Source organism: Narcine bancroftii, chromosome 2, assembly GCF_036971445.1.
Source record: "Narcine bancroftii isolate sNarBan1 chromosome 2, sNarBan1.hap1, whole genome shotgun sequence".
NCBI lineage: Eukaryota > Metazoa > Chordata > Chondrichthyes > Torpediniformes > Narcinidae > Narcine > Narcine bancroftii.
In genome coordinates this window covers 191,974,826-192,046,914 of record NC_091470.1, presented here as the reverse complement: position 1 = coordinate 192,046,914, position 72,089 = coordinate 191,974,826, and the positions used below count along the sequence as shown (strand labels likewise).

At 47.4% G+C, this 72,089-nt stretch overlaps 2 protein-coding genes across 12 annotated transcripts; one reads left to right on the top strand and one right to left on the bottom strand.

Moving 5' to 3' along the window:
- The first annotated feature begins 19,149 nt into the window (after positions 1-19,149).
- Positions 19,150-45,406, top strand: LOC138754857 (protein phosphatase inhibitor 2-like). Of its 11 annotated transcripts, none has more exons than XM_069919761.1 (9): positions 19,150-19,422; positions 21,779-21,880; positions 23,202-23,273; positions 24,065-24,162; positions 25,674-25,790; positions 27,250-27,306; positions 31,701-31,771; positions 41,748-41,818; positions 44,630-44,817. In XM_069919761.1, the coding sequence occupies exons 1-9, from the start codon at positions 19,340-19,342 to the stop codon at positions 44,742-44,744; spliced, it is 786 nt and encodes a 261-aa protein (XP_069775862.1). In that variant the 5' UTR covers positions 19,150-19,339; the 3' UTR covers positions 44,745-44,817. The 11 variants fall into 11 exon arrangements, 7 of the variants coding, with proteins under 7 accessions (XP_069775862.1, XP_069775863.1, XP_069775865.1 ...); XM_069919764.1 differs by lacking the exon at positions 44,630-44,817 and adding an exon at positions 45,262-45,406 and having other exon boundaries at positions 19,151-19,422; XM_069919763.1 differs by lacking the exon at positions 44,630-44,817 and adding an exon at positions 45,262-45,406 and having other exon boundaries at positions 19,151-19,422; positions 41,748-41,865.
- Positions 45,407-53,404: 7,998 nt separating this feature from the next.
- On the bottom strand, positions 53,405-65,369 carry cldn15a (claudin 15a). The gene is made up of 5 exons (XM_069919759.1): positions 64,561-65,369; positions 59,686-59,850; positions 57,784-57,865; positions 56,775-56,882; positions 53,405-54,567 (listed from the first exon to the last, which is right to left on the bottom strand). Exons 1-5 carry the CDS (start codon positions 64,772-64,774, stop codon positions 54,456-54,458), a joined length of 681 nt encoding a protein of 226 aa, XP_069775860.1. The 5' UTR covers positions 64,775-65,369; the 3' UTR covers positions 53,405-54,455.
- Between the last annotated feature and the right edge of the window lie 6,720 nt (positions 65,370-72,089).

The following is a 72,089-nucleotide window of genomic DNA, read 5'->3' as shown; positions in this document are numbered from 1 at the left end:
TCTAAATAGTGTTGGTTGGTGCATGTACGGTTCTAAATAGTGTCAACTTGTGCATGTAGATTCTAAATAGTGTGAGTGGTGCATGCACGATTTTAAATTGTGTCTACTGATGCATGTATGATTCTAAATCGCATTGGCTAATGCATGTATGTTTCTGAAAATTGTTGGCTGGTGCTTGTACGATTCTATATAGTGTCAGCTAATGCATGTACGATTCTTAAAATTGACAGCTGATGCATTTACAATTCTAAATAATGTTGCCTGATGCATATAAGATTCTAAATAATGTCGGCTGTTACATGTACAATTCTAAATAATGTTGGCTGTTGCCTATATGGTTCTAAATAGTCGGTTGGTGCATGCACAGTTCTAAATCATATTGGCTAGTAAATGTACGGTTCTTGTCGCCTGATGCATGTAGATTCTACATGTTGCCAGCTGGTGCATGTATGGTTCTAAAGTGTGTCGGCTCTTGCATATACGATTCTAAATAGTGCCGGCTGTTGCATGTACCATTCTAAATAATGTTGGCTGATGCATGTACAATTCTAAATAATGTTGGCTGATGCATGTACGATTCTAAATAGTGCCGGCTGTTGCATGTACGGTTCCAAATAGTTTCGGCCGATGCATGTACGATTCTAAATAGTGCCAGCTGGTACATGTACCGTTCTAAATAATGTCAGCCGTTGCATGTCCGGTTCTAAATAATGTTGGCTGATGCATTAATGATTCCAAATAGTATCGGCTGGTGCATATACGATTTTAAATAGTGCCGGCTGTTGCATGTTCAGTTCTAAATAGTGTCGGCTGGTTCATGAACAATTCTAAATAGTGCTGGCTCATGCATGTATGGTTCTAAATAGTGCTGGCTGGTGCATGTAAGGTTCTAAATATTGCTGGATGTTGCACGTACAATTCTAAATAGTGTCGGCTGAAGCATTAATGATTCCAAATAGTATCGGCTGGTGCATATACGATTCAAAATAGTGCCGGCTGTTGCATGTACAGTCCTAAATAGTGCCGGCTGGTGCATGTACAGTTCTAAAAAGTGTTGGTTGGTGCATGTACGGTTCTAAATAGTGTCAGCTTGTGCATGTAGATTCTAAATAGTGTGAGTGGTGCATGCACGATTTTAAATTGTGTCTACTGATGCATGTATGATTCTAAATCGCATTGGCTAATGCATGTATGTTTCTGAAAATTGTTGGCTGGTGCTTGTACGATTCTATATAGTGTCAGCTAATGCATGTACGATTCTTAAAATTGACAGCTGATGCATTTACAATTCTAAATAATGTCGCCTGATGCATATAAGATTCTAAATAATGTCGGCTGTTACATGTACAATTCTAAATAATGTTGGCTGTTGCCTATATGGTTCTAAATAGTTGGTTGGTGCATGCACAGTTCTAAATCATATTGGCTAGTAAATGTATGGTTCTTGTAGCCTGATGCATGTAGATTCTACATGATGCCAGCTGGTGCATGTATGGTTCTAAAGTGTGTCGGCTCTTGCATATACGATTCTAAATAGTGCCGGCTGTTGCACGTACCATTCTAAATAATGTTGGCTGATGCATGTACATTTCTAAATAGTGCCGGGTGTTGCATGTACGATTCTAAATAATGTTGGCTGATGCATGTACGATTTTAAATAGTGCCGGCTGTTGCATGTATAGTTCTAAATAGTTTCGGCAGATGCATGTACGATTCTAAGTAGCATCGGCTGTTGCATGTACGCTTCTAAATAGTGCCGACTGTTGCATGTACGGTTCTAAATAATGTTTGCTGATGCATGTACGATTCTAAATAGTGCCGGCTGTTGCATGTACGGTTCTAAATAGTTTCGGCTGATGCATGTACGGTTCTAAATAGTGTCGGATGATGCATGTACGGTTCTAAATACTGCCGTCTGTTGCATGTACGGTTCTAAATAGTGTCGGCTGGTGCATGTAGTTTCTAAATACAGTCCGTGGTGCATGCATGATTTTAAATATTGTTGGCTGATGCATGTACTGTTCTAAATGGTGTTGGCTAATGCATGTACGATTCTTAAAATTGTCGGTTGATGCATGTATGATTCTAAATCGTGTCACCTGATGCATCTTGTATTCTAAATAATGTCGGCTGGTAGATGTATGAATCTAAATTATGTCGGCTGGTGCCTATATGGTTCTAAATAGTCGGTTGTTGCATGCACGGTTCTAAATAGTACCAGCTGGGCCATGTACGGTTGTAAATCATGCCGGCTGTTGCATGTACAGTTCTAAATAGTGCTGGCTGTTGCATGTGTGGTTCTAAATGCTGCCTGCGGTTGCATGTACGGTTCTAAATAGTGTCGGCTCGTGCATGTAGATTCTAAATACAGTCGGTGGTGCATGCATTATTTTAAATAGTGTTGGCTGATGCATGTACATTTCTAAATAGTGTCGGATGATGCATGTACGGTTCTAAATAATGTCGGCTGGTACATGTATGAATCTAAATTATGTTGGCTGGTGCCTATATGGTTCTAAATAGTCGGTTGTTGCATGCACGGTTCTAAAGTGTATTGGCTAATACATGTACGGTTCTTCATAGTGTCCCTTGATGCATGTACGATCCTAAACAGTACCAGCTGGTCCATGTACGGTTCTAAATCATGCCGGCTGTTCAATGTACGGTTCTAAATAGTGTCAGGTGTTGCATGTACTGTTCTAAGTAGTGTCAGATGGTGCATACACAATTCTAAATAATGCCGGCTGTTGCATGTATGGTTCTAAATCGTGCCGGCTGTTGCATTTACGGTTCTAAATAATGTCAGGTGGTGCATGTATGATTCTAAATATTGCTGGATGTTGCATTTACAATTCTAAATAGTGTCGGCTGATGCATTAATGATTCCAAATAGTATCGGCTGGTGCATATACGATTCAAAATAGTGCCGGCTGTTCCATATTCAGTTCTAAATAGTGTCGGCTGGTGCATGAACAATTCTAAATAGTGCTGGCTGTTGCATGTATGGTTCTAAATAGTGCCAGCTGCTGCATGTACGGTTCTAAATAATGTCAGATGGTGCATGTATGATTCTAAATATTGCTGGATGTTGCATTTACAATTCTAAATAGTGTCGGCTGATGCATTAACGGTTCTAAATAATGTCAGATGGTGCATGTATGGTTCAAAATAGTGCCGGATGTTGCATTTACAGTTCTAAATAGTGCCGGTTGGTGCATGTACGGTTCTGAATAGTGTCAGCTTGTGCATGTAGATTCTAAATAGAGTGAGTGGTGTATGCACGATTTTAAATTGTGTCTACTAATGCATGTATGATTCTAAATCACATTGGCTAATGCATGTAAGTTTCTGAAAATTGTTGGCTGTTGCTTGTACGATTCTATATAGTGTCAGCTAATGCCTGTACGATTCTTAAAATTGACAGATGATGCATTTACAATTCTAAATAATGTTGCCTGATGCATATAAGATTCTAAATAATGTCGGCTGTTACATGTACAATTCTAAATAATGTCGGCTGTTGCCTATATGGTTCTTAATAGTTGGTTGGTGCATGCACAGTTCTAAATCATATTGGCTAGTAAATGTACGGTTCTTGTCGCCTGATGCATGTAGATTCTACATGATGCCAGCTGGTGCATGTATGGTTCTAAAGTGTGTCGGCTCTTGCATATACGATTCTAAATAGTGCCGGCTGTTGCATGTACCATTCTAAATAATGTTGGCTGATGCATGTACAATTCTAAATAATGTTGGCTGATGCATGTACGATTCTAAATAGTGCCGGCTGTTGCATGTACGGTTCAAAATAGTTTCGGCCGATGCATGTACGATTCTAAATAGTGCCAGCTGGTACATGTACCGTTCTAAATAATGTCAGCCGTTGCATGTCCGGTTCTAAATAATGTTGGCTGATGCATGTACACTTCTAAATAGTGCCTGCTGGTACATGTATGGTTTTAAATAGTGCCGGCTGTTGCATGTTCAGTTCTAAATAGTGTCGGCTGGTGCATGAACAATTCTAAATAGTGCTGGCTCATGCATGTATGGTTCTAAATAGTGCTGGCTGGTGCATGTAAGGTTCTAAATAGTGTTGGGTGGTGCATGTACAGTTCTAAATAGTGACAGCTTGTGCATGTAGATTCTAAATAGAGTGAGTGGTGCATGCACGATTTTAAATTGTGTCTACTGATGCATGTATGATTCTAAATCGCTTTGGCTAATGCATGTACGTTTCTGAAAATTGTTGGCTGGTGCTTCTACAATTCTATATAGTGTCAGCTAATGCATGTGTGATTCTTAACATTGTCAGCTGATGCATGAACAATTCTAAATAGTGTCGCCTGATGCATATAAGATTCTAAATAATGTCGGCTGTTACATGTACAATTCTAAATAATGTCGGCTGTTGCCTATATGGTTCTAAATAGTCGGTTGGTGCATGCGCGGTTCTAAATCATATTAGCTAGTAAATGTATGGTTCTTGTAGCCTGATGCATGTACGATTCTACATATTGCCAGCTGGTGCATGTACGGTTCTAAGGAGTGTCGGCTGTTGCATATACGATTCTAAATACTGCCGGCTGTTGCATGTACCATTCTAAATAATGTTGGCTGATGCATGTACCGTTCTAAATAGTGTTGGATGATGCATGTACATTTCTAAATAGTGCCGGGTGTTGCATGTACGATTCTAAATAATGTTGGCTGATGCATGTATGATTTTAAATAGTGCCGGCTGTTGCATGTATAGTTCTAAATAGTTTCGGCAGATGCATGTACGATTCTAAGTAGCATCGGCTGTTGCATGTACGGTTCTAAATAATGTTTGCTGATGCATGTACGATTCTAAATAGTGCCGGCTGTTGCATGTACGGTTCTAAATAGTTTCGGCTGATGCATGTACGGTTCTAAATAGTGTCGGATGATGCATGTACGGTTCTAAATACTGCCGTCTGTTGCATGTACGGTTCTAAATAGTGTTGGCTGGTGCATGTAGTTTCTAAATACAGTCCGTGGTGCATGCATGATTTTAAATATTGTTGGCTGATGCATGTACGGTTCTAAATGGTGTTGGCTAATGCATGTACGATTCTTAAAATTGTCGGTTGATGCATGTATGATTCTAAATCGTGTCACCTGATGCATCTTGTATTCTAAATAATGTCGGCTGGTAGATGTATGAATCTAAATTATGTCGGCTGGTGCCTATATGGTTCTAAATAGTCGGTTGTTGCATGCACGGTTCTAAATAGTACCAGCTGGGCCATGTACGGTTGTAAATCATGCCGGCTGTTGCATGTACAGTTCTAAATAGTGCTGGCTGTTGCATGTGTGGTTCTAAATGCTGCCTGCGGTTGCATGTACGGTTCTAAATAGTGTCGGCTCGTGCATGTAGATTCTAAATACAGTCGGTGGTGCATGCATTATTTTAAATAGTGTTGGCTGATGCATGTACATTTCTAAATAGTGTCGGATGATGCATGTACGGTTCTAAATAATGTCGGCTGGTACATGTATGAATCTAAATTATGTTGGCTGGTGCCTATATGGTTCTAAATAGTCGGTTGTTGCATGCACGGTTCTAAAGTGTATTGGCTAATACATGTACGGTTCTTCATAGTGTCCCTTGATGCATGTACGATTCTAAACAGTACCAGCTGGTCCATGTACGGTTCTAAATCATGCCGGCTGTTCAATGTACGGTTCTAAATAGTGTCAGGTGTTGCATGTACTGTTCTAAGTAGTGTCAGATGGTGCATACACAATTCTAAATAATGCCGGCTGTTGCATGTATGGTTCTAAATCGTGCCGGCTGTTGCATTTACGGTTCTAAATAATGTCAGGTGGTGCATGTATGATTCTAAATATTGCTGGATGTTGCATTTACAATTCTAAATAGTGTCGGCTGATGCATTAATGATTCCAAATAGTATCGGCTGGTGCATATACGATTCAAAATAGTGCCGGCTGTTCAATATTCAGTTCTAAATAGTGTCGGCTGGTGCATGAACAATTCTAAATAGTGCTGGCTGTTGCATGTATGGTTCTAAATAGTGCCGGCTGCTGCATGTACGGTTCTAAATAATGTCAGATGGTGCATGTATGATTCTAAATATTGCTGGATGTTGCATTTACAATTCTAAATAGTGTCGGCTGATGCATTAACGGTTCTAAATAATGTCAGATGGTGCATGTATGGTTCAAAATAGTGCCGGATGTTGCATTTACAGTTCTAAATAGTGCCGGTTGGTGCATGTACGGTTCTGAATAGTGTCAGCTTGTGCATGTAGATTCTAAATAGAGTGAGTGGTGTATGCACGATTTTAAATTGTGTCTACTAATGCATGTATGATTCTAAATCACATTGGCTAATGCATGTAAGTTTCTGAAAATTGTTGGCTGTTGCTTGTACGATTCTATATAGTGTCAGCTAATGCCTGTACGATTCTTAAAATTGACAGATGATGCATTTACAATTCTAAATAATGTTGCCAGATGCATATAAGATTCTAAATAATGTCGGCTGTTACATGTACAATTCTAAATAATGTCGGCTGTTGCCTATATGGTTCTTAATAGTCGGTTGGTGCATGCACTGTTCTAAATCATATTGGCTAGTAAATGTACGGTTCTTGTCGCCTGATTCATGTACGATTCTACATATTGCCAGCTGGTGCATGTACGGTTCTAAAGAGTGTCGGCTCTTGCATGTACGATTCTAAATACTGCCGGCTGTTGCACATACTGTTCTAAATAGTGTTGGCTGATGCATGTACAGTTCTAAATAGTGCCGGCTGTTGCATGTACGGTTCTAAATAGTTTCGTCCGATGCATGTACGATTCTAAATAGTGTCGGTTGATGCATGTACGGTTCTAAATAGTGTCGGCTGGTGCATGTAGATTTTAAATACTGTCAGTGGTGCATGCATGATTTTAAATAGTGTTGGCTAATGCATGTACGATTCTTAAAATTGTCGGCTGATGCATGTATGATTCTATATCGTGTCACCTGCTGCATCTACTATTCTAAATAATGTCGGCTGGTACATGTACAAATCTAAATTATGTCGGCTGGTGCCTATATGGTTCTAAATAGTTGGTTGTTGCATGCACGGTTCTAAAGTGTATTGGCTAATACATGTACGGTTCTTCATAGTGTCACTTGATGCATGTATGATTCTAAATAGTACCAGCTGGGCCATGTACAGTTCTAAATATTGTTGGCTGATGCATGTTCGGTTCTAAATAGTGTCGGCTGGTGCATGAACGATTCTAAATTGTGCTGGCTGTTGCATGTATGGTTCTTAATACTGCCGGCTGGTGCCTGTACAATTCTAAATAGTGTCAGATGGTGCATGCACGATTCTAAATCGTTCCGGCTGTTGCATGTACGGTTCTAAATAATGTTAGTCAGTGCATGTATGATTCTAAATATTGCTGGATGTTGCACGTACAATTCTAAATAGTGTCGGCTGAAGCATTAATGATTCCAAATAGTATCGGCTGGTGCATATACGATTCAAAATAGTGCCGGCTGTTGCATGTACAGTCCTAAATAGTGCCGGCTGGTGCATGTACAGTTCTAAATAGTGTTGGGTGGTGCATGTACGGTTCTAAATAGTGTCAGCTTGTGCATGTAGATTCTAAATAGAGTGAGTGGTGCATGCACGATTTTAAATTGTGTCTACTGATGCATGTATGATTCTAAATCGCATTGGCTAATGCATGTACCTTTCTGAAAATTGTTGGCTGGTGCTTGTATGATTCTATATAGTGTCAGCTAATGCATGTACGATTCTTAAAATTGACAGCTGATGCATTTACAATTCTAAATAATGTCGCCTGATGCATATAAGATTCTAAATAATGTCGGCTGTTACATGTACAATTCTAAATAATGTTGGCTCTTGCCTATATGGTTCTAAATAGTTGGTTGGTGCATGCACGATTCTAAATCATATTGGCTAGTAAATGTACGGTTCTTGTCGCCTGATGCATGTAGATTCTACATGTTGCCAGCTGGTGCATGTATGGTTCTAAAGTGTGTCGGCTCTTGCATATACGATTCTAAATAGTGCCGGCTGTTGCATGTACCATTCTAAATAATGTTGGCTGATGCATGTACAATTCTAAATAATGTTGGCTGATGCATGTACGATTCTAAATAGTGCCGGCTGTTGCATGTACGGTTCCAAATAGTTTCGGCCGATGCATGTACGATTCTAAATAGTGCCAGCTGGTACATGTACCGTTCTAAATAATGTCAACCGTTGCATGTCCGGTTCTAAATAATGTTGGCTGATGCATGTACACTTCTAAATAGTGCCAGCTGGTACATGTATAGTTTTAAATAGTGCCGGCTGTTGCTTGTTCAGTTCTAAATAGTGTCGGCTGGTGCATGAACAATTCTAAATAGTGCTGGCTGATGCATGTACGGTTCTCAATAGTGTCGGATGATGCATGTACGGTTCTAAATAGTGTCGGCTGGTGCATGTACAGTTCTAAATAGTGTCAGCTTGTGCATGTAGATTCTAAATAGAGTGAGTGGTGCATGCACGATTTTAAATTGTGTCTACTGATGCATGTATGATTCTAAATCGCTTTGGCTAATGCATGTACGTTTCTGAAAATTGTTGGCTGGTGCATGAACAATTCTAAATAGTGCTGGCTGATGCATGTATGGTTCTAAATACTGCTGGCTGGTGCATGTAAGGTTCAAAATAGTGTTGGGTGGTGCATGTACAGTTCTAAATAGTGTCAGCTTGTGCATGTAGATTCTAAATAGAGTGAGTGGTGCATTCACGATTTTAAATTGTGTCTACTGATGCATGTATGATTCTAAATCGCTTTGGCTAATGCATGTACGTTTCTGAAAATTGTTGGCTGGTGCTTCTACAATTCTATATAGTGTCAGCTAATGCATGTGTGATTCTTAAAATTGTCAGCTGATGCATGAACAATTCTAAATAGTGTCGCCTGATGCATATAAGATTCTAAATAATGTCGGCTGTTACATGTACAATTCTAAATAATGTCGGCTGTTGCCGAAATGGTTCTAAATAGTCGGTTGGTGCATGTGCGGTTCTAAATCATATTAGCTAGTAAATGTACGGTTCTTGTAGCCTGATGCATGTACGATTCTACATATTGCCAGCTGGTGCATGTACGGTTCTAAGGAGTGTCGGCTGTTGCATATACGATTCTAAATGCTGCCGGCTGTTGCATGTACCATTCTAAATAATGTTGGCTGATGCATGTACCGTTCTAAATAGTGTTGGATGATGCATGTACATTTCTAAATAGTGCCGGGTGTTGCATGTACGATTCTAAATAATGTTGGCTGATGCATGTATGATTTTAAATAGTGCCGGCTGTTGCATGTATAGTTCTAAATAGTTTCGGCAGATGCATGTACGATTCTAAGTAGCATCGGCTGTTGCATGTACGGTTCTAAATAATGTTTGCTGATGCATGTATGATTCTAAATAGTGCCGGCTGTTGCATGTACGGTTCTAAATAGTTTCGGCTGATGCATGTACGGTTCTAAATAGTGTCGGATGATGCATGTACGGTTCTAAATACTGCCGTCTGTTGCATGTACGGTTCTAAATAGTGTTGGCTGGTGCATGTAGTTTCTAAATACAGTCCGTGGTGCATGCATGATTTTAAATATTGTTGGCTGATGCATGTACGGTTCTAAATGGTGTTGGCTAATGCATGTACGATTCTTAAAATTGTCAGCTGATGCATGTATGATTCTATATCGTGTCACCTGCTGCATCTACTATTCTAAATAATGTCGGCTGGTACATGTACAAATCTAAATTATGTCGGCTGGTGCCTATATGGTTCTAAATAGTCGGTTGTTGCATGCACGGTTCTAAAGTGTATTGCCTAATACATGTACGGTTCTTCATAGTGTCACTTGATGCATGTATGATTCTAAATAGTACCAGCTGGGCCATGTACAGTTCTAAATATTTTTGGCTGATGCATGTTCTGTTCTAAATAGTGTCGGCTGGTGCAAGAACGATTCTAAATTGTGCTGGCTGTTGCATGTATGGTTCTTAATACTGCCGGCTGGTGCCTGTACAATTCTAAATAGTGTCAGATGGTGCATGCATGATTCTAAATCGTTCCGGCTGTTGCATATACGGTTCTAAATAATGTTACTCAGTGCATGTATTATTCTAAATATTGCTGGATGTTGCACGTACAATTCTAAATAGTGTCGGCTGAAGCATTAATGATTCCAAATAGTATCGGCTGGTGTATATACGATTCAAAATAGTGCCGGCTGTTGCATGTACAGTCCTAAATAGTGCCGGCTGGTGCATGTACAGTTCTAAATAGTGTTGGGTGGTGCATGTACGGTTCTAAATAGTGTCAGCTTGTGCATGTAGATTCTAAATAGAGTGAGTGGTGCATGCACGATTTTAAATTGTGTCTACTGATGCATGTATGATTCTAAATCGCATTGGCTAATGCATGTACGTTTGTGAAAATTGTTGGCTGGTGCTTGTACGATTCTATATAGTGTCAGCTAATGCATGTACGATTCTTAAAATTGACAGCTGATGCATTTACAATTCTAAATAATGTCGCCTGATGCATATAAGATTCTAAATAATGTCGGCTGTTACATGTACAATTCTAAATAATGTTGGCTGTTTCCTATATGGTTCTAAATAGTTGGTTGGTGCATGCACGGTTCTAAATCATATTGGCTAGTAAATGTACGGTTCTTGTCGCCTGATGCATGTAGATTCTACATGTTGCCAGCTGGTGCATGTATGGTTCTAAAGTGTGTCTTCTCTTGCATATACGATTCTAAATAGTGCCGGCTGTTGCATGTACCATTCTAAATAATGTTGGCTGATGCATGTACAATTCTAAATAGTGCCGGCTGTTGCATGTACGGTTCCAAATAGTTTCGGCCGATGCATGTACGATTCTAAATAGTGCCAGCTGGTACATGTACCGTTCTAAATAATGTCAGCCGTTGCATGTCCGGTTCTAAATAATGTTGGCTGATGCATGTACACTTCTAAATAGTGCCGGCTGTTGCATGTTCAGTTCTAAATAGTGCCGGCTGTTGCATGTTCAGTTCTAAATAGTGCCGGCTGTTGCATGTTCAGTTCTAAATAGTGCCGGCTGTTGCATGTTCAGTTCTAAATAGTGCCGGCTGTTGCATGTTCAGTTCTAAATAGTGCTGGCTGGTGCACTAATGCTGAAATTACACTTATTCTGAAATGACACTTACACTGAAATTATACGTGCACTGAAAATGGACCCCTTTCCCTCCCCTCCAATTCCCTGTTTAATCGTACTTAAATATTTTGATAAAACACATCTTATTTACAGTGGCGTCCGCTGTCTCAATGCGAGATCATGGCCATCTTTGTTGCCCATATCCTCCTATCTGCTATTGTTCGGTGCTTCCCTGGTGCTGGTAGAGCAGAGTGAAGGGCCAAATGAGGTGAGGATAAGAGATTGGAACCTTCCCACTATGAAGTGAGCGAGTTTAGCCAATGATCACCTTAAATTGGGGTTATTCACACAATCTGTTAGTGTGCGGTCTCATAGCCCATGGAAAAAGACGAAATAGAAAATGTTTCTCATAATTTATCTTACATAAATGAGAGGGGCTTGAAAAACCAGTGCCTGTACCAAATGCTTATTATGCTACCATGTTAATCTGGCCTTGAACACCTATCACATCATACCTCCATTCACACCCTCTGCATCCACATCCCTTCTGTCTCCATACCCAGACTCTACCCACACCCTCTATCCTAACCACACCCTCTGTCCTACCCACACCCTCTGCCCTACCCACACCCTCTCCCCTACCCACAACCTCTGTCCTACCTACACCCTCTCCCCTACCCACACCTTCTACCCTACCCACACCCTCTGTCCTACCTACACTCTCTCCCCTACCCACACCCTCTCCCCTACCCACACCCTCTCCCCTACCCACACCCTCCCCTACCCACAACCTCTGTCCTACCTACACCCTCTTCTCTACCCACAACCTCTCCCCTACCCACACCCTCTCCCCTACCCACACCCACCCCTATCCACACCCTCTGTCCTACCCACACACTCCCCCTACACACACCCTCTCCCTTACCCACACCGTCTGTCCTACCCTCACACTCTGCCCTACCCACACCCTCCCCTACCCACAACCTCTGTCCTACCTACACCCTCTTCTCTACCCACAACCTCTCCCCTACCCACACCCTCTCCCCTACCCACACCCACCCCTATCCACACCCTCTGTCCTACCCACACACTCCCCCTACACACACCCTCTCCCTTACCCACACCGTCTGTCCTACCCTCACACTCTGCCCTACCCACACCCTCTCCCCTACCCACATTCGAAGGGGGTGTGGCTGCAGGTAAGGTCACGTGCTTCACTCCACTCCACTGCAGCCACTTTTCATGACAGCTGCCCCCCACCCGTCGCCAGTGATGGCTCAGAGAGACCTAGACCAGGAAGCAGTGGCGGCCTGCTCCCCGGCCCTCACTGTGCCGAAGGTCCGTGGGGCATGTTCAGAGCTGGGTGCAGTGATTCACGGCAGTGGGAGCACCTCAAAGAGTCCAGGGTGCTTCCAATTCCTTAACCTCCTCCTCCCCTAAAACAGGTAATTTTAATTTAGATAAATAAGATTCAATAAAACCAATGTTCTTTCAGAAGTATATAATATTTGATAAAATGAATAAAACTGAGCATTAATTTCCTGAGGTTTATAGGTAACTATTGAATTCATTTTAACAGCATTAATAATTAGCGATGTCTGTTCCGTTTCTAATTGCCATGCTAATGCCTTATGAGCTCTCTCACCCAGTTCATAATAACGTTGCTTAGATCAATGAATTAAATGTTCATATTAGTAAGTTTGTAATGTATTGTAAGGTAATTTCAACTTTGTTAAAGCAGCTTTTTTAAATCTTCTGTAACATCTTTCTGAAATTCCTTTTCCAACTCAGTAATTTGTTTCTCCAATGCTAAACTTTCCGCCATGTATTGTTTTTTTTTTAAACTTTCGTAGTGTAACTAATAACTTGCCCTCACAAATATGCTTTCAAAGCATCCCACAATACAAAATTACTACTTACTGAATTAATATTCTCCACCAAAAATAAAACAATCTGCTCCTTAACAAAAGTAATAAACTCTGGGTTCCTCAGTAACATTGTATTAAACCTCCATCTATAAGACAATTGCACCACTTATGGACTTACACAGGAGAAAAACAACATAGAGTGATCTGATATAACCCGACTTTTATATTCAGCCTGTAGTCCTCTACCTTGCAAATGTGCCGATACCAAAAAGAATCTATTCTAGAAAATGAATCATGTCTAGATGAATGAAAAGAAAAATCTTCGTCTTCAGGATTTACTCTCCTCCAAATATCAACTAGATTCAAATCTTTCATCAGTGCTCCTATTTGTGTTGCCATCTTTGATTTTCTTATACTTTTCGGAAATCTATCCAATAAAGGATCTAAAACACAATTAAAATCTACCCCAACCAGAATATTATTTTTGGCCTGATTTAACAATAAAAAAAGACACCGACATGAACCGTTCATCATCTACATTAGGTGCGTAAATATTTAACAAAGTCCATCGTTCAGCAAAAATTTTACAATTCACCCTCAAAACCCTCCCTACATTACCTTCAAAGGATTCCAATTCAAATGGTAATTTCTTATGAATTAAAATCGCTGTACCCCTTGCCTTAGAATTAAAAGAAGAGAACACATGACCAACCCATTCCCTCTTCAATTTCAAATACTCTTTTTCGGTCAAGTGTGTTCCTTGCAAAAAAGCAATATCAACTTTCATTCTTTTTATATAAGCTAAAACTCATTTGCGCTTAATTGGATTATTCAAACCCTGGACATTAAAAGTTGCAAAGTTCAAACTAGACATTTCATTAATAATGAACTATAAAATATTGCTCCCCTTTCTAATTCCCTTAATATTCTAAACCCTCCCCCCCCCATATAAAAGTTCCACAAAATCAAAAAAGTTGAAAAAAAATATAATACCAGCAAACAAACTACTAAAAAGTAGTAACTCCCTAAAAATCTGGACGTGGTAAAACCCACTAGTGGCAGATGACTATAAGGTCTCAGTGTCATCCACCCCCCACCCCCCCAACCCTAGTCAGACTTTCACAAAGTACTTAATCAAATATATTCAACCCAATGATTCCAGTCCCAATGATTGTTCCAGGTCCTCAATATCAAGAAGACTTCAAGAGGAAGTTAAGGAATTGGAAGCTCCATTTACAGATTTTGAGATTAAAGAAGTGATACAGGAGATGCTGAATGGAAAGTTGCCAGGGGATGACAGATTTTCAGCTGAATTTTATAAAGTATTTTATGAAAATTTATCCTCTGTATTTGGAGATGTATTGCAGCAAATAACTGAGGATCAGTTGTTACTGGAATCTTGTTCGAGTGCTAAAATTACTGTGATTCCAAAGAAAGATAGGGATCCACTGCAAATATCTTTGTATAGGCCTATTTCTTTATTGAATGTAAATTATAAAATTATAGTGAAAGTGTTAGCGAATAGACTTGTTAAATATTTACCTCAGTTGATACATATAGATCAAACAGGTTTTATTAAGAATAGATAATATCCTTAGATTGATAACATTAGTCAATGCATCTAGACAACAACCCAAGCACTGGATACGGAAAAAGCTTTTGATAGGGTTGAATGGTATTTTTTATTTAAGGTGTTAGAGAAGTTTAATTTTGGCCCTTATTTTATTGGTTGGGTTAAGGCTTTTTATAAAAAATCCAATTGCTAGGGTGGTGACAAATGGTCAAACTTCTTTACCGTTTAAATTAACGCGATTGACCCGGCAAGGTTGTCCATTATCACCAGCCTTATTTGCATTGGCTATCGAACCATTAACTCAGACAATATGACAGAATGATAAGATTAAAGGGATGAGAATTGCGGATGATGAATATAAGATTAGTTTATTTGTGGATGATGTGTTGGTGTATTTGACAGAACAGGAGCAGCCTTTGAAATATTTGGAAGAGTGTTGAAATTTGGAGTGTTATCTGGATATAAGGTAAACTGGGATAAGAGTGAAATATTGCCAGTTGGGGAAGCGTTAATTGGTTGAGTAAATTGTATCAAAATGAATGAGGTACGTTGCCTCAAATCCAATATCTATTTCAGCCGATACCATGTTTACTTTCAAAGGGTTTTTTTTCAGGATTTGAATAGAGCGGTGTGGGAATTTTTATGGAAGGGAAAATTAGCATGAGTAGCTTTGCACAAACTTACATGGAAATATGCATTAGGTGGACTTCACTTACCTAATTTTCAAATTTATTATGAAGCAGCTCAGTTGAGATTTGTTAGTAGATTGATAGATATGGACCCAACCCCAAGTTGGGTGAAGGTGGAACTGGCCTGTATTACTGAAGTTGAGGTACATCAGTTTATATTTAAGTGGAATGTGGACTATTACAGGAATGTAATATGCCGGTATTAAAACATTTTGTTTTAAAACAAAAGATATGGGTTAAAAGAAATATGGTTTTAGGATCAAAGGGTAAATTATCAATTCAAACCCTGTTATATCATAATCAGCTTATTTCTTTTTCAATGTTTAATAATCATTTAAGGAGATGGAATTCTAAGGATATAAAGGACTGTTTTGAATAAAGTCAGTTTCTTTCTTTTAATAATTTGAGGGATAAATTTGATATATCTGTAAATTCTTTATTTGTGTATTATCAACTCAGAGCTTTGATAAAAGATAATTATGGTAAAGAGATGAATTTACCTATGTTGACAAAATTTGAACCTTTGATTTCCTCTGTACCAAAGAAAAGTTATATTTCAGATATGTATCAATTGTTACAAGAAAGTATGGATAAACCAGAATGGGAGAAATCTAGGACTAAATGGGAAAGTGATTTAACTCATATTATCCCTCATGATAATTGGGAAGGTATGTATCATGAAAGTGTAACTAAACTGATGAATGTAAGATATGGAATGGTTAATTATAATTTTTTACATCAGTTATATTTGACTCCAGAGAAACTGAAAAAACATGGGTTTAGTAATTCGGACTCTTGTTTTAGATGTGGATTATGTACTGGATTATGTACAGTTATTTTACATGCCGTTTGGTCTTGTGCTCAAGTACAACCATTTTGGGAAGGAATTAGGTTGGTCTTAGAAAAATTATTTAAAATTAAATTACCATTAGACCCATCGATTTTTTTGTTGGGCCATATGGTCTCTTTGAATGGATTGGTGTTGGATAAATTTCTAATTGCATTTGTTCACTTAGTGTTGTCTGTAGCTCAAAAATGTGTAGCTAGTACTTGGAAAGATAATGTGGAGATTCATATAGCATGTTCGCCTAATGAATTGAGAGCTTGTATTATTATGGAAAAAAATTACATGTAACTTGCATTATTCTTTTTTTGTTAAAATGTGGTCTTCTTATTTGGAATATATGAATTTGGAAATACTTTGAAATATTGTTTATATTCTGTTCTGTTTTTATATTTGGCTCCCCTTAAGGGAGCTGGCTGAAGAGGTGGGAGGATAGGGAGGTTTTTTTTTAAATATATATATAAAAAAATTTGATTTTATTTTATTATTTGATTGTATCCTGTTCAAAAATCTTTTAAATAAAGTTTTTTAAAAAAGCAGAGTCCATGGGGTTAGTGATGCAGGGCACAGATCCAGGCTCTTCTCCCTTGCTTCATGGCCCCAGCTGTGCCAAAGCTCTGTGGGACAAGTGAATTGGGAACAGTTGACGGTAGAAATTATGGGGATAGGGCGTCTAACTCTCCAGACAGAAAATAGCTGCAGATTGGGTTATGTGGTGGTACACCTAGAACAGAATGCCTCCAAATACCTCACTGAGCCAACCTATATATTCCCACCAATACATCCATATGTCTAAGAGTCTCTTAAATGCCCCAATGTTCCAGCCTCCAACCCCACCCATGGCAGGGGATTCCAGGCCCCCACAACTCTGTGTAAAAGCTTTACTCCGATATCCCCCCTAAACTTTCCTCCCTTCATATTGTACAGATGGAACTTTCTTCAGGTTGTTGATCACAATGGGAGTGACCAGCTAGACTGGGCATATGATGATCTTTCCTACCAGATCTGGGGCAGCAGCCCATTACCAAACCCTGATCTCAAACATACAGCCCAGCGAGAGGACTCCCATAGACTCACCGGTGCCTTCATCCAGTTTGGAACTGATTGAGAGGAGATTAACACCCCCCTGCCCCTCGTCCATCCCCCTGCCCTTCATCTGCCCCCAGACAGGTATGAACTGTTAACACATCTGTCCAGATTTTGGAATATGTTCTGTGACGACTTGCCCATGGAAAGCCACCTTTCTTTATCTTCCATGTGTTCCATTGCTCTCCAGGAACCGAGGGGAGGAGGAAGTCCCACCGGACGCAGGAGGTTGCCACCGAGATCCGGGGATTGCTCCACGATACCGACCACGATGGCCTGGAGTATAACTGCCTGTGTCAGGAGAGGCAGGCGGAGTGGGAGGAGGGGATGGTACATTGCCACCAAGAGGAGGAGGTGAAGGAACAGTAGGCTGACCGGCTGGAGTGCCAGCCACGCGCTGCCAGTTGTGATCACATGATGTCGGACATTCATCAGGAGATGCAGGTCCACACAGGCACTTATGAGGGACCACATCTCTATGCTTGGTGCTCCTATAGACCTCCACCTCCCTCCCTCTGGCCTCCTCCCTCCCTCCATTACCCACCCTCCACTGTCTTCCCAGCCCAATGCACCACCCCATGTACAATCCTGCCTGGATGGCGCCGAACTATTCCATGCCAGGGCATGATGAGGCATCTGAGGGAGACAATCTGTTTAATTCTGTAGCCTCTTCACTCCCTCATTGGAAGATGATGTTTTGTTTATTTGATCATAAATGTACACAGATTTTTCACATTGTTTTAAATCTTTATTTATTGCTTAAATTTGTTGTTCCACTGTGTTTACATATTTATGACGTGCAATAAACTTTTACTTTAAATTGCTCTTAAAAGCCTAAGTTGTTTGCTGGATGTGTTCACAGAATGGACATAATAGTCCCACGTAAAGCCTGGTGGCCCCTTCACTCCCCGTGTAAATAACTTCCCACCCGATGTCCCTCCTTATACTTTGGTCCCCTTACCTGGTATTTGAAGGAGGGCAGAGAAGATTTACTAGGATGTTGGCCGGACTTCGGGGTCTGAGTTACTGGGAAAGGTTAAACAGGTTCAGACTTTATTCCCTGGGGTGTAGAAGAACAAGGGGAGATTTGATAGAGGTATTTAAAATTATGAGGGGGACGGACAGAGTAAATGTAGAACAGCTTTTTCCACTGAGGGGAGGTGAAACACACCAGAGGACGTGGTTTAAAGGTGAAAGGGAAAGGTTTAGAGAGAATTTCTTCACACAGAGAGTGGTGGGGGGTGTGAAACGAGCTGTAATGGTGAATAAGGGCTTAATTTTTAACAATTTAAAGACAAATTTGGACAAGTTCATGGAAGGGAGGGGTGTGGAGGGATATGGATGGGTGCAGATCAGTGGAATTAAGTGGAATAATAGTTCGGCACAAATGAAGAAGGCCTGTCTTCTCTGCTGAGATGTTCTATGGTTCTAAGCACCTCCTTTTGAGATCTGGAGCACATTTCCAATGGTTATCCCAGTGGAACCAGATTCTCCCTGTCCATTCCAGGCTCTTCCTCCCCTCTATTGGGTGAACCAGATTCTCCCTGTCCATTCCAGGCTCTGCCCTCTCCCTTCTATTGGGTGAACCAGATTCTCCCTGTCCATTCCAGGTTCTGACCCCCCCCCCCTATTGGGTGAACCAGATTCTCCCTGTCCATTCCAGGCTTTGACCCCCCTCTATTGGGTGAACCAGATTCTCCCTGTCCATTCCAGGCTCTGCCCCCCCCCCCTCTATTGGGTGAACCAGATTCTCCCTGTCCATTCCAGGCTCTGCCCCCCCCCCCCTCTATTGGGTGAAACATTTGTGCTTCCCTTTCTCAAGGGGCTGGTGATGACACTGTGGCATCACAATCACTGCCTCTCCACCCATTGTCTGCTGCGGTGGGTGGGGGTAAAGGGGAAGGCGAGGCCTCTCTCTGGCCTGGGGTAAGGGACAAGAACCCTGGGGGACCCCATGGAAGTGTCTCCACTCTAGGGGAAGGACCTGATCCTTAACTCCTTACAAAGGAAAGACAGACCATCTCCCCTCCCTCCCCCCCAACCTCCGCCCAACGACCCCCAGCAAATGGACAAGCCAGTCAAAGGCATATTGAAGAGGGACGAAAGTTCCAAAGTGGTAAAAGACAAGAAACCTTCGGAGGAAGGCAGGTGAGTGTAGAGGTCGAGCCAGGACCGACCACCTGCAACCAGCAGTTGGGCTCTCACACCCTCTCCCCCCATTCTGTCCCCGAGGCTCCTCCTGCCCCCACACTGACTCCCCGAATACATCAAATATAAACATGTTTCTTCATCTTAAATAATACATTATAATAAAAACGATGCAAAATGTTTTTTTTTTTGTCCCCCTCAACCCCCCAAAAGAAAGATAAAGCTGAATAATTTTACATCAATATTTCTATTTTCTAACACATTGATTCTATCTTGAACATATTAATTTGGAGGAGCGGGTGCAGCGGGCAGTTCGGATGGACTTCTGTCCACGAAGTCCATAGATGGTTTCCAAATCCTATAATACTTCTCCAGTTGGTTCCTGAAATGATAAGTGATTTTCTTCTAATGGGATACAGTTTTGTGTTTCCACGTGCCAACCATCCAATCCTGCAGTACTGTCCAACTTCCACGTTTACCGCCATACACTTCTGCTACTGCTACACTCAGAAACTTTTGCTGATTCTAGTCTCACTTCTATTTAGTATCTGTTTTGTATAATTCACCCAGAAAAAAAATCTTCTGCTATTCGTATCTTCAGAATTCGTCCCAATAACATAGCACAAAATTTTCCTAACTTTTTTTTCACTCAACCAGACTACATGCCATTCCCTTGTTACATCTGAATGCATGCCATTCCCTTGTTACATCTGAAACACTTGTCAGAGTAATTGGAATTATGTCCATGTCCTTTATATGGTGCAAAAAAAACATATTGTATCATTTGATATCTGACGTTGATGGTATTGGTTACACTGGCAACACGTTCTCAACCAAACCTCCTCTTGAATTTATACATTAAAATCCTTTACCCACTTTTGACTTCTATAATTCCTTTTTCTGCCTTGTGTCTTGTCATTTTATATACATATTAGTAATAAATTTCCCGATAAACATATCAGTTGTTAAATATTTAAACTGGCTCTGTTCCAGAGTCTAAAATTTTGACCTAACTTCTTTTTTGAGCTGAAACAATGGGGATTATTTGTTATATTTCTCTTTCTTTCCTCAAAGGTCCAAAAGAAGCAATCTAAAAACACCCCAATCTTTTATCCTCTTTGTCCCATGATTATGCCAGATAGCAAACAGGAGTATTTAATGTAAAAGGAGTAAGTGGATAAGGCTCCAGGCTTATTCTGAGAGTGTTAAAACAGCAAAGGAGCGTAGAAGAACAAGGGGAGATTTGATAGAGGTGTTTAAAATGATGAGGGGAATAGACAGAGTAAATGAAGGTCGGCTTTTTCCACTGAGGGTCGGTGAGACACAAAACAGAGGATGTGTGATAAGGGTGAAGGGGGAAAAGTTTAAGGGGAATGTCTTCATACGGAGACCAGTGGGAATGTGGAACGAGCTGAGTTGGTGAATACGGGCTCAATTTTAACATTTAAGATGAACTTGGACAGCACATGGATGGGAAGGGGATGGTCTGGGTGCAGGTCAGTGGGACAAGGCAGAGTAATAGTTCAGCACAGACTAGAAGGGCTGAAGGGCCTGTTTCTGTGCTGTAATGTTCTCTGGTCTTTACAGGTAATGACTATTTAATAGAAAATAAATAGGCAATAACAGTTAATATTCAATGGGTAATAAATATTCAACAATATTTTCAAGATTCTTTCATTGTCATGTGTAATAAAACAAAATGTGAACGTTTCTTTTGATGGGTGAATCGAGGACAAGGGGTCATAGTCTTAAAATGAGAAGTTATCCATTCAAAACAGAGATTAGGAAGAACTTCTTTAGCCAGAGGGTCGTGGGTCTGTGGATCTCACTGCCGCACAGAGTAGTGGAGGCCAGATCACTGGGAGAATTTAAACAGGAAATGGACAAGTACATCATTCGTCAGGGTATCAAGGGATATGGGGAAAAGGCTGGAAATTGGAACTAGTGTAGAGTAGCTTAGTGTAGATTTATGGAACACTCGATGGGCCTAGTGGCCTGCTTCTGTTCCTTTATCTTGTGATCTTGTGAAAACGCGATATTCCAAAAAATTCTCTTTAGTCTATTGCAAGGCAGGCAAAGATTTGGCATCAGTGAAATTTGCCCGGTGCCCCTTACAAACAGAGTTTGCCCACCCCCGTCCAGAGTCACCGGGTGTCTGTGGATTCACCTCCAGCCCAAGCTCCAAATCTGAACCATAATAAATATTCTGTAATAATCCATATTCAATAGATAGATATTAAACATTTATTTCTATGGAAATAAATAGGGAAATGGGTTTGCTCTGTGAGCTAGCATGGATTTGACAGGCTGAATAGCCTGCACCAACATTCCTTTATTTTCTCTCTTGCATCTAAAGGAAATCACAGACCTGGGATGAAATGAACATCATTGCCACCTACAAACCATTGGGAAAGGAATATGGACTCATGTCCATCGATGAAGCTAAAACCCCTTACAGGTGCAGTAAAACTCCGCAAAGATCCCAGACTTGTGGTTGTGTGGGGTCTGTCGTAGAATGCAATGGAATCTCAGTCCCTTACAAACATGGGCAGAGGGAGTTTAACACGGACAAGTGGGAGGTGGCACATGAGTTAATGGAGGGTCCCTTCCAAGTCGTGATGAGCTGAGGGATCTGTCACGGAGGTTCTCCCCTGAACCGAGGTAGATCAGGTGGTGACGGGGCTGTGTGGCCTCCACTGGGCAGGGTACTAAGTGTAACAGCAGGTCACATTGCAGCAAGGTAAGACTGGTTAAGTCTCAGTGGGGTGTTGTGTGCAGTTCTGGTTACCTGAGGATGTGGAAAGGGGTCAGGTATAGAGGGGTTTCTATGATGCACTGGAGGCCTGGTAAATAACGGTGAGATTACGAGAGGCATTGATGGGGGACTCTTTTTCCTCAGGGTAAAGGCATCAAACATTAAAGATGACGGGACGGGGGAATTTAAGGGAGACAAATGGGGCACATTTTTCACTCAGGGGAGAGTGGGGGCCTGGAACAGGCTCTGGGGGTGATGGTGGAAGCTGATGCAGTTGTAGCGTTTTAGAGGATTGGAGATAAACATGGAGATACAGGGGATGTCTATTAAGCAGCTGAGACCTCTTACCTGCATGTCTCCTCCTACTTCTGCCCCTTCTCCCCCTCCCCCTTCCTCTCCTCCTCCCCTGCCCCTTCATCCCTCCCCTCCTTCTCCCCTGCCTCTTCCTCCCTCCCCTCCTCCCCAGCCCCTTCCTCCCTCCTATCCCCCTCCTCACCCCCTTCCTCCTTCCCCTCCTCCCCTGCCCCTTCCCCCTCTCCTGCCCTTTCCTCCTTTCCCTCCTCCCTGCCCCAACCTCCCTCCTCTCCTCTCCATTTCCTCCCTCTTCTCTTCTCCCCACCCCTTCCTCCCTCCTCTCCTCCTCCCCCCCACCCCTTTCTCTCTCCTCTCCACCTCCCCCTGCCCCTTCCTCCCAAGTTCCGAAAATGTACCAGGGGCTGTTCATTAATGGGGTGTAATTGGGTGACATGGGCTCGTGGGCTGAAGGGCCTGTTACCGAGCTTTGCATCTGAATGTGAAGGTGGAAGAATTTGCCGAAAGGCTCAAGCCTGAAACATTGACGACCCTCTATTTCCCATGGATGCTGCGTGTCTTGAGTTTCTCCAGCGCGTTTTGTGTATTGTAGAGGAGTTTGGGTGCGTGTCTGGGTGAGCGGCCTGGTTCTGAGTGGTACTGTTCCATTGAACATGGGGTGTTGCCCTGTCCCAGATCCCGGATCACCGCATTGACCACATTCTCCTCCCAGGTATGACGAAGAGGACAAGGCAGGAACCAGCAGCTCTGGGCCCAGCTTCACCGTGGAGGAACTGAGAGCAAGGTGCCTCGACCCACTACTGAACTTGGGGACAGCGGAGAGATGAGGGAGGGGGGTCTCAGGAGGGGTTGGGGATGGGGCTCTGGGAGGGAAGACCATCCCCTCAGACATAGCAGCAGGATGAGGCTGTTTGGCCCATTGAGTGTGTTCCATCATTTGATTCATGGGTGGTCCAATCTCCCTCTCGACCCCATACACCTGCCATCACCATGTAATCTTTAAACCCCCCACAACCATTTTAAATCGAGAGAGAATGAGACCACCTCATCCACACCAACCCCAACAGCAGTCCCATCCACACTGACCCCCACACCAGTCTCCCCACCCACACCGATTCCCATACCAGTCCTTCCCACATTTCCATCACCTCCCCCGGATTCTACTCCTCACCCACACAGAGCAGGAGAATTCACATCGTCAAATTTACCCACTGTCGGGGTGTAGGTCATAGCATCGGTGGGTGAGGGACCCACTAGGGTCAGGGAGAAGATTCAAACACACATGGGTGGGCAAATCCACACACGCGCACACATGCACATATGCTGACACACGCACACTGCTCACACACACATGCATACATACACGCGTTCTCACACACACACACACACACACACACACACACACACACACACACACACACACACACACACACACACACACACACCATCAGAGGGGGGTGAGGGAGAGAGATAGAATGATAGATAGAGAGAGGGGGAGAGAGAACGTAGGTGAGGGGGGGTGTGGGAGAGAGGAGAGCTGTGTTCCGTGGATGTAACTGTCCGTACATGTTCCAGGATGGGAGCCTTGACTTCGGTGAAAAGAGGCGAGCGAGGGAAATCGATGAGCATCAAGGTGGAGAACAATAAGGAGGGTCTCTCCCTGTTCGACAAAGGTGAGTGTTCATCGCCCACAGGAGATGGACCATCCCAACCTCCCTCGCTAACCTCCACCTGCTAGCTCATGTGTGTCACAGAGTAGAGGTGAGCAGGGAGGCCATTCCTTCCCTCGGCCATGTTTTGTCCTCAAGGCACACGGGAAGACTGCAGACCTTGATGCTGTGATGGGACGATGCAGAGGGAGCTAACTCTGTCTGACCCCGGGAGTGTGTGATGGGACAGTGCGGAGGGAGCTTCACTCTGTGTCTGACCCCGGAATGTGTGACGGGACAGTGGGGAGGGAGCTTCACTCTGTGTCTGACCCTGGGAGTGTGTGATGGAACAGTGCGGAGGGAGCTTCACTCTGTGTCTGACCCCGGGAGTGTGATGGGACAGTATGGAGGGAGCTTCACTCTGTGTCTGACCCCGGGAGTGTGTGATGGGACGGTGAGGAGGGAGCTTCACTCTGAGTCTGACCCTGGGAGTGTGTGATGGGATGGTGTGGAGGGAACTTCACTCTGACTGACCCCGGGAATGTGTGACGGGACGGTGTGGAGGGAGCTTCATTCTGACTGACCTTGAGAGTGTGTGACGGGACAATGGGGAGGAAACTTCACTCTGTGTCTGACCCCGGGAGTGTGTGACGGAACGGTGTGGAGGGAGCTTCACTCTGCGTCTGACGCCAGGAGTTTTTCCACACAGATATTGAGTACCTGAAAGCTTAAAAATTGGAAGAGTGCAGAGATTTACCAGGTGTTGCTGGGACTTGAGGAACTGATTTACCGGGAAAGGTTAAATTTTGATGAGCAGAGTGAAGCAAGGATGCCTGCAGACACTATAAAAGCACACGGAGATGCTGGAGGAGCCCAGAACCCAGCCGGTCTCGCAGCGTCCACAGGAGGTAACGATATATTACCAACGACTGGCTCATTCTGCTTATCCCTGAAGAAGGGCTCAGGCCTGATATGTTGGGGATATATCCCTGTCACCTACGGATGTTGCCAGCCTGGCTGAGTTCCTCCAATGTTTCAGTGTTTAAACAGGTTCGGACTTTATTCCCTGGAGCATAGAAGATCAAGGGGAGATTTGATAATTTAAAATTATGAGGGGGACAGACAGAGTAAATGGCTTTTCCCAATGAGGGTGGGTGAGATACAAACCAGAGGACATGGGTTAGGGGGGAAAGGGGAAGAATTTAGGGCAAAACTTCACAGAGAGAGAGAGAGAGAGAGAGAGAGAGAGAGAGAGAGAGAGAGGTGGGGGTGGGGAACAAACTGAGGTGGTGAATGTAGGCTTGATTTGAACATCGAGGAGGAATTTGGTCAGGTCTATGAAAGGGGGGGGAGGGGTAGGGAGGGATATGGACTGGGTGCAGCTCAGTGGGTCTGGGTGTAATAATAGTTCAGCACAGACCAGAAGGGCTGGGGGGCCTGTTTCTGTGCTGTAATGTTCTCTGGTTTTATTCAATAATTTGTCCCATTTTGTTCTGACAGAAATTTATCTCTGATTTTTATTCTCTCCTCCAAAGAAAGGAAAAGGGAGTTTGAATTAAGACGGAAGCAGATTTATGATGAAGGTCAGAACATCAAACATGCACGAGAACTGATTGCGAGGGAGGGGCTGGATGAATCCGACAGTTCAGATTGTGAGTCTCTTCGACATCCCCTACTCTGTCTGTGTAAGGACCGTGACAAGGGGGAGGGACAGAAGGGGGTAGAGAGGAGGGGGAGGGAGAGAGGAGGGGGGACAGAGGGGGCAGAGAGGAGGGGGAGGGAGAGAGAGGAGGGGAAGGAAAGGAGGGGGCAGGGAGGAAGGGGAGGGAGAGGGAGAAAGGGGAGGGGAAGGGGGAGAGAAAGAAAGATCAGAAAGAGAGAAAGAGCTGAAAGCAAGGGAAAGGTCACGGGAGAGAGAGGGACGAGTGGAGGGAAAGGGAAGATCAGGGGGGAATGGATGATAGAAAGATCAGAAAAGGAGAGATAAAGAGCTGATGAGAGAAATGGAATGAACAAATGGAGGTGCCCCAGTTAGTGCCTGTATCTCTGTGGCAGAGAGGCTGACAACGTGACTTTGTAGCGATATCCCCACTGGGGAGAGCATCTTGGTACCTTGCTGAGGGTCTGACTGAGACCCCATTCAGTGCAAAGACCTCCCTGAGAGGGGGGTCTGGAACTGCAGTGAGTGCAGAGTTGTCTTCCTCAGGAAGCTCCTTTGACCCTGTCCACGCCTCGAGGATCTCCCCCTGAGTTGGCACACATCCCTAAAGATGCAGCCCAATGTTAGTGTGGTATTGGCCTTGCACACCTGGAAGGTGTTAGGTCAAGGGTCAGCCTGGGTTGCAGCCCAATTTCTCTCATACCAAACTAATGGTTTCCACCTAATGGTGGTCCGCCTAACGCCAGAAATATGTCCGGAGGGGGTCAATGGGAAGAGGGGCTACTCCGGAAGGTGGAAATGAGGATTGATTGAGGGCGCCCCTCCCACGGTCGAATAGGGCACACAGAGAGGGGGGTGCGATAAGGTGCTCAGCCAGAGCCCGCGGCGTCCTGAGGGAAATGGCGTGCGTAGAGGGTGAGGAGGCCGAGCATTTAAATGAGATGGGCAGCAGGGAGGGGTGGGGCCGGTTTGTTTTTAACGTGGGGAGCAGAGGGTTCCTGCACCGAGCTTCCGGGAATCGCAGAATTGATTGCAGGAGCTGGCGATAGTTACGGTTCCAGCGAGGCCTCTGGTGATGGGGATTCCAGGGTGGACAAGGTTCCAAAGGCAGTCTCGCCGGACTCCTGCAAGGACCCAGTCCAGTTTCAGCTGGGTCCAGTGCAACACCGCCTTCTCCCCTCTAGATAACCCAGGGTGCTCACCCAGCACCCCAGCCTCACGGCCAAAGCTGCAGTCAAACAGTGGTGGTACAGGTGAAAGTTTAGCCCCGTGCCCCAACTCCAGTGCACCACCCCAAGGGATTAACGCCAGTGATTGCACACACTGCATATAGCCTTAGGGCAGAAACAGTTGAAGCCACTGATCAATAGGAAAATCTACATATTCATCCCAGAATCGTGTGGTGTTTTCAATTATCTAATTTGTGCATTTGCTCTGATTTCTTTTCCCAGCTGTTTTCGTTGATGATTATAATAATAGGGAGTTCGATGACCACCAGGCAAATCCAGGTCAGGTACACGACAGGCTAGATGCTTCCGTACTGTCCCATCACACTCCCAGGGTCAGACACAGAGTGAAACTCCCTCCGCACCGTCCCATCACACATTGCTGGGGTCAGACACAGAGTGAAACTCCCTCCGCACCGTCCCATCACACACTCCCGGGGTCAGACACAGAGTGAAGCTCCCTCTGCATTGTCCCATCACACATTCCCAAGAGACGTTCATCATCCATTTGATGCTGGGACCCCCTCAATAATTGGCCATCATTCTCCACACAATCCATCTGATTCTCCTCTATCAATGTAACTGCTCACCCCCCCCCCACCCCCTGCCACTATTGCCCACCCCTCCAGCTACAGTCATAACCTTGCACCCTGTCAGCCTCTTCAAGGTCCCGATACCTACGGATTGAAGAGAGCTGCCACCTCTTCCACGTCGAGCTTCTTCATTGACCTGCAGCCTCCCATTTGTCCATTCTTCTTTCTCTCAGGAGCCGTTTCTATTTCCCAGAGTAAAGATCAGATATTTTCCTTGTGCCTTTTACTTCCCAAAGTGCTCTGCAGACAATATCCCCCTTTTAATTTTCAAACCATGTCGGGGGCAATGAGAGAGTAGTACAGTCAGCACCACATCATAACAGCAAACCAGATTCGAATCCCCTGCTGTCTGTAGGGAGTTTGCATGTTCTCTTCCCGTGACCTATGTAGGTTTTCCCTGGGGGCTCTGGTTTCCTCCCACCCTCCAAAAACGTCCCGGGTCAGTGGTTTAATTGGGTATAATTGGGCGGCACGGGTTTCGTGGGCTGGAGAGGCCTTCACCCGCCACTAAAATTAAAATGAATCCACATCCAGCTCCCATAAATGGCAGTGATAAACCCTGAGGTAACCCCCATCCGATGTTCCATCTGATCGAACAAGGTCTTCTGCATCTTCCCCAAATTTATTTGAAGGAGGGGTTGGATCGGTTGGGTCCTTATTCCCCAGAGGTGAGGAGGTTGAGGGGTGTCCATCTTCATGTTCATAAAGGCATGGGGATAAGGTAACAGTCACGGAATCACACAAGTGGGTGGGGGGAGCAGGCCCTTTGGCCCAACTGGCCAATGCCAACCAAACTGTCCCATCCACACTGGTCCCACCTGCCCATGTCCCTCTGAACCCGTCCTATCCCTGGATTCAATCCAAACGTCCCACCCACACTGGCCCCACCTGCCCACCTCCCTCTAAACCCATCCTATCCACAGATCCATCCAAACATTGCAATGGCAGCTCAATAACTTGAACATGTCTGGGATTGTCTGATCTCAGAAGCTAAGCATGCTCAGGCCTGGTCAGTACTTGGCGGGGAGACCGCCCAGGTGCTGTGGGTTTCTGTGAGGGGCGCTGGACAAATTGATGACTCTGTCTGCCTTACGGTCGACAAAGTTAAAGAATTTCATGTATGTTACATTCTCTACACCCCCATCACCCTCTGTGTAAAAACATTCCCCCCTCAGGTCCCTGTTAAATCCTTCCCAACTTAAACCCATGACCTCTGGTGACTGATTTCCCTGCTCTGGGTAAAAGACTCTCCATGTTCACCCGATCAGTTCCTCCCATGATTCTGTGCATGTCTGTGAGATCACCCCTCATCCCCCTGCGGCCCAGCCTGCTCCCCCTCTCCCTGTAGCTCAGGGTCCCCCCGAGTCCTGGCAAAAACCTCATCATAATCTCTGCACCCTCTCCAGCTCATCGACCCCTTTCCTGTAGACCTGTGATAGTCGTAGCCTCTTATTTTGTCTCGCGCGCTATCCAGACAAGTCAACCTCGACATCAAGTTCAAATTTATTGTCAGTTGTACCTCCATTCATTGAGTAAGTTTGTTGGCAAGCATCCCAGCTCGGTACCATGTGCACAGTGCATCACGTAAACACATTGTGGGCACAGTTTGCATCACAACACCAGCGACACGGGTTCGAATCTGGCGCTGTCTGGAAGGAGTCTGTACGTTCTCCCTATGTCTGTGTGGGATTCCTCTGGGTGCTCCAGGTTCCAAAGGCGTACGGGGTTAGTAGGTCACATGGGTGTCATTGGGCGGCATGGGTTCGTAGGCTGGAAGGGCCTGTTACCGTGCTGTGTGTCTAAGATAAATAATTTTAAAGAACAGGGTGTGGAGATACGGAGAGATCAGTCGCTATGGATCAGTTTCAGTAGTGGTGGGGTGCATTCAGGCGTCTGATAACAGCGAGGAAGAAATGATCCTTGAATCTGGACGTGCGTGATCTTGCCCTTGTGGGTCTTCTTCATACGGGAGGGGGTGAAGATAATGCGGCCTAAGCGGGACATGTTTATTAATGTTGAGGGGTATAGATGAAACAGGCACAAGCAGGCAACGTTTGGTGAATCAAGACTAGAGGACACAAGTTTAGGGTGAAGGGGGGCATAGTTATTGTAGAAGTCAGTGTAATGCTGTTTCAGTGCCAGCGACCAGGGTTCGAATCCTGCGCTGTCTGTACATTCTCCTCAGCGGCTCTGGTTTCCTCCCACCCTTCAAAATGTACCGGGGATTCAGTGGCATGGATTCATGGGCCGGAAGGGCTTTGTTACTCTGCTATAAGTGTAAATTTAAATCTCGAATTTAAAGGGAATATTTGGGGGAATCTCCATGCAGGGAGGAGTGAGGGTGTGGAATGAGCTGATGTGGTGAATGTGGGCTCAATTTTCACATTGAAGGAGAATTTGGACAGATACTTGGAGGGGTGGTCTGGAGGGATATGGACTGGGTGCAGGTCAGTGGGACGAGATAGAATAATAGTTCAGAACAGACTAGAAGGACTGAAGGGACTGTTCCTGTGCTGTTGGGTTCTAACTAGGTGAAGAGGTTTCTGTTCCAGTGGAGACAGGAAGCAGTGGGAGCTGGGAATGAACCACAGCGATCCCTTGGATATTGCAGCACCGTAAGCAGGCCCTTTGGCCCTTCTAGTGTGTGCCAAACTAGATCCTGTGGGTCTTTCCTGAACCCTCGGTCCCCATTAAGGTGAAGCAGTGGAGGGAATGGCAGGGGCTTAGTTCTGACCCTGTGTCTGTCACTGCCTCAGCCTCAGGTGCCCAGCTGACTGGACGACCCAAGAGCTGGATCAGCTCCCTGGTCAGGAAGATGGTCAAATGCTGTTGTCCGCACTGACCAGCAGAGCCACAAGTGATGAGAGGAGGAGAACGGGAGCAAAGGCGTGGGGTCAAAGTAAGAGGAACCGGTTGGGGTGTTTCCATGGTATCGGGGGGGGGGGGTCTGGTGTTGGCAGACAGGCCCAGACATGAGGATAGCCCCTTCGGTCCGCTGGGTCCATGGTGGACCACCCATTCACACTGATCTCCCTGCCCATTCCTGGCAGACCCCCTCCCCCAGGGTGGGGGAAAAATTAAACAGGGGTAATTAACCCTCCTCTGACCCCACTCGTCAGAAGGAAACTGCAGTACCCGTAAGAGATCCACAGGATCACAAGGAAATGCAAACTCCACACACACAACACACATGCACAAACATGCTGCTCCACACACATGCACCCACACACACATATACACACATACATACACACGCATCCCCTTAACACACACCCGCACACAGATGTACACACACATCCACACACGCACCCACATACACACCCACACTCCCCCGCACACACATGCACATTTACACACACACACACACACACACAGACACACATACGCACACATACACACATGTATGCACACACACGTACACACACATACACACACACACATGCACATACACACATGTACACACACATACATATACAAATGAATACACCTCACATGTACACACACACACACACACACACACACACACACACACATGCACGCGCACACACACACACACACACACACACACACACACACACACACACACACACACACTCACCCTGTTTTTGGGACAGAACCTAGTTTTTGACGCCGGGAGACAGTGCCGAGGCCCAGAGCGATAACATCCTCTCCGTGTCCCGGACACAGCTAGTATCCAGTAGGGTCAGCTGTCAGACTGGGACCAATGTACAGCTGGTCGGAAGGCTGCCTGATCCTTGCGAAGCTGCAGAGACTCAGTCTGTCAGGCAGCGTCCATGGGGAGAGAAGTTCGTCATCGGGGCATATTCTCGAGCCTCTATGAAGGGTCCTGACCCAAAATGCCAAGTGTCCACCTCTCTTCCCAATCCTGCTGAGCCCCACCAGTGTCTGGACGTCCAGTCAAGGTTCCAGCCCCTGGAGTCCTTGTGTCTCACTGCTGCACGGTTCTACTGAATGCACCAACCCCCAGATTTGGTGTTAGCTTAACTCACCTACACATTTACACTTTCCATACGTTGACAAAAGCTTTAATACCAGTGTTTATTTCTCATGTGTGCTATCCAGACAAGTCAGCTTGTGCCATAATTAACGTCCAGAAAGGAAGTGGAGGGGGTGTTGAACAAGGGAATCAGCAGGTCAGTCATTGTCCAAGGGGCAACAATGTTTTGGCTGGGGTTTCTGTGCTTCTTCGTTCAGGGTGTGGAAACAGAGCAAAAATAATGAGCAGAGACATAGAGGAAAGTCCTGTTGTAACCCGCAGGCCGAAGGGATCACTCTCTTCAGTGTGGGGTTTATTCAAGAGTCTGGTCACAGCAGGATGGAAACTGTCCTTGAAGGGGCTGGTGTTGTCCAGCTGGTCTATCCACTGCCCAATGGGATGGGGGGGGAAAGATGAGAGTGTGACCGTGTCGTATGTCGGCAGCATCCCCAGCTCAACGACAGGAGTGTGACTGGTCGATAGGGGGGTGGGGGTGTGATGGAGGGGAGAGGGTGTGTGGGGGGGTGTGATGGAGGTGAGAGGGTGTGAAGGGGTTGTGATGGAGGAGAGGGGGTGTGATGGAGGGAGGGTATGTGAAGGGGAGTGCGACAGAATGGAGGGGCATGACAGAGAGGAGGGGGTGACGATGGGGAGGGGTTGTGGCACATTAGCTTTTATCAGCCTTTTGAGTACAGTGTTGGGAGGTCACGTTGCAGTTGTACAAGACGCTGGCGAGGCCACTTTGGGAGGATTGTGTTCAGTTTTGGTCACCACACTGCAGGAAAGGGGTCGTCGAGCTGGAGAGGATGACGAGGTTGATGAGAATGTTTCCAGGATTCAGGGGCCTGAGCGACAGGAAGAGGGGGAGCAAGGGTGAATCTCACAGAGGTGGACAGAATCATGGGAAGAATAGATGGGGTGAATGCAGAGTCTTTTACCCAGAGCAGGGGAATCGGTCACCAGAGGACATAGGCTTAAGGTGGGGGGGGGGAGATTTTACAGGAACCTGAGGGGTGACGTTTTTACACAGAGGGTGGTGGGCATTTTAAGGAACTCACTGGTTCCTGAACACAAGGATTGGATCTTAACTGAGTGACTATCCCAGGGATTGGTTCAGAGTATTTTAGGCATAGGTTCTTGATTAGTTTTTGGCCTAAATTCTTGAACCAAGTACCTGGGGATGTATTCTTGAGCTGAGAAATCTGGAGACCAGTTCTTCACAGAGTATCTCATGATTGGTTCTTTCTGAAAGTTTTATGAATTGGTTCTTGAACTGAATATCCCAGGAATTAGTTCTGGAATGAGTATCCCAGGGATCGGTTCTGGAACTGAGTATCCCGGAGATTGGTTCTAGAACAGAGTATCCAGAAATGGGTTTTGGAACTGATTATCCCAGAGATCAGTTCTGGAACCAAGTGTTCCAGAGATCGGTTCTTGAACTGAGTATCCCAGATATGGGTTATACAACCTTGTATCCTGGAGATTGGTTCTGGAACCGGGTATCCCAGAGATGGGCTCTGGAACCGAATATCCCGGAGATTGGGTCTTGAACTGGGTATCCCAGAGATCGGTTCTGGAACCGAGTATCCCAGAAATTGGTTCTTAGCCTGAGTATCCCACGGATTGGTTCCTGAACTGAGTTCCCCAGGATCCGGTAATTCCCGTGTACATTAATGATGTGGAAGAGAGAACAAAACAGTTTAATGGTACAATTGTCCACAGGGCCCACACGATCTCCCCACTTCCCCCACCCCTCCAACCGGGGGTCACCGCACTTTTAAGTAAAATCCTCATGACATAAATATGTTTCGTGCTTTTTATGTAGTCGGAGGGAGGGAAAGGCAAAGAACCCAACACTTGATAGTTCACAGGGAAGGGGCCCATCAACTCTGAGCAGAGTCCTGGCAGGAGTAGGGCACAGCCAAGAAAAGACTGAGAAAGGCTGGGTATAATTTAAATGATCTCAATATGGCCAAGGCAGAAAAGAAACTATAAATATTCATGGTTGCAGTAAGCGCAAGAAAGAAAAAGACATTTTGATCGTGCAGACAGATTGTTCGGTGTCCCGGAACAGTTTATGGCCAGGGTGCGTGGAGGTTCAGGAACCTGAGGGCTGTTGGAAAGAAACTGGCCTTGAATGTTGGGCTATGGTCCTCAGGCTTCTGTTACCTGCTGCCCTGAAGGGAATGGTGTGGCCAGGAGGTCCTCGATGGTGTCGGCTGCTTTCAGCGGCTGGAATCAGGGTGCTTTGTTATGGCTGCACAGCACATTGGTGAGGCCACAGCTGGAACATTGCTCCAGTTCTGGGCCCACGCCCCAAAGAACCTAGTCACAACAGAGTTAAAACAGAAATGCTTCAGACCCCAGGGTTGTAGAGCAGGAGAAACTCAGCAGGTCACGCAGTGCCTATAGGACCTAAAAGGTCACCAACGTTTGGGCCTGAGGCCTTCGTCAGGGTGGGAGCAAAAAGCAGGCAGTTGCCTGGGTAAAATGGTGGGGGGAGGAGAGTAGGGAGGAAGGAGCAGGGGAGGAGGAGAGGAGGGAGGAAGCAGCAGGGGGAGGAGGAGAGGAGGGAGGATCACAGGCCAACAGATGAGGCCAGAGGTGGATCCAAATGGGAGGGTAAAAGAGATAGAAGCTGAGGTGATGGGGAGGGGGCAGCTCTGATGGAGAGGGAAGGGCGTGGGAGTTGGAGGAAAGGGAACAGAGAGACGGGGAAAGAGAGAGACTCGGCGGAAGGTGTTAACGGAAACTGGAGACCATGTTAATCCCGCCCGGTTGGAATATGAAGTGTTGTTCCTCCAATTTGTGGGAGGCCTCAGTTTGGCCATGCACGGAGCCATGGACAGACATATCGGAGGGGGAGGGGGTGACCGTTTACCGATGCTGCATAACCTGGTGAATCTAGTGTGTTAAATGGAGACACCAGAGGCAGCGCAAATGGTTTCATGGAATGAGCTCTCTCTCCATAACATAAGAAACAGGAGCAGGAGATGGCCATTCGGCCTGTCAAGCCATGCTTCACCATTCAATGAGATTATGGCTGATCTGATGATGGGCTCATCCCCACCGACCTGCCTTTTCCCCATAATCCCTTAATTCCTCGACGGTGTAAAAACCTGGTCTTAAATATATTTACTGAGGTCATCTCCACTGCTTCAATGGGCAGCGAATTCCAGATACCCCACCCTCTGGGAAAAGCAGTTCCTCATCATCTCCGTTCTAAATCTACTGCCCTGGATCTTGGGGCTATGTCTCCAGTTATGGTCTCCCCCACCCATGGGAACAACTTACCGACCTCTATCTTATCTATGTTTTTCATAATTTTATATGTTTCTATAAGATCCCCTCTAATTCTTTGAAATTCCAGTGAGTCCAGTGCCAGATGACTCAATCTCTCCTCATAGACCAAGCCCCCACATCTCTGGGTCTTTGATCCTGGTTAACCAAGAGCCCATCAATCTCTGCCGTAAATATCCCCAATGATCTGACCTCCATGGCTGCCCACGACCATGAATTCCACAGATTCACCACCCGCTGGGCAGAGAATTTCCTCCTCATCTCAGTTTTTTCACTCCCCACTGTAGGAAATATCCTCTCCACATTCGGTCTCTCCTGTGTTCCCTGTTGAGATGTTTCCCCAGTGGGAGAGTTTCCCGACCGACGGGCAGAATTACAAAGCAATGCAGAGGACGGTCATTGAAAAGTGAGATGTGCAGAACTTAGAACACTACAGCCCAGTACAGGCCCTTTGGCCCTTGATGTTGTGCTGACCCATCCATGAGCCTGTCTAAGAGTCTCTTAAATGCCCCCAATTTTCCAGCCTCCACCACCCCTGGCAAGACATTCCAGGCCCCCTCTCTGTAAAAAATAAACTTACCACTGTCATCTCCCCTAAACTTCCTTCCCTTCACTCTGTACAGACATCCTCTGGTATTTGCTGATCCCCCTGGGAAACAGGCACTGACTGTCCACCCAATCTATGCCTCTTGTAATCTTGTTGAAGAATATCTGTCTGAAAGACAACTCCTCAAGAGAATTATGAGTTTAAAGAGATTTGAAGATATAATGTTTAAAAGTGCTTCACAATTACTTCTGAACTGCAATTTTAAAAGATCCGCAATTTCAACAAGATGTTTGAAACTGGATTTTTGCAGAATCAAGCTTAAACTGTAATAGTTTAGGATTTAATCACACACATATCTACATTTGCACGTAGTGGGATTTGAGACAGAATGAAATTTAGAGATAAGTAAGAAATGTTATTAATAGTTTAATTAAAAATTATTATTTTGAATTTACCATCATCTGGTGAATTTTCCATTGGTGTTTCTTTATTTGTACTAATAAGGTTTGTTCATTTGTAACTGGAGCTGCAACATGACCTCTCTCTCCTGAACTGAATCCCCTGATTAATGAAGCCCAACATCCCATAGGCCTTCTTAACTATCCGATCAACCTGTGCAGTGACCTTGAGGGATGTATGGATTTGAACTCCAAGGTTCCTCTGTTCCTCCACACTCTTAAGTAACCAACCATTAACCCTGTTCTCAGCCTTCTGGTTTGTCCTTCCAAAGTACATCACCTCACACTGATTTGGACTGAACTCCATCTGCCACTTTTCCGCCCAACTCTGAACCCTGTCAGTATCCTCTTGTAACCTTTGACAACCTTCAGTGCCATTTACAACTCCTCCTATCGTCCATAGACTCACAGACCTATCCTTCCACCTCTTCATTCAGGTAATTTATAAAAATCACAAAGAGCGGGGGTCCCCGAACAGATCACTGTAGGACTCCACTAGTTACTGACCTCGAGGCAGAATACTTTCCTTCCACTACTACTCTCTGCTTTCTTCCTACAAGCCAATTCTGTATCCACACACCCAAAGTTCCACTGATCCAGTACCTCATGACTTTCTGAACAAGTCTCTCGTGGAGGACCTTGTCCAAGACCTCACTAAATCCACATCAACCACATCTACCACCCGACCCTCATCAATTTCTTTTGTTACCTCCTGAAAAAAACTTAGTTAGGCTTGTGAAGCACTATTTTCCCTTCACTAAGCCAGGCTGACTATCCTTGAGCTGCAACTTCCTAGCCCTAAACAGGGTTTGATATTAAAATAAGCTGCTTGATGGATTAAACATAACCCCTTAAACTAGCCCTGGTGAGGATTTCTCGCAGGAACCATGGATACGAGATGATTTGTCGTGACTTCAACCCCTACCAATTGTTTCTCTGTAAATCTGATCTGTTGGGATTCTTCATGACTGCAAGAGACTCCCCGCTTAATTTTGCCTGTGGTGTGGTGAGGGGCCTTGCTTTGACCCTCTTGAGCCCCTTTTGCACGTGCGTCCCACTTAAATGGCCGTTCCGTGTCCCAGGATAGGAATGGGCATTTTTCCTGCTCACACTTGAGCACTCCTCACTGGGACACTGCTCACGTTCACACTCGCAAAGAGCCATCCTCGGGGTTAGGACTGTTCCACCTTCCAGCGGTGAAGCAATCGACCTGCCCGAAATCCTGATCAGTGTATTATGATCTGATATTTGAACAAAATTATAGCCTAATTAAGCTTCAGCCCTTGTTGTTGTGCCGACCTACATAAATCTTTATAAGGTGCCGTGGGAAAGTGCAAGCAATAAATAAAAAACTGACAGTAGCAGACAATTTTTAAACAGGGTGGGAAAGTTGGTACAATTTATAACTACCATGGGGAAAAGGCGATGATGGACCTGCCCTCCCAGAATTCCATGCTGCAGAGAAAGGGCTGTATGCCCGGCTGCATACCTAGAGCATTCATAGAGGGGTTTCTCTGTTGCATGGCATTCTGGGAAGTCAGGTCCGCCATCGCCTTTTTCCCATGGTCTTTATAAATTGTGCGCTGTAGGGCTACCAACTTTCCCACTATTGTCTGCTATTGCTATTTATTTCCTCTCTCTCTCCCCCACTGTGACTTTCCCACGGCAAAGTTTATACCCTCATTTTAATCTTTTCTTCCTGCACGCACGCCAAAACTTGGGCCATTTCAATCCCACAATCCAATTACCCCTTTCAGACTTGCCTGATTCTCTCCAGACACCGGAGATTGCACTAGTGGTCGAGGCTGTCAATCCCCAGCATTAGATGACGCCATCTGACGCTGGCATTGAGCTGATTTTGCTTTCACAAGGCTGGTTGGCATTTGATTCTTGGCAAGTGTGAAAGGGGCTTTGGTCACCTCCTCCCCTCTCCACGGCAACGTTTCCCCCTTCCCTGCCTCACACCTCCCACAAAGACCTCACTTAGAATATTGTGGTCAGTTCTGGTCGCCTCATTACAGGAAGGATGTGGACGCTGTGGAAAGGGGGCAGAGGAAATTCACCTGCATGTTGCCTGGATTGGAAAATAAGTGTCATGAGGCAGGTTTGGCAGAGCTGGGACTTTTCTCTTTGGATGAGCGGAGACTTAATAGATTAGAAGAGACAGAGACAGGGTGGATGGCCAGCGCCTGTTTCCCAGGGCAGGAATAGAAAACACCAGAGGACATGTGTAGAAAATGAGGGGAAGGAAGTTTAGGGGAGATGCAAGTTTTTTTTTACACTGAGAGTTGTGGAGGCCTGGAAGGCCTCGCCGGGGGTGGTGATAGAGGCTGGAACATTAGGGGCATTTACGATGCTCTTAGACAGGCAAGTGGATGGAAATCATGGGTTATGATGTAGGGAGATTTAATTTTATTTTAGGTATACCAGGTGTGCGCCACTTAACGTCCAATTGGGCAACGTCCAACCACATATCCATCCGTCATCCCTGTTATAATGGTGTTCGATCAGAAACCCCAATCAGAGATCGGGATGTAGCAACTGTAGACGGGGAGAGGGGAAAGGAAACTGCAGCAGGAGAAGCAGAACAGGTGCAGAAGGGGTTCACTGTTAGGGGGCAACAGTTATGGGACTGGCCAAATTCTCTGCAGACCTCAACGGCTTCCCGAAGAGATGGACACAAACCCTAATCGCTCTTCACTGAAAGAGAGGAATGCTCGTGCAGTGTTTGCCGCAGAGAAGGAAAATCACGAAGAAAAGAAAAGGTAAATGAGGCAAACAACACTGGAGCCAACATGTCCCCACGAGGAGCCAAGTCCTTCAGGCGTGAAGAGTTCAACCTGGAACTCTTCCAGTGGAAAACTACAAAGACATGGATGACTCTGACCCCCCCCCCCCTTTGTTAAATGTCTGTGATGTAGGCTGCGAAAAAATATTAAACTGTTTAATTTATCATAAGTTCAGTATCACAAATAGTTTTTCCAACCTTCACGCAACGTCTGCGGGAAAACACCCAATTTCACAGAATGTACCGTGGCCGTTAAGCGGTATGCAGTTGGGCTCAATGTTGTGGGTCCTAGGACCTGTAGTGTGCTGCAATGTTCTATATTCAGAGAAGTCTTGGATATAACGGGGGTAAAAAATCCCTCGAGATGTTAAAATTAGTCCATGTGTGTCCACACAGGTCTGATTTACTTTCTCTCTTCTGCAGAACTCCAGGACCCCACCCCAAAAGGGGTCAGGCCCCCACTAAAAGGCGACAGCTTACTGGAGTGACTGAGTTACAGCTCTAGTTCATGGTCTGATGAGATGTTTGGGTTCTCTCAAACAGTCAGCCTGGTATTGAAGGAACTTCTAAATATCTGTCAGTTCTAGAATGGTCTATATTATGAATAGTGTTAAAATAAACTCAGCGTCAGAACTCATCCTGGCCCGGATGTTCACTAAAATAAACTCAGCATCAGAACTCAACCTGGCCTGGATGTTCACTAAAATAAACTCAGCGTCAGAACTCGCTTTGGCCTGGACGTTCACTAAAATAAACTCAGCGTCAGAACTCGCTTTGGCCTGGACGTTCACTAAAATAAATTCAGCGTCAGAACTCGCTTTGGCCTGGACATTCACTAAAATAAACTCAGCGTCAGAACTCGCTTTGGCCTGGACATTCACTAAAATAAACTCAGCGTCAGAACTCGCTTTGGTCTGGACATTCACTAAAATAAACTCAGCGTCAGAACTCGCTTTGGCCTGGATGTTCATTAAAATAAAATCAGCGTCAGAACCCAACCTGGGCTGGACATCCACTAAAATAAACTCAGTGTCAGAATTTGCTTTGGCCTGGATGTTCATTAAAATAAACTCAACATCAGAACTCTTTTTGGCCTGGATGTTTTCTAAAATAAACTCAGCGTCAGAACTCGCTTTGGCCCGGACGTTCACTAAAACAAACTCAGGGTCAGAATTCGCTTTGGCTTGGACGTTCACTAAAATAAACTCAGCATCAGAACTCGCTTTGGCCTGGATGTTCACAAAAATAAACTCAGCATCTGAACTCAACCTGGCCTGGACGTTCACTAAAATAAACTCAGCGTCAGAACTCGCCCTGGCCTGGACGTTCACTAAAATAAACTCAGCATCAGAACTTGGTTTGGCCTGGACATTCACTAAAATAAACTCAGCATCTGAACTCGATTTGGCCTGGACATTCACTAAAATAAATTCAGTATCTGAACTCGCTTTGGCCTGGACGTTCACTAAAATAAACTCAGCATCAGAACTCACTTTGACCTGGATGTTCACTAAAACAAACTCAGCATCAGAACTCGCCCTGGCCTGGACGTTCACTAAAATAAACTCAACGTCAAAGCTCGACCTGGCCTGGATGTTCAGTTAAATAAACTCAGCGTCAGACCTCACTTTGGCCTGGATGTTCACTAACATAAACTCAGGGTCAGAATTCACTTTGGCCTGGACGTTCACTAAAATAAACTCAGCGTCAGAATCGACTGCACTGATTTTTGTTTCACAGGCCTTAAACTCTTGGTAACAGAAGTAAAATGTGAAAGTTTTGCATGAAGACACTGCGATTGAAGCAACAACCGAATGCTGGGGAATTGATAAACGTGCATCACTGACATTTCGGGCTTGAGCCCTTCATCAAGGTACGGACAAAATGTAGGCAGGCGCCCAAACAAAATGGTAGGGGTGAAGTGCACGGGCCCATGGACTGGAGGTAATAGGAGGTGGAGGGAGGGAGGGCGCAGCAGCGAATGGGGGAGGGTGGACGGCTGGATAGGATAAAGATAGGATAAACTGACGTTTCAGTCTTGAGCCTTTCATCAAGGTGTTGAAAAGATATTACATTATCGACACTATTGCCAGAGCCGCCCCCCCCCCCCCCCACACACTGTTCACTGCTCTGCCCTCCCACCCTTCCCCACCTATTACTTCCTACCTGTGGACCCGTTCTCCTCCCCGCCCACCATCATTTTGTTCAAGCGCCTGCCAGCATTTTGCTCATCCCTTGATGAAGGGCTCAAACCCGAAACATCGGTGATGGATCTGGATTGTTGCTATATAAGCGACACGGTTTGACCTGCTGAGTTTCTCCAGCAGTGAGTTTGCTCTAAGACTTCATCCTGGAATAAGGAACATATAATAAATTTTAATGAATAGAATATAATCACAATTTATGGTCATGAACATTGTGAAGTTTGTTGTTTTGCAGCTCTGTCACTTACACAAATTGTGCCATAAATTGCATCTAAAAGTAAATAAATTAGTGTAAAAGAAGAGAAAGTCCCAGGTTCGTTGCCCATTCAGGAATCTGGTGGCAGGTGGGAAGAAGCTGTCCTTTAGCCACTGGGTGCTTGTCTTAAGGCTCCTGGATCTCCTTCCCGATGGTAGCAGAGTGAAGAGGGCCTGGCCTGGGTGGTGGGGGTCCTCGAGGATAGAGGCGGCCTTCTTAAGGCACCACCTCTTGTAGATGCCCTCGATGGAGTAAAGTCGGGTGCCTGGAGTTTATTCCTGTCCTGAGTGTTGGCACCTCCGTACCAGACAGTGCTACGACCAGCCAGAATGCTCTCCACTGTCCACCTGTAGAAGTTCACGAGAGTCTTCAGTGACATCCTTCTCAAATTCCTCACAAGGTCTAGCTGCTGGTGAGCCTTCTTTGTGGTTCGCATTGACATGGAGGCCCCAGGACAGATCTTTGGAGATGTTGACACCCTGGAATTTGAAGTCCTTGACCCTCTGCGCATTGGGGAACCCAGGGATCTTCTCGGCTGTTTTGACAGATGCTCCATATTGACCTTGTCTGACTTTTGCAGCAACGAATCCATGGCATCTCCTACAACATCCAGCGAAAGCAGGGTCATACCCATAACCAGTGGACAGTACGGTTAGTGTAGCGGTTAACGTAACACTGCAATAGCACCAGCAACCCAGGTTCGAATCCTGCCCTGTCTGTAAGGAGCTTGTATGTGGGGTTCCTCCGGGGGCTTCGGTTTCCTCCCACCGTTTGAAACGTACCAGGGGTTGTAGGTTAATTGGGTGTAGTTGGGCTCGAGGGCTGGAAGGGCCTGTGACCGTGTAGTGTTTCTACATTAAAATTAAAATAACCTTCAGGTCCAAAGAGAGGGTAATTTGGGAGAATTGAGGACTAATTCATGCCACCTACAAGCATTCAAGGGCTAACGAACTAGTTAAATGAAAGAAGGAATGGGAGTAGGAGCCGTCCGACCGAACCATCACGCCTGCTCCATCAGTCAAAAAGATCACGGCTGATCTGTCTGTGGACAGCTCCATTACCTGCCAGTTCACTATGACCCTTAATTCCTCCACTGGGCAAAAATCTACTTCTCTGTGCTTTAAATACGTTCAGCAAGGAAGAGAATTCCATGGGTTTATAGCTCTCCAGGAGAAGCAGTTCCACCTCGTCGCTCAGCTCAAGTCCATGGATAGGAAAGGTTTAGAGGGAGGTGGGGAGAACAGAGGCAAGTGGGATGAGCTTGTGTGGACAATGGGGTCAGCAGGCATACATTGAACTGAATAACAACTTGTGAACCTGAGCTACAGGGAGAGGGGGAGCAGGCTGGGGCGCAGGAGGATGCGGAGGGGGGGGGCGGATTTCACAGAGGGGACAGAATGAGGAGAGGAATGGATCAGGTGAATGTAGAGAATCTTTAGCCCAGAACAGGGGAATCAGTCACCAGAGGAGACAGGATTAAGGGGGGGGGGGATTTAACAGGAACCTGAGGGGGAATGTTTTCACACAGAGGGTGGTGGGTGAGTGGAACGGAGGGTTGAGGTAGGATCTATTGCAACATTTAAGAAAAATCTTCGATAGGACGGTTTGGCCAAACAAGGGGATGTTTGGACGGATCTAGGGATAGGACAGATTTAGAGGGACTGGGGCAAGTGGGACCAGTGTGGGTGGACATGTGGATGGATCCATGGATAGGACAGATTTAGAGGGACGTGGGCAGGTGAGACCAATGTGGGTGGGATGTTTAGACGGATCCAGGGATAGGACGGGTTTAGAGGGACGTGGGCAGGTGGGACCAGTGTGGGTGGGATGGTCTGGTTGGCACAGACAGGTTGGGCCAAAAGCCCTGTTTCCAAACAGTCTGACTATATATCAGCAAATTCAGATGTGCTCTCTTTTAAGATACAAGCTGGAGAGAGATGGTGAATCCCTGGTGTCCCTTTATTACTCTTGACGAAGGATTCAAACCTGAATTGTTGACTGACCATCTCTCTCCATGGATGCTGCCCACCCTGTGGGTGGGAAGAAACCTGAGCCCCCAGGGGAAACCCATGCAGGCACGGAGAGATCATACAAACTCCTTACAGACAGCGTAGGGTTCGAACCCCAGTCCCGATCGCTGGCACTGTAACAATGTTGGGATAACTGGGAATCAAGATCCCAACATTCTGTCTTTCTCTACATTAAAACCATTTTGCACAAACAGGCCCAAACAACATGCCCAAACATCCCTGTGTGACCCACTCTGCCCCCCTCCATCCGATGACGGGACATGGGGTGAGAACCAGAATACCCAGAGGAAACCCACGAGGGTCATGGGTAGGGGGAGAACATGTAAACTCCTCCAAAGCTGCAGAGGATTCAAATCCCACGGTTGCTGGCCGGGCTAACTGTGCCGCCATTCCTCGTGTCTCTGCCTGATCGCCTTCACCTCCCGTGTCTCGTCCTCCGGCTCCAGAATTCCATCCGTGCACCCATCCCACCATTGCCCGTCCCCTCGCAAACTATCGGGAGCCTTACATCTCTCTCCTCTGTGTCTTGCCAGTGATTTCCGCTGGGCATCCAGACCACGCCTTGCCAGCGATTTCTGCTGGGCGTTCAGATCATGTCTTGCCTGTGATTTCCGCTGGGCATCTGGATCGTGTCTTGCCAGCAGTTTCCACTGGGTGTCCAGACCTTGCATTGCCAGCGATTTCTGCTGGGTGTCCGGACTATGTCTTGCCAGCGATTTCCACTAGGTGCCCGGACCGTGCCTTTTCAGCAATTTCTGCTGGGCATTCAGATCATGTCTTGCCAGTGATTTCTGCTGGGCATCTGGACCGTGTCTTGCCAGCGATTTCCACTGGGCGTTCGGACTGTGTCTTGCCAGTGATTTCTGCTGGGCGTCTGGACCATGTCTTGCCAGCAATTTCCACTGGGTGTCCAGACTGTGCCTTGCCAGCAATTTCTGCTGGGCGTCCAGACCGTGCCTTGCTTCACTGAGACGCTAATACAAATGCAAGGTGGTCCTCTGGGACAGAGAGGTACAACACAAGGCAGAAGCTCCATGACTGACTGAATCTGTGTCCATGCCAAGCCCAATAATCCCATGCTTTGTTCTCCCCACATCCTGTTGCCCCCACCCCAGGTTCTGCCCCTGCACCTACACAATGTTAGGGTGGGATTTACAGTGGCCGATTGATCCCCCAAACCCACATCGGGTGAGGATGTGGGAGGGAACCATGGGGTCACGGGGAGGACATGCAAACTCCACACACACACACACACACACACACACACACACACACACACACACACACACACACACACACACACACACACACAGACACATGCACACGCTCTCGCACACAGTTGCACATGCACGCACACACAAACACATACAGTACATAACAATCACATACATAAAGGGATAATAAAAAATAAATATTTTGGGATGATTTACAGGACACCGTTCATCAATCCCACAGCCTGTGGGAAGAAACTGTCCTCCAGCCTGGCCGTCGTGATTTTGATGCTCCTGTACCTCCTTCCTGATGGCGATGGGTCAAAGATATCTTGAAGAAGGGCTCAAGCCCAAAATATTGGTTATGTGTCTCTATCTTTGCAATATAAAGTACCCTGTTTGATCTGCTGAGTTTCTCCAGCCTGTGTTTTACAAAGATACTGTGTGTTGGATGGAAAGGGTCCTCAATAATTCTTTGAGCCTGATTTAAGCAACTCTCCCAGTGAATGTCGTCAGTAGAGGAAAGGGAGACCCTGGTGATCACCTCGGCCATTTTGATGACCCTCTGTATTGACATTCGGTCCGATGCTTTGCAGCTCCCGTCCACATGGTGATGCTGCCAGGCAAGTCACTGTCAGCTGTGCTCCCTGTAAAATGTTATACATGTTCAACCAGACAAAACAGTGTTTCTCTGCTCCCATTGCACACACGTACATAATATGATCACATAGACACACAAAACGATAGTATAACATGACTATGTATCAGTAATTCAGATAATTTCCTCGCTTTGTTGAACGGAGACCCAGTTAGGTTGCTTCAATGTGAACGTAGCTCCCCTTGTGCCTTGCAGGTGAGAGGAGATCTAACATGGGACTCGCTGTTGGCTTCGTCCTGCTGGTGGGATTTCTCATGTATGCTGGCTTCATTCTTGGTCTTTGGTACTGGTCTTTTGTATGAACCTCACCGAGGCTTCAATAAAATTTAAGCCAATGGAAGTGTTGACTCATTTAAACCTGGCTGCTGAGACAACACCGCCCGAGGTGCAGGGAGCTGGTGCAACAGGCAGGGGGTGGGGGAGGTGTTGAGCAGCATCTGTGGGGAGAAGGGTGTGTGTACAAGGAAGTGCCCTCGACACCTGAATCTTCTCCCTCCAGCACGGAGACCAAACCTGGCCTCAAATGAAGCACGGAAGTCCGCAGACGCTGTGATAAGACCACGTGACTTTGGGGCAGGAATAGACCATTCAGCCCATCGAGTCTGTCCTGCCATTCACTCATGAGCTGATCCATTTCCCCACCCAGCCCCTCTGCCCGCCCTTCTCCCCATAACCTTCAATCCCCCAGGCTAATCGAGAACCTGTCAATCTCCACCTCAAACACACCTAGTGACCTGGCCTCCACCACCGCCCGTGGCAGCAAATTCCAGATTCACCAGCTGTTTCTCTGCTGCCCACTCCTGCGGGTTCACACTAGCGAGAGCCATGCCTTTACACTGGCTCTGGCAACGCTGCCATTTTCGACCTGGAGGAATTTGGGAGAGGTCACCAAAGACTCTCGCAAATTTCTCCAGGTGGACGGCAGAAAGGATTCTGGCCGGTGGCATCACTGCCTGGTACAGAGGCATCAACTCTCAGGGCAAGAATAAACTCCAGAGGGCTGTGAACCCGGCCCGGACATCACAGACACCAACCTCATTCCATCAAGGATGTCTACATGAGGCGGTGTCTTAAGAAAGCAGCCTCCATCCTCAAGGACCCACCACCACCCAGGCCAGGTCCTCTTCACTCTGCTACCATCGGGAAAGAGGTCCAGGAGCCCAAAGAAAAGCACTCAGCGGCACAATGGGCAATCCAGCAAGTTAACTCGACCATGTACCGAGTGGAAGAGCCATGTCACGTTACAGTGAAAGATTGGGAGGTGCAGGGCGAGGGCACTGTCGTGGGGCTCATTCAGGGGCATGACAGCTGTGCAGAGATCGATTTAAAAATACCGAACATCTCTCACGCTCAGATGCTTCTGGACACTACAGAAAGTAACGCCCAACATGGGGCTCAAACCCCCAACCCTGAGATTAAGAGTCTCATGCTCGACCGAATGAGCTAGCCAGATTGTGAGGGGAAATGCTCTACTTGCTCCTACTCTCAGCCACACTCAGTGCAGGGATGGGAAAGGATTAATCTCCCTTCCACTCTCTCACCCACCAACCCAAGACCAACGGGTCCCAGCACACACTCCCTGCACACTCACTCCCTGCACACTCACTCCCTACACACTCACACCCTACACACTCACTCCCTACACACTCACTCACTACACACTCACTCACTATGCCCTCACTCCCTACACACTCACTCACTACACACTCACTCACTACACACTCACTCACTACACACTCACTCCCTACACATTCACTCTCTACACACTCACTCCCTACACACTCACTCATTACACACTCACTCACTATACCCTCACTCCCTACACTCACTCCCTACACACTCACTCCCTACACATTCACTCACTACACACTCACTCACTATACCCTCACTCCCTACACTCACTCCCTACACACTCACTCCCTACACACTCACTCCCTACACATTCACTCCCTACACACTCACTCCCTACATACTCACTCACTACACCCTGACTTCCTACACCCTCACTCCCTACACACTCACTCCCTACACACTCACTCCCTACACACTCACTCCCTACACACTCACTCACTACACCCTCACTTCCTACACACTCCCTACACACTCACTCACCACACCCTCACTCCCTACACACTCACTCCCAAAACCAATGGTCTTCAACCTTTCTCTTCCCACTCACATCCCATCAATGCTCTGTGTTTAGTAAGGGGTTGCTTAAAGTAGGATGTGAGTGGAAAGAAAAAGGTTGAGAACCACTGTTTTAGTTGTCCCTCATTGGCTCGTAATGTACACCAAAGGAAATGGGTCAATGACAGTTTTTCTCAAGCAAAATATTTCAGTAACAATTGGGTCTCGAGCAGTGATTCTCAACCTTCCCTTCCCACGGACATCCCACCTTAAGCAACTCCTTACTAATCACAGAAAACCGATGGACTAGGGATGACTTAGAGTGGGATATGAGTGGAAAGAAAAAGGCTGAGAACCGCTCGTAGAGCGTGCGTGAGGTCTGACCCCATCCACTGAGGATGGCTCAGCTGCTCCACCTGCTGGCCGTAATTCTTCCTGCTTCGCTGCTTTGCCACACCTTGCAGATACCCCTGCCCTCCTCTCTGCAGCAGTGACGCCCTCTTGGATTGGAGGTGCAGGTGGATAGGGAGATGGGGAGGGGGGTGGAGAGAGACACACATACACATACTCTCACACGCACACATACACACGCGCACTCATACACACACACACACACACACACACAGGCACACACCCACATGCGCGCACACAGGCACACACACTCATGCCCACACACACACACACACTCATGCCCACACACTCTCACACACACACACACTCATGTCCACACACACACACACACACACTCATGCCCACACACTCTCACACACACACACTCATTCCCACACACTCACACACACACACACTCATGCCCACACACTCATACCCACACACTCACACACACTCATGCCCACACACACACACACACATGCACATACACATGCACACACACAGACACACACACTCATGCCCACACACTCACACACACACACACACACACTCATGCCCACACACTCATACCCACGCACTCACACACACTCATGCCCACACACTCACACACACACATGCACATACACATGCACACACACAGACACACACACTCATGCCCACACACTCACACACACACAGACACACACACTCATGCCCACACACTCATACCCACGCACTCACACACACTCATGCCCACACACTCACGCACACACACACTCATACCCACACACAGACTCACACACACTCATACCCACACACACACACCCACATGCACACACACAGGCACACACACTCATGCCCACACACACACACTCATTCCCACACACACACACACTCATGCCCACACACTCTCACACACACACACACTCATGTCCACACACACACACACTCATTCCCACACACTCACACACACTCATGCCCACACACTCACACACACACATACACACACACACACACACACACACATGCACACGCACACACAATCACAGAGGCAGGATGTATTGCAGTGATGACAACCACAGGCTACCTTTGGCCTGTCAGATCAGCATGTGCATGTATGAATGTATGACCGTGCACCACAGTCCAAAGAATCGCTGTTTCTTCCTATTCTATACGTACAGTCGGAATGAATTTGAATTAATGCCAACATTGCCCTTTATAGGTAAATTCTGGAATTATCCTGGACCAGCTAATTCCAGTTCACCGGCAGCCGATTCTGGGGTTATCCTTCAGGAGCTCACTCTGGGACCACTGTTCGGTAAGTGGTGGACTGTGCTCAAGCCTTGCAGAGACTACTTCAGAACTGGATGGGCCCCACTGACCCGCCCCGCTTATTCCATCAAGGCATCAAACTCCATGGGTTAAGGGCAGGCACCTTCCAGGGGCTCGACTTCAGGCCTCATTGGTCACAAATTTTCCAAACGCAAGGAAATTATGCTTCATTCCACTGGAATTTAGAAGATGGGGAATAGCACGATAGCGCCACGATAAACCGCATCGGCAACCTGTCTTCGAATCCGGCACTGTCTCTCAGGAGTCTGTACGTTCTCCCTGTGACCTGCGTGGGTTTCCTCCCACCCTTGACAGACGTATGGGATTTGAGGAGACGTCATCGAAGACTCTCGTAAACTTCTACAGGTGGATCGCTGGTGTCATCACTGGTACAGAGGTGCCAACTCTCAGGACAAGAATAAACTCCAGAGGGTGGTTAACTCGGCCTGCGGAATCACAGGCCCCAGACTCCACTCCGTCGAGGACATGTAGGAAATGGTGTCTTAAAAAAGCATTCTCTATCCTCAAGGACCCCCCATCACCCAGGCCATGCCCTCTTCACTCTGCTACCATCAGGGAGGAGGTGCAGGAGCCCGAAGACGAGCACAAGGACAGCTTCTTCCCCTCTGCCTGAACAGACAATGATCCCAGGACACGGCCTCATTCTGACTTTTCAGGCACTATTTTTATTTAGGTTGGTTTATATGAATGTTCGCCCTGTGAAGATGCTGCGAAACAATTAGAAATTAAATCAGCCTTCATGACTCATTCAAGACAATAAATTCTGATTCTGTTACCATGCTGTGCATCTCAATGTAAAAATTAGATCAGCCCTCAGGCCACAGATTGCAAACGGCCCTGTTGATAAGCATGTTACTGGCTCGTTGCACCAAGTACAAGCCCACCAAAAAATTATCAGTGTGAACTTTAACAGTGAGATTTGTGATTTATAGTGCTGGGTGCAGTTATTAATTAGATTGCAGCTTTATTGATTTGTTCAGTTGGACAGAGTTCAAGGTCGGAAATCAGGGAAAGTTTTGGAAACTTTTCTGCCACAGTTTGACCATGGCTTCAGATGAAAAGACGGATTTAATCAGTCCATGTGTGTGGGATATATCTGAGGACCCCCACCACACCCCCACCTCGGGATTTTATGGTCAGAAGGGTCCAGCAGGAAACTACCGTGGTGATTACTGGAAAATTATCAATTAAGCAGCATTTATTGATGAGTTGGCTCAACGGCTGGAACAATGATACAGTGTAATGAGCTTCAATATTAATTACTTTCACTGCAGAATACAGTCAACTGATAAACACAGTGTGCCATAACACAACGTCTCTGAGCATTGGTATTAGAAGCATGACACAGGCCCTTTGGCCCAGCTGCTCATTGCCGAACTTTATCCACTGAGTCCCACTGACCTGCACCCAGACCAAATCCCTTCAAACCACTCCCACCCACAGCACCTGTCTAATAAATGTCAAAATTGGACCAGCATTCACCAATTCAGCTCATTCCACACTCCCACCACTCTCTGCATGAAGAAGTCGTCTCCCCCCCCCCCCCCCCGTAATGCTCCCCTTTCACGCCCTCTAGTTCTTGCCTCACCCTCCCAGTCTTCTGGCAATGTCGAGGATGTCATCATCAGACCCTGGGGATTTGTCCACATTAACCCGTTAATTAACACATTAACCCATTAATTTGTCTACATTAACCACAATTCCTCCTGTTCCACCATCGTATCCACAGTAAAAACTGACAGGAAACGTTCATTCAAAGTCCCCTCGTCCCCCAACTTCTCTCCCGCAAGGACGGCCACGTTCATCTTGAATCAGACCAATCCTTAGATTTTAAACATTTAGACAACCCTGGTACGTTTTGGAGGGTGAGAGGAAACAGGAGCCCCTGGGTGTAGAGCGCATCTCAAGAACCAAAGACTTGTTGATCCAAACCAAGGCTTTTATTAACTAAAAGACTGGAGCGTATCACAAGTAGGTCGACCAGTGCAGAATGACCTCATCTAGCTAGGAGCAATCCTTTAAATCCTGCCAGTAGGTGTGGCTACGGTCTCAAACAATCACAGTCATCCTACACTACAATCTGTACATATACACATTGGTGATAGAATCTGTACTATCACACCGGGGAAAACCCACACAGACACTGGGGAGAACATATCAATTCCTAACAGATGGTGTGGGATTCGAACCCCATTGTTGCCGCTGTATTAGCGGCAAGCTAACCAGTCCGGCCTTCTCTCCTCCGCCACCACACGCCCAGGGAATCTTTTGGGATTATCCTAGCCGCCAGCTCCAGCTCATGCCCTCTTGTAGACTCTGAGCAGAGCTAGGCCATTCAGCCCATCACATCTGCTCTGCCCATACTGTTGTGGCTGATTTATTATCCTTTTCAACCCCATTCTCCCCGTAACCCTCAACTCCTTCTAGATGAAGAACATTTCTACCGTAGTATTAAATATTCCCATTGACTTCATGGCCTCCACACCCGTCCATGGCCACAAATACCACAGATTCTCCTCCCTCTAGATGAAGAAATCCCTCATTTTCCCAATCCCCCCTCCCATCAATGTGATCGACCGGGATCGTTGTCTGAAGAGGGCGCGCAAAATCATTGAGGACCCCTCCCACCCCACACACGGCATCTTTCAGCTGCTCCTGTCAGGGAAGAAATCCAGGAGGATCAGAGCCAGCACCACTAGGATGAGGAACAGCTTCTTCCCACGGGCGGTGAGAACACTGAACGACCAAAGGAACTGCCCACACTGACCCTCCGAGACCCTCGTATTCATGAACCAATATTTATTTATTTGAATGAGGTGAATACTTGTCCTGTCTGTGTACTGCTTGTCAGTGTGTTATGTCTGGGTGTGTGTCTGCGTGTTCTGCTCCGAGGACCAGAGAACTCTTTGTCGGATTGTACTTGTACAATCGAACAACAATAAACGTGACTTGACATCCCCCTTGAGCATCTCCTGTCGCACTCTCTGAAACAATCACTTGTTCAGGATGTTTAAATCTGACCCTAGCCCTTCTACTGGCGTCATGAGGGGGTTGCGGTGGGGGGGGGAAACGGACACCAAAATGACACCAAATGAAAATTGTTGTGCAGTTTCAGCAGAAATTTGTTTGTTTTTATAAAAATATCCCTGTAGTTAGTTACAACGAAAACATTACTCGTAAGCCCAGCTGACAGGCATCAATACCCCTACAAGGTCATTTATTTAGATGAATATTGGAAATATTGGAATATTTCATATTCCAAACTGTGGACCCGAAGCCGGGCTTACACAGGTCGAAAAGTGGGAGTCAGGCTTGGGTTCAACAATCCACAAGCGGTGCTGGTCAAACTTGTGTTGGGACAGTGTGGTAGGTGTCATTAATGCCAGGTACAGGTCGGTGCGATACAACATCCTGTATCAGCTGTACCTCACACCACAAAAATCTCAACAATCCCAAACAAAAATCTCAGAAATGTGCTTCAGGTGTAGAGACTGGAACCTTTGTCCACTCCACCTAGCTGTGTGCAAAGGTGAGACCCTTCTTGGAGGGCCTGGGGGACATTCTTGAAAAGAATTACCAAGGTGGATTCTCCACAGATTCTGGAATTGTACCTTTTGGGAAACATTATGGACGTGAGTTTTAAACTCCAGATACCAAATTCAATTTGTCAAGAACGCCTTGTTGGTCACCAGGAAATGTATCATCATCACATGCAAGTCCAACTTCCAACTAAATATTAATTATTAATATTAACTATGGAGATGCAGTTGCATTCCCCTGGAGAAAATCGTGTACAATTTAAGGAGGAAACGTAACACATTCATTCGAGTGAGCCAGGCTTATCTGCAATTCAGAGGTACATGGATATAATTCACCCCTTCGGAACGAGATGAAACAACCTGCCCTGGCAGGGAAATGATTAGGGGTCAAATAAATGGGACGTGGGCCAGACGACGGGTGGCCACTCCCTTCTTTGACCCTGACCCCCTTTTTATTTAAGTACCTGGGGTCGTCAACCACACCAGGATTTGTGTTTTGTGTATAACTTTATTCTCAGTTGTATTTGGGGTTTGGGGGAGAAGGGAGGGGAAAACTGACTTTTGTGTGTTATCCATAACTGTCGTAAGAAAGTTAATTGTTGTCTGAAAATCGAGAATAAAATTCCCTACGAGGCTAAAACTCAATACTCATTTACTTTTTGAACCTTCTAACGTGCTCCGACAGAGCCATCGTTATGACCCAATGACAACGATGCTTTGAATCATGTGGTTCCGTGTCCACACGCCCATCAGCAAGCGCTGTTGTTTTTGTTGCTGCCGGTGTTTTTACAGTCGCTGCTTTTGTCAAATGTTCTGGGGTTTTAGCTACAATATTGTGATTGTGAACCGAGTTCAGTAACTTTATTGAGAATTATGTAGGAATTAAAGGAAAAGATTTTTCATTTTAACCCCATGAAACGATGTAAATATAAATACACTGAGGCCGTGCATTTGATACTGTAATTTAAAAGTGTACTTTTAATTTTTCCAGTTGTTTATCTCACAACTATCACCGTTACATTCAGTGATCTCTGGAAATTACAATTGACCAGTAACGTTGGTACCAAAACTATTACTAAGTATTCTGGATGGTCTGGTACCGGACGAGGTCCCGGGGGTAGGTGTGACACCAACCCTAGTGATGCCACTAAGCCCTCCCCACCAACCCCCTGTTCTTCTCTCTATCCCTTGTCAACCAGAGAACTCCAAACCTCATGCTGATTCAGTGGTCTTCTGCCACGGGGAGGGATCAGAAGCGGCTGAGAGAGCCAGGACTGGGGGAGGGGGTTACAGGGAGTGGATGGAGCAGGGGAGTGGAGGAGAGTGGGGGATGAGGATCGGGGGAGAGGTGAGGGAGCCAGGACTGGGGGAGGGAGTTATGGGGTGCAGGGGAGAGTGTGAGGTGAGGGAGCCAGGACTAGAGGAAGGGGTTATGGGGAGTGAGAGGAAAGTGTGGGGTGAGGGAGCCAGGACCAGGGGAAGGGGTTATGGGGAGTGAGGGGAGAGTGGAGAATGAGGAGCAGGATGGGTTATGGGGAGTGGAGGGTGAGGAGTGGGAGGTGAGGAGTGGGGGTGAGGGAGCCAGGACTTGGGGGAGGGGGTTATGGGGAGCAGGGGGTGAGGAGTGGGATGAGGGAGCCAGGACCGAGGGGAGCCAGAGGTGGGTGAAGCTTGCATGGTGGCTAGGACACCTCCCCCCTCACGCAGTCTGCCCCACCCACCCACCCACTCCCAACTGCATGGGAACATTCACCACAGGAAGTCTTTAGTGTGGAAATGGTTTTATTAATCCTTTAATCACCATCCACCTTCCCCCCCCCTCCCCCACCACCCCGTCACACAGAGACTGATCACACCGATCTGATCAAAGGGCGGGCAGCAGACTGACCACCTTGAGTGTGGTGGGAACAGAGAGAGAGTCGCACCAGAGAGAGGGTCGTACCAGTTCCCAACAGCCAGTCCTGTTTACGGATGCCAAGTTTGCAGAGACACCCTGACCTCTCAGACATAGGCATTCTTGCCGAAGTTACTGCAGTGATCCACCTGGGAGGAGTAGTTCTTGGTCACCGGCACCAACGAGGTCCGAGGGGTTCTGTATGCGTACGTGTATTCCCTGTGAGGAGTAAGGAGGCAAGTGAATACAGCTCTGTGTCTGTGGTGCTTGCCCAGAGAAAGCAATGGTACCCATGGATCCACGGAGAGGACCCTCCAGGGGAAAGATGGGTCTGTGGAGGAGGGAGGCAGAGGGATCTGTGGAGGGGGGAGACGGTGGAACCCATGGCGAGGTGAAGCCGTGTCAGAGAGAGACAGTTTTACAGCAGGGATACAGGCCCTTCGGCCCAACCCCTCAATACTGACCAGCCTATCTGAGCCAGGCGTGGCCCACACCCCAACGTGCTGGAGAAACTCAGCAGACCACAGGAAGTGAAGGGTTACCAATGTTTCAGGCCTTGGCCCCTCGACAAGGCAATGTAATTTTCTGTCTGGGCACTCTCCAACCGAACAACACTAACATGGACGTTTCCAGGTTCTACTCGCCCACTCCCCATTCTTCCCCCCCCCCCTTCTCCAGCTCTCCATCTCCTTTCCTCCATTTACAGATCCACCCCCCCCTTCCCCCTGTTTGCTGCTGGTGCCCTCCCCCCTCCCTTATCCCCCTGTTTCCCCCTGCCTGTGGGTCTGTTCCCCTTCCCCTCTCCCCCCACCACTTTGTTCAGGCGCCTGCCCACATTTTGCCCCAAGCCCAAACCATCGGTTCTGCACCTTTATCTTTGCAGTACAGAGGACCCTGTTTGACCTGTCGAGTTTCTCCAGCATCAGGTTCTTCCTTTCTGAATGTAGGGAGATTTTGTCCCTGATGTGGCGTTACTTTCACTGGCAAGTGAGCCCCTGGTTTTTAAACAACAGCCTGACCTCAACCCCTCTCCAATCCCCTCAACCGTTGCTGCCAGGGGTGAAATTCCCACCCCCACCAACACTGACCTTGCTCATCACCATAGTGACCAGCCCATGCCCCCACCTTGGATGCTCAACCAGTGGTCAGTATCGACGCTTGGAGCCGTCTTGGTCTCCGGGGTCCCAGACGTGCTCCTACGGCCAGGACCATAAACACTGAGCACTAGAGGATCTCACTGGAAACCACAATGGAAGGCCATATTCGATCAAGGTTTCTGCCATTTAATCATGAACTGATCCATTTCCCCACTCAGCCCCACTGCCTGACCTTCTCCCTATAATCTCTGATGCCCTGGCTAATCAAGAACCTATCAATCTCTGCCTTAAATACAGCCAATAACCCGACCTCCTCATCCACCTGAGGCAACAAATTCCAGATTCACCAGAAAAATTCCTCCGTATCTCTGTTCTAACCAGATGTCCTTCAATCCTGAAGTTGTGCCCTCTTGTCCTAGACTCTCCCACCATGGGGAACAACCTTTCGACATCAACTCTGTCCATGCTAGGGCCCAAGATATTGGTTATATCCCAACATGTCTGGCTGAATTTCTCCAGTGTATTGCCCTAAAATCACATCATCTGTCGACTTTCCTGTTTACTGAGATTGTTGAGTTCGAAGTCAAGGGGCAGGATGGAGCATTGTGTTCAGTTCTGGTCACCTCATTACAGGAAGGATGGGGAAGCTGGGGAGAGGGGGCAGAGGAGATTCACCAGAACGTTGCCTAGATTAGGAAAGAAGTCTTACAAGGGAAGATGAGCAGAGCTGGGACTTTTCTCTTTGGAGCGTAAAAGGATGAGAGGAGACTTATCAGAGTTCGACAAGATTCTGAGAGGCAGAGATATGGTGGACGGCCAGCGCCTGTTTCCCAAGGCGGGAACAGCAAACACCAGAGGACGTCTGTACAAAGTGAAGGGAGGGAAGTTTAGGGGAGACGTCAGGGGGAAGTACTTTTTAATGCAGAGAGTTGTGGGGTCTGGAATGCCTTGCCAGGGGGGTGGGAAGGCTGGAATATTGGGGGCATTTAGACAGGCATGTGGATGGTGTTAAGGGTGTGAGGGAGGATTTTGTTTTTTTTAGGTAAATATAGGTCAGCATGACATCGCGGGCCGAAGGGCCTGAACTGTGATGTTATGTTCGATGTTGTCTGCCTGGAGTAGGGGATTGGGGACATGGCCAAGTTTTGGGGCATTGTCAGAGAATAAGGGGTGACTGTGTGCAGCGGGTTAGTCTCATGGGAGGGGTGTAGCAGTACTGTGGCCCTGGTGTCGGAAGAGATGACGAGGTCCAAGGCATGGGGGCAAGGGGTCTCCGTTGGGACGTCAGTAGGGACACGAGAGTTGAAGGGTCTCCCTGCCGACACTTACCCAGTGACACCGGAGGCTCGTTTACAAGTGAGGCAGAGGCAGATCCCCCCAATTATCTGCAGGGAGCCCCCAGCCCAGCCGATGTAGAGTCCTGGTCCCAATTCATACCTGGACCCGGGAGAAGAAGGGTTACCACAGTTACCAGCATCACTCCCACAATGTCCCCCTCCCTTCTCTCCCAGTCCTGACCAGGGGGGCAGAAGGACCGCCCCTAAACCCCCCTCCAAAGAAACATGTTGCATGACTAAACTGTGCAAATGTAAATGGCAACATCTTCTTAGAGTCATGTGGGGGGGTGAAAAAGGGGGTTGGGAGAAGAGTGGGGAGAGGGGGTGGTGAGAGGAGGGTCATAAGGTGACAGAGGGGATTGAGGGAATTGAGGTGGATGAGAATGGGTTGAGGGGGGAGCAAGGTCAATGGGGAGCAGGGGGTTGAGGGGGAGTGGGGTTGATGGGAGAGCAGTGTCAGGTCATTGGGGGAGCAGGGAGTTGAAGGGGAGTAGGGTAGATGGGGGCAGGGATTGATGGGGAGTGGGGGGTTGAGGGGGACTGGGGTAGATGGGGTAGTGGGGCATTGAGAGGGAGTGGGGGTTGAGGTGGTCAGGTTGAGTTTGGGATGAGGGAGAAAGTGAGTTGAGGGGGTTGCAGACAAGGAAGTCGAAGGGTCGGGGAAGAGGGGGAGAAGGAGAGGGAAGGTGGTCACGGGAGCGGGAAAGAGAGGGAGAGGGGAGGGGGAGAGGGAGAGAAGGGAAGGGGAGATGGGGAGGGGAGGAAGGAGTGAAAAGAGAAGGGGAGTCATGGGAGGGAGGAGAAGGGTGAGAAGGGAGGAGTAGGGAGGAGGGGTCACATGCAGAGGGGGAGAAATGGAGGGGGATGGGGAGAGGGAGGGGGATTTATGGGGAGTGGGGAGAGGGGGAGAAAGTCAGAGGAGTGAGGGTTGAGGGGAGAGGGAGAATACACGACAGGAAAACCCCAGCGAGGGGGAAAGCACTGACCAACCCACAACTCACTTGGTTCCCGAGTAGAGGGGGTCGTAGAACTGCCGGGTGATGTTGAAGGCATACCACGAGACCGGAACCATCGCACATAGGGCTGTAGAGACAGCAATGCCTCTGAGCAAACTGCAGCTCCCGCAGCCCTCCTAGATCCTCCACTCCCCATTCCCCCTCAATGCAACTCCTCCCCTACTGTCTCCCATCCCATCCCTCCTCTCCCCTCCTCCTCCCCTCTTCAAACACCCCCTTTCTACCCCTCCCCTCCCATCCCCTGCACCCCACCCGACCCATCATCCTGTCCCAACCCCCACTCTCCCCAACCCCCACTCACCCCTCCCATTCTGCCCTCCCTCAGCCCCCCCCACCTCCCCTGGCCCTCTGACTCAGTTCAGCCCCACTTTTTCAGGGAGAGTGTAGGGGAGATTCACTAGGACAGGCAGTGGAACCCTGTGGTCCAGTTCTGAGGGGAGTGGACAGAGACCAGAGCAGGGAGGGATGTGAACTTATAGGTTATCTACTGCTGGAACTGTTCCCCATATAAGTGGTCAATGGCATCACGAAGGGGGTGTGGACCACACCAAGTGACACCATCAGAGGGAGTGACACCAAAATCTCTGGCTATAAAGTTTTTATGAAGTTTCAGCAGAAATTTATTTTTTATAAAATTATCCCTGTCATTGGTTAGAACAACAAAAACATTTTTCATCAGTCCAGCTGACACATGTCAATACACCTATGAGGCTAAAACTCAATGCTCATTTACTTTTTGTACCTTCTAACGCGCTCCATTCAGAGCCATCTTTATGACCCGATGACAACGACGCTCTGAATCATGTGGTTCCGTCCGCACGCGCCCATCAGCAAGCACTGTTGTTTTTGTTGCTGCCGATGTTTTTACAGTGGCTGCTTTTGTCAAATGTTCTGGGGTTTTAGCTACAATATTGTGGTCATTAGTGTTTGTGAACTGAGACCAGTAACATTTTGGAGAATGAAGTCATATGATACTGAAATTTAAAGGTGTAATTTTAATTTTTCCGGTTGTTTATCTCACGACTTTCGCCGTTACCTTCAGTGATCTCCGGGAATTACGATTTACCAATAACATTGGTACCAAAACTGTTACTAAGTATTCTGGATGGTCTGGTACGGGACAAGGTCCCGGGGGTGGGGGGGGAGGGGACACCATGAGTTACCATACTGGGGGACACCAACCCCAGTGACGCCACTGTCAGTGGTGAAGAGGGGATGGAGATTCAGAGGGACTTGAGATGGGTGGGTGGCTCGTTCAGTGGGGGAGAAGTTGGAACATGCTGTGGGAGAGAGCGCTGGGAGCAGGCTCACTGACAGCATTCAGACCTCACAGAAATGATGGAAGACTCAGCCGGTCGCGCAGGATCCACAAGAGATAAATCACCGACATTTCGGGCCTGAGCCCTTCCTCAAGGAGTGAGCAAAAAAATCCAGGAAATCTCAGAATGGAGACAGGGGGAGGGTTCCAGACCAACAAGAGGTGTTCATTGGCTAAGGGGAGAGGTGAGAATTGATCATGTCTGTGTGAAGGGAGAGATGACAGAGCTGGGGGGAGACGACGGTGGGGGGGGGGGGGGGAGGGGAAGAAATTGGGTGGGTGGGGTTAAACAAAAACCAGAGAAGTCAACATTAATGGCATCCGGTGGAATATGAGGGAATTTGCGGGTCTGCCAGTACATGGACAGACAGGCCAGCAAGGGAATGAGCCGGGGAATTGAAATGGATGGCCATTGCGGCAGACGGAGGCGAGGTGCTCCTCTGGAAGCATTCAAGAAGTGTCCAGATCCCCCTGCACCTGAACGTCCAGGCCGTGCGCCGGGACTAAGACAGAGGTAATGGGGCAGAATGGCCTCTATGACTATCTCTACCCACGCCCCAACCACACACCTGCCACAATAAATAGTGCCCCTCCCGCGGAGGCAACTTTTGCCTTTTCATCGGGATCTGCTCTCTGCAGTTGGAAACATTGCATGCCAAAGATACTGACAACGACAGCAAAAAGGCCCAGAACGATGGAGATGATCATCAGAGCCTGCGAGACACGGACATAATCTAAGGAGAAGGAACACAGAACATTGAACATTACAGCATGGTACAGGCCCTTCGGCCCACAATGTCGTGACAACCCATATATTCCATTAAAAAAAACTAAACTCTCCCTACCTCATAACCCTCTGTTTTATTTCCATCCATGTGCCTGTTTAAGAGTCTCTTAAATGCCCCCATTGTGCCAGCCTCCACCCACCACCATTCCAGGCACCCACAACTCTCTGTGTAAAAAAACTTACCCCTGTCATCTCCCCTAAACCTCCCTCCCTTCACTCTGTATAGACACCCTCTGGTGTTTGCTGATCCCCCTGGGATACAGGTGCTGGCCATCCACCCTACCTATGCCTCTCAGAATCTTGCAGACCTCTAAGTTTTTTCTTATCCTTCTACACTCCAAAGAGAAAAGTCGCTAACCTTGCCTCATAAGACATTTCCCAATCCTGGTGAATCTCCTCTGCCCCCTCTGCACAGCTTCCACATCCTTCCTGTAATGAGGTGACCAGCTCTAAACACAATCCTCTACGTGTGGTTTCACCAGAGATGTGTGGAGCTGCAACATGACCTCACAAAGAGGAGAAGTCTCTGGAAAATGTGTGAAATTACAAACCCCAGTCCTGTGCACCCAATTAGCACTTTACTACAGATTCCCACTGTCCTATCAAGCTACAGCCAAGCAGATCCCCATTAAATCAGAAGACCAGCATCCAATCAATCTTTAGTGAGATACCTCGTAAAGTGTTCGATGAATCCACACAAAATCAAATCAGAAATGTTATGAACTCTTAGTCAGGGAGGGAGGATTGATGAATGACCTTTGAGACCCAACATCCAATCAATGTTCAGGCCTGAGGGACATGTAGGAAGGGTATAGACTCGCATTACAGACACAGTTAAGATGTTTAAAGGAGATACAATATCTGGACCAGGGTTTGTTGGTGAGCAAGAGCTCAGATGGGGAACCATGATAGTTATGGAGATGGGGAACCATGATGGTTATGGAGATGGGAAACCACCATGGTTATGGTGTTGGGTTTGGAATGGGAAACCATCACAGTTACAGTGTTGGATTTGGGATGGGGAAACCATGGTTATGGTGTTGGGTTCGGGATGGGGAACCACGGTTACGGTGATGGGTTCAAGATTGGGAACCATGTTACGGTGATGGGTTTGGGATGGGGAACCATGGTTATGGTGATGGGTTTAGGATGGGAAGCCACGGTAACAGTGATGGGTTCGAGATGGGGAACCACAGATACAGTGATGGGGAGAGAGTGTTCAGGATGAGGAACTACGGTTACGGTGATGGGGAGAGGATGTTCCGGATGGGGAACCACAGTTACAGTGCTGGGCTCGGGATGAGGAACCACAGTTATGGTGACAGGGAGAGGGTGTTTGGGATGGGGAACCATGGTTATGGTGACGGGTTCGGGATGGGGAACCACAGTTACGGTGACAGGGAGAGGGTGTTCTGATGGAGAAACAGTTGTTCCCCTTCTGCCCAGTTCAGGAATATATCTCTAAGTGATGTGATGCTCCAATATCAGACCCCAACTCTGTCCTCACTTCATTGTGTGGAATAAACTGACTTTATTTGAGTGGATAATTGTTTCAGAGGATCATCAATCCTCACCAACTGCAATCTGAGGGCTGAGGATTTATCAGAGCAAAGCAGGTAAGACCATACATAAAACTGAGACCAATGCAATCCTCACTGGTCCCCGACCAGTGGGGACCCTCAGTGAAACCCCTGACAAGTGCAGACCCCAACCAGTGTGGACCCTCAGTGAGACCTCTGACCAATAGTGAGACCCCTGACCAATACAGATTCTCAGTGAGACCCCTGACCAGTGGGGACCCTCAGTGAAAACCCTGACCAGTGCAGACCCTCAGAAAACCCCTGAACAATATGGACCCTCAGTGAGACCCCTGACCAGTGCAGATCCTCAGTGAGACCCCTGACCAGTGTGGACCCTCAGTGAGACCCTGACCATTATGGACCCTCAGTGAGACCACTGACCAATACGGACCCTCAGTGAGAACACTGACCAGTGCAGACCCTCAGTAAAACCCTATCAATATGGACCCTTAGTGAGACCCCTGACCAGTGCGGACCCTCAATGAGACCCCTGACCAGTGTGGACCCTCAATGAGACCCCTGACCAGTGTGGACCCTCAGTGAGACCCTGACCAATATGTACCCTCAGTAAGACCATTGACCAATACGAGCCCTCAGTGAGACCACTGACCAGTGCAGACCCTCAGTAAAACCCTGATCAATATGGACCCTTAGTAAGACCCCTGACCAATGCGGACCCTCAGTGAGACCCTTGACTAATAAGGACCCTCAGTGAGACCCCTGACCAATGCAGACCCTCAGTGAGACCCCTGACTAGTGTGGACACTCAGAAAGACCCCTAAGAAGTGCGGACCCTCAGTGAGACCCCTGTCCAGTGTGGACCGTTAGTAAGATCCCTGAGCAGTGCAGACCCAGTAAGGGGGAGGCAAATGAACCATTCTGAGACCACACACATCACACAATCCCCGGGCAATTTCCCCGTTCCGACCCCACACTCAGATCAAGGCATTGGCAGAGGAGGGGAAGTCTCACAAATACCTGCCCTGGGCTGGAGGGGTTAAGCTGGCAATAGTTCCCCATTCTCTGAAGATTTATTTTCCTTTTTTTAATAACTTTATGAAAAGCATAAAGGAACTTGGATGTCAACACTGCTCTCCATGTCCAGGACTGGCTGTGGTCCCTCCAATGCCCACCAACCACAAAGGGCTTCAGGGAACCACCAAGCTCTTCCTTCCTTCTTCCGGGACCCCCAGGAACGAGCAGGAGCGAGGCACTCATGTCCATATACCAATGAGGAGGTTCACAAACAAACCTTCCAACCCCTACTTGTTCATTCAAAGAGCACGGGTCCAGAGATGAGGGGGTTGGCCTACAAGGAGAGATTGAGATGGCCCTCACTGAAATTTATAAGAGATGGGATCTTATAGAAACATATAAATAGGGTCGGTTACAAGGGGGACGTCCGCAGGCATTGCCCTCTACAAACGGTCACGGCCACTGCTCGCCGTCCTGCCCTTCCTGCCACTGGCGTTCATCAAGCATCACGAGCATCTAGCTCGACGCTCGCCAGTGACTTTTCACGCACCCCCGACGACAAATGATGCTTAACGCCATTCAGCCAGCCCCTCTCGACACCTACCTCCTCGGGGGCGGATGATGGTAACACCACCCCCCCCCCACCTCCACTGAGCAAGTTTATGAGCTTTGCACTGTGCCCCCCCTGCCCCAATGCACTAATGTCCCCCACTAATATTCGTTCTGGCACCGACACAGCACATAAAATTATGAAAGGCACAGACAAGGTAAAGATTGTTAAGTTGTTCCCATGGGTGGGGGAGACCAAAATGAGGGAACATAATCTCAAGATCCAGGGGTGTAGTTTAGGATGGAGATGAGGAGGAACTACTTTTCCCAGTTGGTGGGGAACCTGTGAAATTTGTTGCCCATTGAAGCAGTGGAGGCGACCTCAGTAAATATATTTAAGACCAAGTTGGGTAGATTTTTACACAGTCGGGGAATTGAAGGCTATGGGGGAAAAGGCAGGTGGGTGGAAATGAGCCGATCATCAGATCAGGACATATGCAGTGAAGGGGTGGGGCAGAAGGTGGATAGAATGGTGAAGATAACTTTTGGTAAAATGGCCTTTATAAATCAAAGCATAGAATATAGGAGTTGAGAAGTGATGTTGAGACTTTTCAAGGCATTGGTGAGGCAGCCAAATTTGGAATATTTTGTGCAGTTCCGGTCCCCAAATTATAGGAAGGATATCAATAAGATAGAGAGGGTGCAGAGAAGATTGACTAAAATGTTGCCTGGATTGCAGTATCTAGAATACGGAGAAAGATCGAGTAGACTGGGTTTTTATTCATTGGGGCTTAGAAGGTTGAGGGGGGATTTGATAGAGGTGTTTAAAATTATGGGGGGATAGATAGAGTAGATGTGAATAGGCTCTTCCCCTTGAGGGGAGGGGAGATTCAAACAAGAGGTCATGAGTTAAGAGTGAAGGAGGCAAAAGTTTAGAAGTAACATGAGGGGGAACTTCTTCACTCAGAGAGTGGTGGCTGAGTGGAATGACCTTCCGGAAGAGGTGGTTGGAGTAGGGTCAATTTGGTCATTTAAGGAAAGGTTGGATAGGTTGGAGGGTTAAGGGCAAAGTGCAGGTAAATGGGACGAGAAGAGATCACTTAGATCAGTACGGACTACAGGGGCCGAGATGGCCTGTTTCCATACTGTAATTGTTCTATGGTTATATATAATTGAATGGTGCTACAGACTCGATGGGCTGAATGGCCAGCTCCTGCTCCAGTTTCTGATGTTTCCTCCCATTCTTCAAATTGTGTGGGAGTTGTAGGTTCATTGGTGAATTTGTGGGGCAGGGGCTTGTGAGTTGGTTTCCTGCTGTCTGTCAAAATTTAATTTAAAAACAACTGAACTCATCCCCACAGAACCACAACAACCAACTCAACACCAACACAACCCCCACCCCAACACCTCCACCCCCCACCCCCAACACCACCTCATCTCCCTTCACACAACCTCAACCCCATCGCAACCTAGATGTTGTGAGTGTGTTCCCTGCACCCCTTGTTAACTTTCCCCCCTCTCCCGGAAGCGACCCCCCCCCCCCTCCACCGTACCTGAGAGCCCGAACAGGGTGAGGAAGTGGCGACAGTTGAAGACGCCGGTGGAGTCACTGGCGCAACTTTTCCACAGGTTCTCGTAGATGGTGGACGTGGTGATCACGCTGCCGTCCAGGGTGGACACCTTCCACTCCTCGTTGGCCAGACACACGGCAACAAGCACCCAGCCCAGCAGCCCGAGCCCCAGACCTGCCGCGTCCCCGCCGGGCATCGGGCTCGCTGACGCCGGACCCACTCGGGGAGCCGGACCCGGGCTGGTTCACACCCGGGCGGTCGGGTGCCGGACCTGGGCGATTGGTGACCCGGACCCGGGCTGGTACAGACCCGACCTGGTTCGGACCCGGGCGGTAGGTGACCCGGACCCGGGCTGGTTCAGACGCGACTTGGTTCGGACCAGGCGATGGGGTGCCTGACCCGACCTGATTCGGACCCGGGTGATCGGGAGTCGGGCGCGGGCTGGTTCGGACCCGGGCGGGATGGGAAGGAGGATTTATAGTTCGCGCCCTGTCCTCAGCTCTGGGACTGGGTCAACGGGACATGCAGCCAGTTTTAAATTGCAACGAAAGGGCGGGGTGCTGAGAGCAAAGGGGAGGGTTTGTGGAAGGGACAGCGGGTCAGGGAACGTTCCCCCCCCCCCCCCCAGTCCAGTTTGGGAGACAGCGCCAGGTCCCCGGGGTCTGGGTGCAGAGGGCGGAGCGCCTGCAGACGGGGGTCCCGTGCAGGACCCAGTGGCTCCGGAAAGAAGTAACGGAGAACCTGGAGCCTTGCCACGGTCTGGCCACACTTTCACTCCCTCCCGACGCTGCGCGACCTGCTGAGTTACTCCAGCTTCTGTGCTGTTCGGTTGAGGTCAAAACACAGAAATATTGCAGGGATTCAGCAGGAGTGGCCAGGAGATATTACACGGGACCAGGAAGATTTTCCTCCCTGAACACAGGGATCATGAAACTCGCATTATAATTTCCCAATTAGGAACTGTAGTTTAAATGTAACACATTTTTGTGATTTCCTGTCGTATGTTCTCATTGAAAATTCATCATCTGCATTCACACTTGGATCCTTCCTGCTGAGTTTGGTGCAGGCGTTTTCACACCGCAGGCGAGCGGTGACCCGGTGAAGTTCCCGGGAATTCAGCTCTTCCCAGGCCTTTCACACCGCCGTCCAAATTCCCGGGAATTTGCCCTCCCTGGGCAATTTAGGGGGTCCCATTCATTACAGAATTTCACCCCTCGTCCGTTGGTCACTTGCCTACCCGCTTGCTCCCTTCCTCCCTCCCCCCCGCGGCCCTCCATCGCCCGTCTACCCCCCTGCGCCCCGCTCCCCCCCCCCACCCCATCGCGATGGCGGCACAATGGTGACTTCGTTTCCCATTAACCCTCGTGCAGCTGGAACCGCTCTGGGAAATCCAGCTGTGTGAGGGATTATGGTTAATGAGGACAGAAATTCATCCCGCATTGTGCTGCCATCACGATGTGCCGAAGCGGCCCACGGTTCTCTGATCGCAAGCGCTGACATCACAAGGCTTCCCTGCGTGGCCATTTGGCTCTTCACATCGCAGGGAGAAGGTGGTCCGGGAACATTTCCTGGGGCCTCGGCCCTACCTACTACACGGTAGGACTGTGGACCCATTGGAAATTTCCTGGATGACCTTGGGAATCTCTACTTTACACTGCAGTGAAAGGTTTCACCGGGACATTGTGATCGTGGAAAGGTGGTATCAGGGCAACTGGAATCCATCAACGCCGGCCGATTATTGTTGGACACTGACACCAGAGGCATCAGATGCTGAGTACAAACGAAAACAAGCGTCAAAACATTTTTAGGTCGGTTGAACTGACGCAAAGGGTCAATATTGTCATGCGATTAAACGTAAATTCAATCAAAGTTAATGTAATGTTTCTCCAACTTCCAACGTGATCAAGCAAATGTGGAATTACCTTCGTGTTCAGCTTGAAGTGGTCTTTTATAATCACCAATTTGTTTTAAGGAACCAAACCTGTTGAGAAAATTTGTTAGACAAATTTCAGTCCTGAGCCCTTCTTTGAGAGGTATGAGCCAGGTTCTAGAGAGAAAGAGGGGGAAATGGGGGGGGGGGGGGGGGAGGAGTCCAGACCAACAGACAAAAGGTGTAAATTGGATATGATAAGAGTAGAGGTGAGAACTGGTGTTAGCTCTGTGAAAGGAGACGGAAGGAAGGATACAGGGGAAGAAGAAGTGGGGGAGGAAGAGAGAGAGGGAAGGATACAGGGGAAGATGACGTGGGGAGGAAGAGAGAGGGGGAAGGATAAGGGAGAAGTGGAAGTGGGGGAAGGTTCTTCACGGAAACTGGGGAAGTTGATGTTAATTGTGTTGCTTGATCAACTCCCATGCATGGCTTTAGTGGACGCTCCCTGTGCTGACCACAGCTTCGCTGGGTGCGTGCTGCTCCCAGCAATGAGCTTGGAGCCAGGTGTCCCTGGTGATCTCCAAACAGGGGTGATTAGAGAATGTTTGGGGGATTGTGAATTGACCAGATTTACTAGAATGTACTGCAGTGAGCTTGAATTTTAAAAAGAGACTGGGTCTTTCTAACTTAGAACGTAGAACATTACAGCACAGTACAGGCCCTTGGGCCCTTGATGTTGTGTTGACCCATATATCCCTACCAAAAAATACCAAATCCTCCCTACCTCGTAACCCTCTATTTTTCTTCCATCCAAGTGTTCATCTAAAAGTCCCTTAAATGCCCCTAATGTTCCAGCCTCCAGCACCTCCCCATGTGAGGCAATCCAGGCACCCACAACTCTCAGTGTAAAATAACATACCCCTGATGTCTCCCCTAAATGTCCCTCCTTTCAGTCTATACAGACGTCCTCTGGTGTTTGCTACTCCTGCCCTGGGAAACAAGCACTTCCCATCCACCCGATCTATGGGAGGTGAGGGGAACCCTGTCCTGTATTGAATAGGGGTGAAGGGAAGGTGAGGAGTGGTGGGGGGTAGGTGAAGGGATTGGGGGGAGGTGAGGAGGTCGGGGGGAGGTGAGGGCATTGAATGGGGGTGGGGAACTCTTATCCACAGAGGAAGGATGAATACCTCACTATTTGCCTTCCCAGCTCCACACCAGTTCCCTCCCCCCCCCCCCCCCCCCCCCCCCACTCTCCAAGCTCATACCTTAAAGAAGGGCTCAGGCCTGAAATGTAGGTATCACTGGACAACAAATATTTTTCAATAGATTTGCTTCCTGAAAACAAATTGGTGATTCTGATAGACAACTTCAAGCTGAACGCAAAGATCATTTCAGATTTCCTGGCTCACATCGGAAGTTGGAGAAACATTAAATTCACTTTTATTGAATTTACCATGTTTAATCGCATAATGATGCTGACACATTGTGTCAGTTCAACTGACCTAAAAATGTTTGCCACTGATTTTCATTTGTACTCAGCATCTGATGCCTGTCATGTCAGTGTCCAACAATAGTCGGCTGGTGTTGATGGGTTCCAGTTGCCCTGATCCCGCTTTTCCATGTCCCAGTGAAACCTTTCACCGTGTTCGTCACTCGGGGCACTGAGATCAGCAGGGAAGACGTCCATGGGTGAATGGAGAGAATGAATTTTCAATAACCTTTTGCCCTTCATGGTTTTGTCTGCTTGAAGCAGACTTAAAATATGACAGGAAATCACAGAAATAAGTTTTATCTAAAAATCGGTACATGATAGGAAAATGTGAAGGTGATTTCATGATTAACAGCCCAAAATACACCCAAAAGTGTCAGGAAGGAAACTTTTCATTATCCAGAGTTATCTTTGGACATCCTGGAATAGTTTCTGATCAGACTTAAGGAGGTATGGGTACATTCAAGAGCCTGATAACAATTGGATAGAAACGGTTCTTGAACCTTGAGGACAGGTCTTCAGGCGTCTGTAACTTCTGCCCAAAGGGAACGGTGAGAAGAGGTGACCAAGGTGATGGGGATCCTTCATGATGTTGGCTGCCTTCTCGTGTCAGCATCTTCCATCAATGTCTGTAATCGGCAGGAGATTGGCGGCTGTGTTGGATGTGGCTGGGGATTGTCATTTTCTGCAGCAATTTAATTCCCAAACCAGACAGCGGTGTAGCCACAGTTTCTGGAAATCATGCTTTACAAATTTGTAAATGTTGTTTTCAGGTTGTAATTGGGATGATTGATAGGTGAAATGGTTAAAGTGGAGAATTTAAACTTCCAGGAGGCCTTCAGCAAAGCCCCGTCACTGAGACCGTGTTGTTCAGATAGTATGTTGCTCCAGATGGGGGACATGGGCAGGGTGGTGAAAGGGTCAGAATGCAGGGGGGATATGCAGATGTTGGGTGAATGGGTTGGCATGCACGGGGTGTATAGATATTGGAATATGGAGAGGGAGTCATGGACAGGTTTTGTGAATGGGCTAAAAGATTATGGGGGATTAGAACAGGGGACTATGGATAGGGGATGTGGTTAGGGGGTGTATGGATATGAGATATGGAGATGCTTAGTAAATGGGTTAGAACATTGGTGGGGATATGAACAGGGGATATGGATAGAGGATACGGACAGGAGGATATGGATAAGGGATATGAACGGGATATGGATAGAGGATACGGACAGGAGGATATGGATAAGGGATATGTTTGGGGTGAAATGGATAGAGGAATATGAACACGGGACATGGAAAGGGTGTAGGGAGTGGTGGATGTGTATAGGGGATATGAACATGGGTATATGGATATGGGGAAAATCGATAGGGGATATTGAGAGGGGGATATGCATGGGGAACTATGGATAGGCGGATATGGAGATGCTCGTAAATGGGTTAGAACATTGGTAGGGATATGGAGAGGGAAATATAGATAGAGGGATATGAATAGGGTGATATGGAGATGGAGATATGGATGGAGGGGTATGAACAGGGGATACAGAGAGGGGATATGAACAAGGGTATTTGGAGAAGGAGTTATGGATGGGGATATGAACAGGGGATATGGATGGGGGGATATGGAAAGGCTCAGTGAACGGGTCAGGACACAGCAACTAGATGCAACTGAGAAGTGACTGGTGGAGTAAAAACATCAAGATGTTGGAGGAACTCAGCCAGTCTTTTAGCGTCTATAAGGGACAGAGATACTGTGTGGGTTTTTGCTACAACAACAGTGAACACAGACTTTCGTGTTTCACTCAATGTCTGGTGGAGACCCAGGATCAACCCTGAACTCAAATGCATGGGTTTCCTTTCGATGGGGGGGTCAGTTACCTCCCCCCCCCCTTCCTGAGGAACAGCAGGCTCAGTGCGTTAAATGGTTGTCACCGCTCTGATGGACCAGCGCTGGCAGAGGATTTGTGTCGGACCAACGCTGGCAGAGGGTTTGTGTTGGTCTAGGGTTGGCAGAGGGTTTGTGTTGGACTAATGATGGCAGAAGGTTTGTGTTGGACCGGTGCTGGCAGAGGCCATGAAGGGCTGCAGACTCTGGGAGAGCAGTGGTCTGGGGCAGGGCACCAGAAGCGGGGAGAGCCGCCCCCCCCCCCACATTGAGAAGGGGAAGATCCTATAGGACGATGAGACAGCGACAGACCAACGAGGGATTCAGCAACTGAGGGACGACATGTGGTCGGGGGGACCCGTACGGGCTGCTGGAGGATTCGCGAGGGCGCTGAGGGCAAGAAGGGGGTCCGGGCGCTGAGCTTGTCGGAGGTTCGGATCTGGAGCTCGGGCGGCTGATGGATCAAACATGAGTCTGAGTGGCTGCAGAGGCTGTGGGAGGGGAATCCACGGACACTGAGGGTCTCGGAAAGGACTCCCTTCTGCTTCTCTTTCATTAACTGTGAGGGGCGCCGGGCGTCGCTAATTGTCACTCTTCGTTTGCCTTACGGCAGGTGGAAGGCAATTTTGTGTAATATTACATGTTCTCTACTATTACATGACAACAATGCGTTCGAAACGTACCGGGGTCTGTAGGTTAATTGGACTGGCTCGTGGGCCAGAGGGCCTGTTACCGTGCTGTATGTCGAAATAGAAATAATAAATAAATAGATAAATAATGGGATCTTGAACCTTGATTTATCTCCTTCTCTCCAGGAACTAACTGTATTTTCCAGCCTATTAATCCACACCTTCAAACTATTCATCTGACTACATCGTGGCCTTCCTCTGTTGTTCTCCCCCCCCACCCCCCCCCCCCGCACCCCAACCCACCCCTGTGTCGCAACCAGTCCAGTTTCTTGGTTCTGAGCCAGTTATGGGAGATAAGAGGTCAATTTGGAAAGGAGACACATTTAGCAGAAATCAATAGTTAGATTGTGCGAGGCCTTGGCTGCTCCCACGTTAAGTCACTCTGCTGAGAGAGGAAGAAGTTCCTCTCGAGTCACACATGAAACATTGTCAAATTAACCATGGAACTGAGCCAGCGACCGGGGTTTGAATCCCGTGCTGTCTACGTTTTCCCCGTGTCTGCATAGGTTTTCCCCAGGGCCTCCGGTTTCCTCCCACCCTTCAAAAACATACTGGGGGTTGAAGGTGAATCAGGTGTAATTGGGTTAGTGACAGCGCCATGCTGACCGCTACACTAAAGAAAAATGTTGACAGGTGCGTGGATGGGCGGGGTATGATCCAGGGGTATGGCAGGACAACGGAACAAGGTAGAATCATCGTTCAGCTTGGACTAGAAGGGCCGAAGGTTTCTGAGCTGAAGTGTTCGATGGTTAATTTGCCAACGTTTCATGTGTGACTCGAGAGGAACTTCTTCCTCTCTCAGCAGAGTGACTTAACGTGGGAGCAGCCAAGGCCTCGCACAATCTAACTATTGATTTCTGCTAAATGTGTCTCCTTTCCAAATTGACCTCTTATCTCCCTCTTATCTGGCCAGATGCCATGTTGGTAGCAGAGCTGGTGCAGTGGAGATCCGGAGCTGAAAAACACCAAGTTGCTTCCTCCTGTAACGCGGTTAGTGGCCAGGCATAGAGGAAAGTGAGGCCGTGCTGGTCTGGGTCTGGGGTCTGGAGCACAGGGTCAGGGTCTAGGCATAGGGTCTGGGTCTGGTTTCTGGGGCATGGGGTCTAGGTCTGGTGTCTGACTCATGGGGTCTGGGTTTAGGGCACAAGGTCAAGGTCTGGGCCACAGTCAGGGTTCAGGGTCCGGTGTCTGAGTCTGATCCATAGGGTCAAGGTCAAGAAGAACACTGGGGTCTCCCTTTCCTCTACTGTCCACATTCACCAGGAGCATTGCTTAAATCAGGCTCAGAGAATGATCGAGGACCCTTTCCATCCAGCGCACAGGATCTGTGACCCACCGCCATCAGGTTGGAGGTACAGGGGCATCAAAATCAGGACAGCCAGGCTGGGGAACAACTTCTCACGGCTGTGAGATTGATGAACAGTGTCCTGTAACCGAATAAATCATCCCAAAATATTTACATAGATTAATTTTGTGTATGTATATTTTATATATATATGGGGTGGGATGTTCTAGGAGATGGGATGGGTGGGACAGGATGGGTTGGGGTGGAGTAGAGTGTGATGGAGTGGGACAGGATGGATT

What these genes read in the sequence shown, in the direction of transcription:
- LOC138754857 (XM_069919761.1), top strand. Translation starts at nt 19,340, where the DNA reads ATGGACAAGCCAGTCAAAGGCATATTGAAGAGGGACGAAAGTTCCAAA. An exon ending in GTGGAGGAACTGAGAGCAAG is followed by an intron (nt 23,274 to 24,064) that starts GTGCCTCGACCC and finishes TACATGTTCCAG; the next exon opens with GATGGGAGCCTTGACTTCGG. An exon ending in CATAACCAGTGGACAGTACG is followed by an intron (nt 41,819 to 44,629) that starts GTTAGTGTAGCG and finishes GATGATTTACAG; the next exon opens with GACACCGTTCATCAATCCCA.
- cldn15a (XM_069919759.1), bottom strand. Translation starts at nt 64,774, where the DNA reads ATGCCCGGCGGGGACGCGGCAGGTCTGGGGCTCGGGCTGCTGGGCTGG. An exon ending in CACCCTGTTCGGGCTCTCAG is followed by an intron (nt 59,851 to 64,560) that starts GTACGGTGGAGG and finishes CCTTCTCCTTAG; the next exon opens with ATTATGTCCGTGTCTCGCAG. An exon ending in CCCCTCTACTCGGGAACCAA is followed by an intron (nt 56,883 to 57,783) that starts GTGAGTTGTGGG and finishes TCCCGGGTCCAG; the next exon opens with GTATGAATTGGGACCAGGAC.